Raw genomic sequence first — 65,930 nt, 5'->3', positions numbered from 1 at the left:
TTTCCTTTCCTTTCCTTTCCTTTCCTTTCCTTTCCTTTCCTTTCCTTTCCTTTCCTTTCCTTTCCTTTCCTTTCCTTTCCTTTCTTTTCTTTTCTTTTCTTTTCTTTTCTTTTCTTTTCTTTTCTTTTCTTTTCCCTACTTATTTGTTCTGTCTTTGCTTTTGAGAGTGGCTTAAAGTGAGGAAGGTCCTACCAGGTGGGAAGATACATCCAACCCCTGCTGTCTTGTGCATTGTCTGTCATTTTTTTCTGTCTTGAGCATTAGCAAAAGACTGCTCGAGTCCTGTGGAGAAAACTTAGTGAAGGGTTGATGTGTTTGCTCAGTCAGAGAAACAGGACTGCTGAAAACAATATTCTCTGGAAGATACTAGATGAGAACTGTGTGGTTGAGGATGAAAACATTAGAAAAATTAGTGCAATTAATAACAATATAAATGTGGGAAAATTTTATTGGGAAAAAAAAAGAAGAGAGGTGTTGGGGAAAGGGTGATTGTGAGGAGGATCTTGGATGGAAGGAGGAATGGGGCAAGTGCAGAGTTAAGTCTCAGGACTATCTTTGTGTCCTGTTGCTTGACATACTCATGAGCTGTGCTTTATAACCACAGTCAGCACATCTTTCCTTACAGTGCCTTATTTTCCCCCTTGGTAATGTAGGGACAGAGGCTATTCCTCTTTTTTTCTGCAGGGTAGTGAAGCAGTCAGCTGGAGGATGTTATGTGTCATGTATAATCACTAATATATTATTACTAGACAAGGAGACAGGTCAAACAAAAAAAAAAAAAAAAGAAAAAGCTTGGTCTGCTCACTAGCATCCTTGAAAAGTGTCATTTGAGCTACACAGAACCTGGCAGCGGTGCCAGAAAATAACCTGCACACTGCTTCCCATGTGGATTGTGCTAGAGAGAATGGCCAAACACATCACACAGGAGGAAGGTGGGCCAAGTACTTTTAATGGGGCAAGATGTTTCTTGCCTCAGGCCATCCAAGACTGGAAGAGGTACTCCCACCATGGCCTCTGACTGCTGCAGCAGCAGAAGCTTTCAGAGTTTGTAAGAGCCCCATACCAGTCACCGAAGAATTTGCCCCAGGGCGTTTTTGAGCTGCTGCCCCACTGTCCCCTTAAGTTCTGGTTGTGGAGCAGTGAGTCCAGAGCAGCAATACTGAGGAAGGTTGTGCAATACAGCCTCCAGTAGGACCATGACTACCCAGTTGCCCAGGTAGCTTACAGCAGGAGAAATGTAATTTCCAGGGACCAGGATTGTGAAAAGGTGATTGTGTAGCAGTTTTTCCTCTGTTCATTAGTATTATCATAAGTATTTTGTCTAACTACTGCTTTGCCAAGGTGGTAAGTTTGATGCCCTGACTTCCCTGAAGCTCATAACAGACTCTCAGCCTTTGTTCACCCAGCAGTATAATGCCATGTTTTCTACCTCAAACCAGAGGAAGGAGGGAAGGTTTCAAAGGCTGGAGGTAAATTGTGCCAACAGTGCACTATACATAACCTTTTGCACTGTGGTTTTGTACAACTCTAGGTAATAGTTACTTGCACATGTCAGTGTGTCAATGAAGGGGAAGGAATGATCACAGACCAACCTTTTAGTGGCAGCCAGTCAATGATTACTAGCTGGGCTGCAGCACTGCAGGTGTGTGGGAAAGTGCCTCGGCAGGAAACACATGAAGTGCAGCATGGGATTCTTCTGTGCAAAAAGATGTGTAAATTGATAACGATGTGTCTGTGCACCTTGTCAGTCAAGCAGAGCAAACTGGAGCATGAGGGCATAAAATCTGTGCATTTTATGTTCCAGCAAACCCCACACAAACTATAATTTTCTCCTTGTCATTGTGCCCTGCAGGCAGCAAATATACTTTGCTTAAGTATCTGGATTTATCTATATGTCACATTGTTTTCTTGTAGACACAGTTCATGCAGGGCATTCTTTTCCAAAGTCCCTGCCTACTGGTAGACAAAGCATGCTGAATAAACTGGAATTTGATAATTAGCTGACTGGATGATGCAGTGCCCAGCTATTTTCCTTCCTATCATCAAGAGATGGAACATCCTGATTCTATCCTCAGAGTTATACTGTGCACATTGCAATACATGGGGCTCCGTACAGCTTTGACTTGCTTGACCTATCTTCCCCAGCCCATTCCTAAGGCAGAAGTGTGATTCAGCTGCTCAGTAGCACTGCCAAGAGCAGTGTGCCAAACACTGGTCCAATACCAAAATTTTTATTTTCCGTTTGTAGCTTAGATCAACTCTGTCTTCTTGGGATCTATCTGTACCTAATAGGACTAATTGCATTGTGTTTAGACATACTTGAGTTTACTTTGGAACCAGCTTGTCTCAATATCAATAATGGGCCTCTCAAGATAACAGAGAACTCAGGTTTGCTCAGCCCATGCAGCTAAGCCAGTTGACTGTCTCAGCATTGCCAAGGAACTCCTTCACCCCTTCTTGCATTTCTTTCCTTTCCTGTGTCCTCCCTGTGCTGGGTCTTCTTCTGCCTCAATTCCCTAGTAACTTCCCTAGTAAGTTGAAAAGTATTCCTTCCTCTTCCTCTTCCTCTTCCTCTTCCTCTTCCTCTTCCTCTTCCTCTTCCTCTTCCTCTTCCTCTTCCTCTTCCTCTTCCTTCCCTACGCATTTTTTTAATTTTTTTTTTTTAATTGGCCTAAGTTTGTTTAGCGTGCTCTCTCAGCATGAGGAGCAGGATCATGCTGAATCAGCTGGGAGCAGAGGGTGAAGAGGAAGAGCCTGGATCTTCCCAGCTGTTATATCAGCACAGGGACTGTGGCTGCAGTCCCCAAGCAGGCTGGTCAGGATCACCAGGGAGGTGCTCAGGCAAGAAACACACAGTGAAGCCTCTGCTGCAGTGACTCCAACTCCTCATTGTACCCCAGCCCAGTTCAGTTCCCAGCTCAGGCTTTCATTAAAAACAAAACAACCTTGGAATAGACTTTGGCTGCAGTGCAGATAGCCTGCAGCATGGATTTAGATTTGCTAACTTCAGTTGTTTGAAAATTAGGGGTCTAATCTGAACATCCCATTTAGGCATGCTCTGCAAGCCAGAGAAGTGTGTGAGACAGCTCATTAGTAGACAAACATTGATGTCCAAAGTAAATAGGAAGAATCCCCCACTGGAGTTACTTAGCTCTCTCTGTTGACTATAGAGTGATCCTAGGTTAGTTTCCTGAGCAGCCACAATTAGACGGGATTAATCTTACCCTCAGAGATGTGAAATTTCATCAGTATCAAAGAATTCTGCATCTTACATCTGGCTGTAAAACTTGTCCTTAATATATGCATTGTAACTGCCTCCATGAGCTGGAAATGCATGAGCATATTTACGGCCACTTCCATGCAGAATTGTGTCCCCAGAATGTGATTACAGTAGCAAACAGAAGGCAAGAAAAAAATCCTCCTCCTGTTTACCTCGTGGAGCTATAAATTATTTTAAAATGCTATAGGGTTGGTTTTTGTTGTTGTATTTGATACAATTTGACTAGGTTGTAATGATACAGTTCTATACTGAAAAAATACAAGTTGTTTAATTTATCCTAGGCTCCTAAATATATTCTTTGCTACTGGGACCTAAAATAATTATTTTTAAAACGTTGTTAGTCCAACCCCCCCATATTATTATTTTTCCTAACTCATTTTTTTAAAAAAATTTATTTATGTAGAAAGCAAAAACAGCTATGGTTCCCTCACTCATACAAGCTTATATTAAACGTCAGAACTGAGAGGCTATTATAGATTTTGATTGCTTTTCAGAACTAAAGAAGTGTATAAAATGTTGGTTATTTTTTCCCTGAGGACTCTAATTGATTATACAAATGTTAATGACAGCAGAAGAATAAGGACAGTATATTTAAGTACTGAGACTTCCTATCCTTTTTCTTTCTGATTTTGAAACAGTCGTCAGAGAGTGAATGAATATTTCTTATCACTCTTACATACTTTTTTTCCTGGTGCCTTTAAGATTAACATTTCTCTGTATTGTAGTGACATATTAAAGTGTGAGACTTCCTAATGTGTATATCTGTGTGGCTGGAGTATAAAATTGACATGGGGATGAGGTGAGATGAAGAAAAGGGGAGAGTGATGACATTTTAGCTTCTTTGAAGAATCTGAACCAGTTTCTGACTTTAGTATTGGGCTCTGGGGTGGGGGTGTAGAGACTTTAAGAAGGCACAAATCCTTTGTTACAGTTCAGATTAGAAAAAAAAATATGATTGTATCAAAGATTTTTAAGCACAGTGAATGGAACACTTCAGTTTAATATTACCCTTATTAGACTTTAAATATTACCCTTATTAAGACTTACTTTAATATTTAATATTTATTATTTTAATACTTTTTACTACATTAGTTTATTATTTATCCATTTATTATATTATTAAATGTATTATTTAATTATTTAATGCTATTAAATCGATATTATTTAAATTTAAGGTCTCTTATTGGCAAACAGTGACGTTTTAAGGTTAAAATCAACTACCTTTAAAGGACTTTAGTGGAATGTAATTAATAGCCTGCTGAAGGTATGCTGCTTTGTGATGATAACTGTTTCATCGAGAAGTGAGGACAGATCTAGCTGCCTTTAATCTGTGTAACTCCTCTTAGTGCCAACTCTAATGATCTTCAAAGGAAGGGCAAAAGAGAATGATAGACAGTGTGTCTTCATGTTAACTCTCTCTGTTGCAAATCTAGCCGCATTTACAATGAGGCTACTTCTCAAATGTGATACTATTCCCTTGTTCTCCCCAGATGTATTACTCTTTTTTGCATCTCTGAGGGCAGAGGGATTTGCCTTGGGGCCTTTGTTTGCATAACACATTCCCTGTGTGTTTATTAACATACTGTTAAACTATGTTCTCAGCATGAGCAGGCATCCTCTCAGGCCATTGCCTGGGTCTGGGCCTGCTTGCAGGACAGATAATCACTGGAACTGAGCTGACTCCTCACTGGGAATGTGACTCCACTCACAGCAAGAGAGCAAATAGGAAATGACTTGGGGTGAGTTTCACTAAGCCGGAAAAATGAATTAGACACACTCCTCAACAGAATCTGAAAACATTACATACAGTGTAAAGAGAAAAGGTTAGAGCAAGAGGTTGCTTACCATTCGCACTTTGGAATTGAAATGCGTTTATGGGAACATTATACCTCCTTATGAAGTGAGATTTGTCTTTCAATTGTGTTACCCAGGAAAGAATCCATTCATTGAGCAATCCCTTCATTCTTTATATACAGTTCAAGTTTTGAGAAGTAGGTCAGGTCAGAGGTAAATCTCAACACTTCCCTGTGAAAAACTAAAAAGAAATAAATTTGGAAGTAAAATTGTGGAAATTGCTATGACCTTTGGGATGCCATCCTTTATAATACACAGTAAAAATATTGGGCTGCTCAGGCTTACATCGAGTTTACAGGAACATAAATTGCCACAATTGAGCTGCAAGCTTTATGTTCTTAAATCACATCATTATTCTTTGGGATATTGGAAGGGAAGGTAGAAAATAGCAGATTTCCATCCATCTCAAGAAATAATAACAGTCTTACTGATTGCCTTCAGTATTTTGTTGCAGTATATTAGGTCATTTTTAACCCCCTTATTTTAAAGAAAATCTCTTTTAGAAAACATCTGCTATTCAGGATAAATCATGACACTGACAATTTATCTGTCTGATAAGGTGAACATAGTACACCTTTATTTTTGTCTCAGTTGTAACACACAAAGGCATAGACAGTGGTGGCAAAGCTAGTGACGCCCATAGAGCTATGGAATTATGTCAGTTTAAACCAATTGAGGGTCTGATCAAAACACCTCAATGTCATAAAACCAAAACTAGCATTTGGTTTAAAATAAAAGTGAGGAAAACTTTAATAAGGTGAAAAGAAAAACAGATGCAGGAGTCAAACAAAATGAAGAATAAAAATTGTAGTAATGTTACAAAGGTCCTGTAGACCTTTTAAGAACCTTGCCATCTTAACACAGTTACTGATTTAAAATAGACCAACCAACCCCAGGATCATGTGAAGGAATGGTCATTGCCAATTAATTTTAATGCTGTGATAATGCAGATGGATGATTATGAACATTTTTAATTTTTGGAAGAGAGAGTGAAGAGTAAAAGAAAAAGGAAACTTTGTACAATATGTGCTAATAAAAATCTTAAGACTATGCCTGCTAGGTTACCACTAAACTAAATTGGAAGTACCATAAACAAATACTGCTAGAAATTCCTCATGTATGAGGTCTCTGCACCCCTTGGGCATTGGATTTAAATAAGGACTAAGTAGTACCAGCTGGCTTTCATGCCCAAGTGCTTGTGGGGATTCAATCTTTAATGAGCCAGAGAGCACAAAGGCTCCTCCTGAGAAGTCCAGGCTTGGGTTTGTGCTCCTTGCTGTGAGTAAGTTGTTTTCTTCACCCTATTCAGTGAGATGCATTTTCTAATTCAATAAGAGAAAGGAAGTGCAAGATGCTAATAAATAATGTCTCACAGATAGCAAAAGATAATCCAACAATAGAAACTGTAGAAGGAAAGCATATGTTCCCTCGGGGAGAATTTATTGAAAGCTGAGGTGTAACAATAAGAAGCTACATTTGCAAATCTCTAAAGGCAGCTTTGCACTGCTTCAGCAGTGCAGAGCAGCTTAAATCCAGCTTAAATTTCCAGTGAAGTATGCATTTGTGTAACTGACTCCTCTGGCTTCATAAGGCTTTCATAAGGTATATGACAAGGGGAGAGCTGTGGCCCAGGTGACCTGTTCCCTCATGATTCATTCAGGTGGTTTTGAAGCCTCCTCTTCAGTTACCTCAAACCCAGTTCAGATGCAGCCCAGGGGTACAGATCAAAGTTTGTTGTTGTTGTTGTCTGTGTTTTCTTGATGAGAAAAAGGAGAAAAGTGAAACTCCAAATAATTCGACCATGCATAAAAAAACAGGTTATGATACAAATCAAGTTAGTTTCTGGTACTGATTTTACTTTGACTATGTGTCTTTTCCTGAATAATCATCTCTAAAGTGTTGCTCAAAGTACACATGAGTCAGACTGTCTGCACAAATAAAGTTTGTGCCTGATAAAATCTTGAAGGTGTAGAGTTTGTCCTCACTTTATACGAAGAATTTGTGCCCTGTACTACTCCAGCGGCTAAATACCTTGTAGTCTTTAGCATGTTTTTGTGCGTGGCATTGCTGTGACACGGCCATGGTAACATGTAGCAAGTTGTGACACTGTCTATGGATATAAGAGAAGGTCAGTAGAGATTAGAACTCTGATCAGACACGTTAGAACCAGCAGAATATTTAGGTGCTTTGAAGTCAGGTGATGCATTGCCTTGCCTTTAGATGTTGAGTGCCTACAACACCAGAAATCTTTTAGCCGTATATAACCTGTAAAAGGTACATGGTAAGTAAGGCCCTTCTAATGGGACCAAAACCTCCCTGTGTATATGCAGAAGTAATCTGCTTACAGGTAGCAACAAGAAGCACATGGACAAGTACTGTGTCAGAAATCTTTGACAGGCTCTTGTAGTTTAGATGCTTTGCTGTCTGGAGCTTCTTCTCTTCTGCTTGTCCTCTCTCCTTTCTTAGCTTAAGAAGTATTTTGCTTCTCACAGTATTGCTAGAAAAGGACAAAAAAAGAGAGAGGAATTGGTGGTGGTGAAGAGTTCTCTTCCTAATTCTTAAGTTCAGTGTTTACAGGTAGCAAGAGAGAGATTTAACTTCTTTGCTGAAGAGGATTCAAAGCCTCATTTTTCAGTAGACTGACTTAGCTACAAAAATCAAATTGACTTTGCGGAACTATCTATTTCTCTATCTATTGTTGTGGAGGGGGGGAAAGAAGGAGTATAACACTAGCTAATTGGTTAGGTGTGGGCTGCAATTTCTCTCTGCTATGGGTAATAAAGTATACAGAAGCATTTTTATGAGTAAGAACTGGACTCCACATCTCCCTGCTCCTGGTTGAGCCACTGGATTATGTGTGAGGGAACCAGAGGAGAAGAAGAAAGAGAATGCTCAGGATGCCAACTGAAGGTTTAAAATGTCTCTTAACTCACTCGTTCATAAGGCTAAGTGATTAGTTTACCATACAGAAGCTTCTGGTGAAGTAGAGTTGAATCCAGTTCTCCGAGGTCTAGGTTGACAGTTTAACTACTACTTCTGGGCTTCCTATTTGAGTGTATTCATTCTTCCCCTTGTCTGTTGTTGATCTAAGTTACAAATGTAGGGTTTCTCTAAACAGTAGATGGACTGAATGCATTAGAGCTTTGTACTCCACTATGTTTCTTTACAGTAATAAAATCTCAAAGAATCACCAATTTCTTTTTGCAAACTAAATCAGACTGATAATACAAAAATGAGAATGTTTCAAATCTGTGGTATGACCAAACTAGATAAGTTCAACTTTGGATATGTTTACAGTCAAATATTTTGCTAAAGACAAATCCTAGGAAAAAGAGGGTATGTAGGTGTGTACTTCTACCCCAGCTTCCACATAGATATCTCTTAGAAGCAGGCAAGTTCCCTTGCACAGGTTCAGTAAGGGGAAGCATCTTTTTGTGTGTATCATTAACAGTAATCATCCACAGAGTTTGAAACACAAGGGCTGTATTTCTATAGAAAGAATAACTGTAGATAAAGTGAGGTGAAAAAAAGAATGAAGTAATATTTTTACGACACACATTTAGTTTGGGAGTCTGCATGCTAGAAGAAACTGAAAAATTGTTATAAAGGAAAAAATATCTTTAATTTCTGTTAATTTCCATTTGAAAGGTCTAGTGGGGAGTATTTTGTGGTTTGTCTTTTTTTGTTGTCGTTTGTTTGTTTTGAATGAAGCTGAAATGAACAGTGTTCATTACTTGCTTTGCAATAGCTATATCTGCATTGTGCCTTGCTTGCTTCCCTGTGTATTGGTGTTACTTACTTGAATTTGCAGAGCTGGCAAAAACTGTTATATTTTGAGAACTGTAGCTAAAGAGTGAGGAAGAGGTAGGGGGAGGAAGAGAGGGAAAGAGTTGTTTTGTTTATTTTTTGGTTAAACTTCTGATGTCACACTGAATAATTTAAAACTGCAGTTTCAGTATGAGAAGTAGCTGCAAAAAGCCTCATTTTGTGTGTTATCACAATAATTTCTATATTGACTCTATGTACTACTCAAGCAAAATCAATGTGTACATACAATTTAAAATATTGATTAACCTTGTAACTATATCCTGGCATCTGAGGTTCAGACTGGTGGATTATTTTTCCTCTATAACCCTCACAGTAATGGTTCTGTAGATTAGAAGTTGATTCAAATATACCAAATCCAGAACTATCTACAGCTGTAAGTGACTAACAGAAATTGAACTCTGTAATGTTTGTGACTATTTACACTGTCAGCTTGATTGCCTCTGTAGCACTACTGGGTATTTTTTTAAAAAAATTTAAATAATAGAGCATTGCAACATGCGAATCAGAAGACAGAAATGACCTCACTGAGAGGCAGTTAGCAGATAAATGCTGAAATAATTTTGGAGAAGAAATTGTAGGGTGTTGCAATTTTTTTTTCTTTTGAAGCCATTTGCAATTAGGCTATTTACAGATTAATTTGCATATGAAGTTCAGGCACCTGAAGGCCAGCTGCCAATATGGCCCTTCTAATTCATGAATTCAGAATATTTCCTCTGTCCAGTTCCTGTGTTTCTGAAGGAAGCTGCATCTTGTCTATAGCAGTATCTCTTTAATACTGTCAGGAATTATTTCTAAAAACATAATGTGATTTTTAGTTTTAGGTATGGTCATCTCTAAGACTTTATTCATCATTGTTTATTCTGAAGAACAGTTGATAGAGCACTTTGCTACTACATTAACTCTTTCTTTAAGGAATTATGCCCGCCTGACAAGATCTCTGTTCTGGTATGTGAAGGAACACAAGACAATGTGCTCACTTATATTTTTAATTCTCTTAATCATATGTTGTTCCAAAAAAACCCCAGCCCTCACATAACCAAAGGAGAACCACAAGAGTATCTTTAGTTAATAGGCTACATATAGAAATTGAGAAACAAAAAGTAATCAAAAACCCCATTCTGTGATTAGTGTGATGAATAGCTAACCAATTAACAATATGTATGTGTGAATATCATACATTAATATTAAATGATACCTGATTTGAACATCACTATCTAATTGTAAAAAATGATTTTCTTGGTTTTCAGTCTTGCCTCTAAGCTGGGAGCTTCAGTATTAAACATAGAACTCATCCTGTCAGTTATGTGCTCCTGACATTGACCGGACCGGGAGAGTTTGAATTCTCAAGTCCCAGTACATCTAACATTCATATTGATCATGTGCAAGTGTTTGCTCAGCATAGAGTTTTCTGAAGTGTTCTTGAGGAGGAGAGCTCAAGTGTGCTTACGTCAAGGTCCCCTCTAGGTAAAATGGGAAGGTCTGTCAGAGACAAGGCTGAGAGAAAAACAACCTGGGCAGCAATTGTCCCTGAGCACGTTCTTCTAATGCGTCAGTCTCTCAATATTTCAGTATAGATATAGCCTTTGACTCCCAAAAGTCACTAGTCCTCATTGCATTCCTGTACAAGTCCACAGTGCATTCCTGAGGTGTGATTTTTCTTCTGCCCCCCCCCATTCTGTTTGAGGGGAACAGTTCAGGCAGTCTCTGTAAACTGTGTTTTTCTTACCTCTTGCTTCCATACTGCAAAATTATTAATGCTCCTTGTTATACTTTCTCTAGACAACTGGCATTGTCTAACAATGTCTGGAGAACAGCTGTTCTTTATCCTAAACACTTGTTCCTGTCCGTTCTCAAAACAACTTCATATCTGTTTGACAGCTTGCCATTTATTTTTCAGATAGTGGAAATGTCATCTTCTTTTCTAGCAGCCTGGTTTACCTGCTCATGGTTTTGACACTCTTCATTGGCATGGCTTTTGGGTATTTGAGAATTTCCATGATGTACCTTTACAGTAAGGTATTCTACATTGGCAGCAGTGCCTTGCCACAGTACAGAAGCCCAAATAGATTTACCTCTATGCTGCCTGTAGATCTGTTCCGCTTGCTGTAGCACCCCCACAACTATTTGCCACCAACCAAGAGTCAGTATAGAGATAGTGTTGGCCACTTCTCTCATTTAGCAATATCTGGAGCCAACTGGATGGCTTTTATTTCTACAAAGTGACTTTATCTGCCTTTTCCTTTAACAGTTTTTGAGATATGTTATATGGGACTCCACAGAGCAGTTTTCCACTTCTGATGCTTTTCCAAAATATGATGGGACACATCAGTAAACAGAGCATATTGATTCCCATTTTCTGTCAATTTGTTATACAGTGGGGCCTTTTGTGGCATGAGTCAGCTCTTTGGCGTGGTATCCAAAATATCTGCATTCTGCTCAGTCTGAGCAGACTCTGTGTGTCTGTGTGACCTCTTCTTGAATTTTTGGGTGATTTGGGTTCCCCAGTCAAACCCATCATATGATCAGTGCTAACAACTTACCCCATGTAGTACTGGTTACACTGGAAAAGCCAAAATCAGACATTATTGAGTCCTGAAATTTTGTGTGCATCAGTAAAGGGAGCAGGTAAGGCAACAAGAAAACCAGTGCGGAGAACGAGAATATCAACACTGTGGCCAGCAACAGCAAGTGATAACTTGACAAGCAATGGCTAAGCAGGTGTAACAACTGTGAATTCAGTCTAGCACATTCTGATAAAATATATAGTTATCTTGAGCCCCACATGGTGTACCTGAAAGGGACTGTTTTGAGTTGGCTCCAGCTGATAGATTAAGTTCCCAACCAGTGTCTTGTTCCCCCAGCTCCCCTGCACCGAGATGGGGGAGAGAACTGGATAGGCAGAAAAAGCCCTTCATGGGTCAAGTTAAAACCAGTTTAATAAGTGTGTGTGCGCATGTGTGCACCTCTGTGTAAAGAAAAATAAAAAAGTGATGTAAAATCAGTCACTCACCACCAGCAGAATGATACCTAGGGGGTCTCCAAGCAATGGCAGCTTGGAAACACACCTGAGCATGACACTGTATGGTATAGAATATTCCATTAGACAAACTGAATCAGCTGTCCTGGCAACTTCCCATCCAAACCTTTTAACCACCCCAATATAATTGCTGAGGATGACGGGGTGGGAAAAGAGAAGATCTTAATGCTGTGCAAGGCTTTTGAGTGATAGTTAAAGTACTAGTATATTATCAACACTGGTTTGGCCACAAGTCCAAAACACAGCACCATGCGGGCTGCTATGAGGAAGGTTAAGTCCATCCCAGCCAGACACAGTGCTGACTAGTAATATCTTGTAGAATAACTGCTCTTTATTCTGATTGCTTGTTTACTCTTCTCAAAATACCCCCACCTCATCTAACCACCTGTCTTGTGTTTTTCAAACTGTCAAAATGTTTATGGTAAAAATAAACTCCTGTAGAGGTGAACTTTTTTCCTTTTTAGCAAGAAGCTGACAGAAAATCTGTGTGATACATGTGGAAAAAATTTAGATCAAACTATGTATTTATTGTATGATGTGGTTAGAAGTTCCAGCTGCAGACCATGACTGTTGTTTGAGGTGCTGTACAAATATGGGATCAAAACAAGACTTCTGCCATGAGAAGAGTCACCATTTCCATACCAGAGTTGATGACAAAGCTATCTGAATCCAAGAAAATAGTGAGACAATATCAGTGTGATAGGCAGATCTCACAGATATCATCATCACAGTTGCTGTCAGTAAGCATTCCTCCAAAAATAGGACAAATTTAACTACAGAGAACAGGATTTTTTTTCTCTGGATTTGTGCTGGAGCAGGGATGGAGTACTCAGCTTTGCTCAGTGGTCAAGAGATGGCTTGATTCTCAATGCGTTTGTGGAGAGAGGAAAAGCTGTTCCTTTAGAAGACCTAAAAACGATTCACTTTCTGTGTGATACTGAGTGCACTTCAGCTTCCAAGCCTTTCTCTGAGCAAGCGAGAACACGGGCACTTGGCACCTTTCAGAAAGCCCTTAAATGTGGCAGAATCGTGATCCTTCCAAAAAGTTCTGATTGCTGTAGTTGAAGTCTGAATTTCCCTTGTTGTCAAATTCTATTTCTAGCTTAGCAAAACAAAAATCCTTCTTTACTGAGGATATGCAAATTACATATGTCATCTACTTTGTCTTTAGACACAATTTGCAAACTGGCATATGGGGTTTTAAGTCCCTGATGATCACTTTGGAGGCAAGTCTCCAAGTACAACACTGGAATGAAAATCAAAACCTTTTGAGGAGGGGCTTGTTTTGTACTGATAACTGCTTACTTATTTTTCTGTAGAAGTATCTTTTGCCTTTAAATGGAAACATTTGAAATCCAAGAATGATTTTCAGAGGGAAAAGGCCTTTTGTTTTGTTATTTTTTTTAAACGCCATGTCAGTAGATCTAATGCCTCCAAAATAAATAATTGCAAGGTGCTTCTCTGCCTTGAATTCCTCTGATATTTTGACTCTTTTTTAATATATTTTTAAAACCGAGATAAAAATATAACCTCTCTGAACTTGACTGCAAATACTTATTGCCAGCTAAAAAAGAAAGAGATCAGAAAAACAAGTGGTTTTTGATGGGCATTAAAAGCTTGGTTGTTCTTTCTCTTGTGAAATATTATGACGTTCTCATAAAACCCCTTTTCCTTTTAATGCCGAAGCAATGCTCCTGTTAATAATGTAATGCTGATGGCACCAGCCACCTCTAGTCATGAGAGAAATGAGCTGGCCAAAGCAATATTCTACTTGAGGGATTTGTCCAAGCAAATGTGCCCCTCACCCTTCCACACTAGAAGCTGCTGAAGAGAAGAAATATGATACCTTAATATGGTGAACAGCCACCATGTGTTTTTTGTTTGTTTGTTTGTTTTTTCCTTCTGTGGGTGAAATAAAATAATTTGATTTGTAAAGTAGGATAGCACACCCTGAATTGTGCTATGCAGATGTAGGAAAGGCTACTTTAGTAAAGGTGATCTATTTATTAGAAGAGTTTTTGACATGCTGGGACTAGAAGTATGTGCAGCAATAAATATGCGATAGATTAAAAAAACATACTATATTGATCTCATCCTTGTGTGTGGATCTAGGACAGGAAGATGGTCTGAGATGCCTTTCCACCCTTTGTTTCTGTCCCCTTGTATTAGTGTGAGTCTTCCAGGCCACTTTTCACCATGTCAGAAGTAGCTGTTTGTCTTTTACGCTTCACATTGAAAATGTGTAACTTGCTTCTAAGTGCTACCTTAACCCCACAGTGAACTATGGAGATGAGCCAGCAATGGTGAATTGGAAAGAATGGAGTTTGCAAAGGATCAGTTACTTCCCTTAGTCTACTGTTCACCTCTTACAGCTGAATTCAGGAATGAGAGTGCTGCTTAGCACTTGTACTGCACAAAATGCTACTAGAAAGTAAATAGAAGGCTCTCTATGGCTGCTCATAGTTGCTGGGTTAAATTTCTGCTCTGCTAGCTGGCCCCAGCACTCAATGCTGCCATATAGCATACCAGGTGTGTGGGAAAAGGGGCCCTGTGCAACAAGAGTGGAGGCCAGCTCTGTGGGTGATCCAGCATCAGTTACATAGGCTGTTATTCTGGGAACTGAGAAGGAGTACTTGGGGGTGTTGGAGGAAAAACTTGACATGACCCACCAATGTGCCGTATCAGAAAGCCAGTCCAAAGAAGCATGGCCAGCAGGTAGAGGGAGGGGATTCTACCCCTCTACTCTACTCTCGTGGAACCCCACCTGGAGTGCTGCATCCAATTCCAGGGCCCCCAACATATGAAGAAGATGGACCTGTTGAAGCAAGTCCAGAGGAGGGCCATAAAAAAAGCTGGAGAGGGACTTTTTACAGGAGTATATAGTGATAGGACAAGTGGGACTGGTTTAAACTGAAAAAAAGTAGGTTTAGGTTAGATATTGGGAAGAAATTCTGTGCTTTGAGGGCAGCGAGACACTGGGACAGGTTGTTCAGAAAGTGGTGGGTACCCCATCCCTGGAAGTGTTCAAAGCCAGATGGGATGGAGCTTTGAGCAACCTGGTTTAGTTAAAGGTGTCCTTGCCTCTGACATCATAGAACCATAGAATTGTTTGGGTTGGAAGGAACCTTGAAGATCATCTAATTCCAACAATTCTGTGATTTGCTTGGCTATGGTGACAGCTGAAAGCTAAGTAGGTATGGTGGACAGGAAGATCAACCAAGAGTTTCATTTGTGGGATGTGTTCAGGCTCAAGCAAGAAGTGCCTGAGCTGCTGTTTGAGCTTAGAGGTTGAAGAGTGAAGGAAGAACTGGTATGAGTAGAAGGCAGGAGAGGATACAAGTGTCAGTAGGAAATTTTCATAAGGGAAGGAAGCTTTACTGCATGATCTTATTCTTTATTGCAATGAGGGGAAATGAAAATCAGGGGAAGGTGCATTAATCAATGAGTGAAATGTGTGTTATGCACTGGTTGGGAAATGTGATGTTTTGTGTGTTAGTCTGCTTGTGCAGTGCTCAGCACAGGTGTCTTAAATCTATGTGTTGGTGGTGAAAGGACTTCTCAACTGTGTTCATAAGAAACATCCATGGGTGAAAATAATACAGTGGTCTGTGGTTTTAATCAAAAATTTATGATAATTGTGCTTTGCTGGTTATTTAGGGAAACAGATGTAGGCCCTGTGGCCATTTCATATTTCTTGATGCAGACCTAGCTAACAGACAAACAGTGCTGAAAATTGTTGGCCTATTGAATTAATTGGCAGAAATCATTTTGCAGCTCTAATTCTCTGAGGGACATTTGAAAAATCTCAACAGCCCATACTACAGCTGCTAGCTTTTCCCCTATAGTGTACAGAGGGGAATTGAAGCATCTTCATGGGAAAATCTGATTAGCAATGTGGTCACTTAATTAAGGAGTGAATGATCTTTTCTTTTTGCTGCTGACTTTCCTTTATCTTTCTTTTATTTTAGTGGGTTTTTTTATTTTTTTTCATTGTTTTTTGTTTTGTTTTGTTTTGTTTTTTATGAAGGGATGACAGTGCCTTCAGTCTCAATCTTCGGATAGTGTGAATTGGTCCACATCTGTCCATACAACTGAGCTGGTTAATTTTCACCAGCAGAGACTCTAACTTCCCAAGTGCAAGAGCTCTGGTGGGGGAGGGAGAAATACTGCCTGAATCTTTGGGAGAATGGTTAAGACTTGGTCCCGGATCACTGGATTCAGAGACAGTTTTGTCATTTGACTTCAGTCAGATCAGGATCAGAAGCTCTGAACAAGGGCATCCTGAAAATGTAACTTTTGGTCTATCAGGATAAGTAGGAAGAGTTCTTCTGCAACGTTGCATATTGATGTCAGTAATATAATTAAAAAAAAAACAACAGAGATATTTGAAAGGAAGTTCAGACTCTTTGCTTAAAAAATGAGAAAAAGGGAAATATACATATCAGTTGCTGCAGTTGTGATAAATTCAGAAGCAAAAGCCTGAAATTATGGTTTGCTTATTAATGTTATATTTCTTTGGCACCTAGAGAAAGTTATTGCATGAGGTCCTGTACCAAAACATACTGTGAAATATTTCTCTGCCCTGTACAGCTCTCAGATTAAACTCCCCCACCACCAACCCCCCAAAATCCCCCCACCTCAACACCACCCCCCCAACCCCCCGAAGAAACAGAAGCAGAAACTAACAAACCCATCCAGTTTAGGAAAATAGAAATCTAAATCTTGGAATCTTTCTGCTTTTATAGTTGCTGTAATAGGATAAAGTTAAGATTTTACCCTTATATCAGTACTTGGTTCAAATACTTGGATTATTAAAGAGCTGCAGTCTTTCTAAGAGCTGGGTGGTGTGGTGTGGACTTCCCAGTACATATGACCTCATTCTCTTTAGGGAGGAAGGAATGGAGGAATAGGGGATAGAAAGGACAAAGTCTCTATTCGCTTCAAGGGACAGAAAGGTTTACTCTTTCAAGTAAAGCCAAAACCTGTGTTTTGCCCACAAGTACTGCTTGTCCTCTTTGGGCTGCTCATGTTCTCCAGCTAGAAACTTGAAGTCATTTTGTGTGTGGTTCTCCACTTCACTTTTTAGACACATTTAATGGTTTCTGATTATTAGATGTAGAGCCTTTAGAATTAAAATGAATTACTCTGTATTGATCACTGTGGTTGTGGCACTATGTTAAGGTATGAATGTGTCCTCAAGAGTAAGGACTATTTGCCTATCCTGTGTTCTTAAAATGGTGTTGCCCCATAGGCTTTGTAGGAAGTAGGGTTTGAGCTTAAGACTATTGACTGTAGGTAGAATCACTTCAGAGATAATGGTTGTATTATTAGTGTAATAACAGAGGTAAAACTGGATAAAGAAAATGAGTGGGGGCTTAATACTGCATTTAGTGAAGAGTAAGCAGAATCAAGCAGAGGCTTGACAATATCGGTGGATGATATTATTAAATTTGTAATGAAAAGTCTTAGAAAATATATTAGCTGACATGCCCAAGGACAGTCTCTGTAGAATTTGAAAGCAGAGGAGGGAGCTTGGTGATTCTTGGAACAGCCAACAGCAGTGTAGAGTTAGGGGACTGGGAAATGTTTTTTAAAATTAGAGAGGCCTGTAGGAAGGCCAGAAAAATTGATCATGTAGGACTTTAATTACCAAGATATCGATTAAAATAATAAGTATGCACAAATTAAGAAAGGGTACATAGTGTAAGACTGCTTCCTTAAGCTGTTTGTGAGCTTGCACAGCCACACACTCTCTTGGATTCAGCCCTGGGCAACTGAGCCAACTCTGGTGGAGAGGATCTATGGAGCACCCTAATGTCGGACTGGGAAGGATGAGGAGTGCTTAGGGAAGGATAGAGGTTTGTTGCTTTGTTTTTTTGAGGTTAGTAAAGGGCAATTTTGAGGAAATGTGTCTAAGGAATTTCTTCTCATTATGAAAATCTCTATCTGTAAAACTGAAAAATAACTGTCTTTTCCTTAGAGAGAATGTAATTAAAATGTGTCCTGGTAAAGTCTACATCGGCTAAAGGCTGATGGGGGTAAAGTCAGTATGAAATTAGCATGAAGTATTAAGCAGCTACTTTCTTAAGCTGTAGCATAATCAGTGCAGTAAGGAGCAGGATAGAGTGACACACAGAAATGAAAAAGACTATAAAGTTAAATTTCTGTTCAATTTATCAAAATATTTTTTTTGCATGTCATTTCTCTTTTAGCCATTCCCTTTTCTAGATCACACTTTTAGAGCTACAAATGTTTTAACAGGACAGGTGAAGATGGTTATAACAGGATATGTTGAGGATATGTAATGGAGTATTATAGGTTGTGCTCCACAGGATTTATAGGTATCTTTTTTTCATGAAAACACTTTGCTTTCTTTTTTCTGACTTTCACAATGGTCCAGAGTAGAAGTGTTGGAGGACTGAGGTGAATTATAGAGAAACAGTCTTAGTTTTACTGTCCACTAGCAATAATAACTAGCCAGGCTTGAAGCGAGGAAGCAAACCATGTCTTTTCAGCAGAAAAACTATCCTACCTCTTAAGGAGGATACAAAGAATTCCTACTCACAACAGGTCCTGGAGGAAAGAAGTTACATTCTGAGGCGCAAGGGAATAGTCATCTTATTAGAGGCATTTTTTTGGGGGGAGAGAAAAAAAATAAAATCATCACTTTTATTCCCCCCTATATTCATAGTGCAGTAAGGGCCAGAGAAAGCAGCTACAAGAAAAATGAAGCAAATTAGAAAAAAAGCTGGGACAGAACTCTTCAGTAATGTTTTTATTATCTATTTTCCATAATGAAATAATGGAAATAAGCTTTATTTAGAAAATCGTTTTCTTAAGTTGCTGGAATAATCAGATAATTTGCAGTAAAGCAAATGGCCTGCTTCAAATAAACCACAACTATTCAATATAACCAACATACAAGCCCATGTTTAATAAGAAACAAAGTTAGAATTATTGATGTCTTGGTTCCAGTGTTTTTTTGTTTGTTCATTTTCAATAAATGCATTAGGTATTCTAATCAGTCAAATGTGATGAATGGGAAAATGCAAGAAATGAGCCACGTACTATATTTTAAAAATACTATTTATCTTAAAGTTGATTTTTAAGGAAAAGAAAATGGGGCTTTCTATGTAGCACCCATATTAAAGAAAGAACCCTAATATAAATTAAGTCTCTTTTTAAGGGATATGCTTTGGTTGTATTTGTCAAATAAGCTGGTCAATGTGAAAACAATCTACCAAATGGTGGCTGTGGGGTGAGGTGGAGATCAGGGAGGAAGGCTTCCCTCTCAAATGCTGTGGAAGATGTCATTTTAGTTCTGTCATCTGCTGAATGGACATACATTTCATAAAGTGCTCTCCTTATTATGTTCCCATATGGCTGCTCTTACTCTCCTACCAAAGCTATTTCAATTTATATAACATACTTTGTCCCCCTCATTGGATTGCTGGTGAACCCTGAGAGTGTTACCTCCTGTGAGAATAGCCAGGTGCTCTGCATAAGCACATGCTCAAACCCCTCCCCTTCATGTTTTACTCCTCTGCACAGGCATGTGGACAAAACACCTTACCCTCGTACTCCATGACACAACTTTCAGCATTAATCTGGTCCCATGCACCCTCTGTACAGAAGAGCAGTGAAGTGTGTTTCTACAAATCCATCCATTCCTCCTTCCAAAACCACAGGCTGGGTCACCACCTGCCTCCCACAAGCAGAAGTTAAAGAAAGTTGCAGAGGAGCAGGAAAGGATATCATACCCTGATATCTTTCTCTGCTTTCCTTGGCTGGCAGTAGTGATGTGCACCCTGTTGTCCTGAGCTCTTCATTTGCCTGTTGCTTCTACAGCAACCTGACAAGCTCATGCTGTGGGTGAGTTAAAGCTGGCCAAACTGAGCATCCTTTCTCTTTGTTGCCCAGGTGATATAAAACAAAACCTTAAAGTGTAGATGTTATTTCTTAGTGATCCTAATAGATACTTCTTCCTCTGTATGCCTTCTGATTATATAAGTGGCTAGAGCTGCCCTTCTATCTTTCCTAGCCTCCTTTCTCCACTCTTGCAAGTTCATGTGCTTCCCTAGCTTTCAGCTCCTGGTGAAGAACAGATATGCTGGGGCTACCCATCTGTAATGGGGCTACCTTCACTTACATCTCCAGTACAAGCTCCTCATTTCTTGAATCTGGGTTGCTGCTGTTGAGGACTGTATTTAGTCTCTCAGCCCCAGCCCCATGGGGCCAGGTGAAGTTTTTTCAATCTCTTGCTTCAGAAAATTATGAAAGAACAGGGGAAATCACTTTGAGCGAGTGGATAGATATTCAGGGCAGGAATGCTAAAATCAAGTAGAGAAAAATATTTAGTGGATATGGATCGTTTTTTTGCTATTTCAGCCAGTCCCTGCCTGTCAGTTATTCCTGTGGCACAGAGAACATAAACCAAAATTAGTACTTTGAAGTTAGGGTAGGGCTGGCAATTTAAATCAATTGAGAATCTGCTCTCTGTTTTATGACCAACAAAATGTTAGCTTGATTCAGACATGCTTACTGAGCCCCTCAGCTTTCAATGTGAAGTTCTTGTGGCAGATAATGGCTGGAAGTTTTTGCTGGCTTCTGTGAGGGAAAGGGAGGAGTTCTCCTGATCTTTTAAATTTAACAGAAAAATCACAGAAGCAGCAAGGTTCAAAGTTATAAAACCTTTTTAATATCCAACAGCTATGTAATTTTGTCCTTATTAAAGACATTTGCCTAATTTTTATGTAAATAGCCACAACCTGGTGGTCACTGTAATCCAACAACATTACTGCTGGCAAACAAGGGATTAAGAAGAAAATGCTGTATTGAAATTAAAGCTGTAGGGCCTGATAGAGCTAGGTTACCATTAAATTCTATAGATACTGTATCCTTCTTGCCAGCTCCATTGCACTTTAATCCAATGCTCAGGGTTTATTATAACTAAAAAGTACTTCTTTAATCCTTTTTTCACACACTGCAATGTAAACCTTGATGCTGATAATCCACCAAGGTTTGTGCATTTGTTAGATCTCCACTTCATTAAATTACCAAATTTTATTGGCAGCAGAACAAGGTGGCAAAATGTCAGCATGGCTTTACAAAGCCAGCAGTTGCTCACTTTTAAAGATGAATATGATCTCTATGAATGCCTGTTTACTACATTTCAGCATCAACATGTAGAAAGTGATGGGGGGATGGGAGGAACTCCACAGCAGACTTTCAAATTCCAGTGACATGTATTTTTCTCAATCAGCATTCTACTGAGCCAAGAAACCAGGGGATATGGGTTTACAAGGACATAGAGTCTGAACTCCATTGCTAGACATCTTGGGATTTGTCAAGTTTGCACTTTGTTAGTGATATCATATGGTCTTTGAGTGTTCATCAGTATTGTGGCATTTGATATTGCAAACACGTGCCAAAAGAAACAGAAGTCCAACATGAAACAGTGGAATCAAAGCTGCATATGTTTTCTAGTGGTTGATAAAGTGTTTTCCCCCAGCCATCTAAGAATCTGATCTGCAGAGGCTAATCTCTGGAATTTGTGATGATGTTCCTGGTCCCCAATCAGTGTTATATTTCATGTACATTGTGCTGCGGCTTTCTTGGGTTGAGGAAAGGAACTACTCAGTGTAATATAATGTCAGTAGCAGGACTGAGGATCCTTATATATATTAAGGTTCATCCCTGAGGGGCATTGGTGCAATTCTAGTTTGGATGTTGATCATTTAAATTCTTGAATCAAAGCTTTTGCCATTTTCTTTTTCTTTTCAATCCAAAATGCCCTATGGTTCGAACCCATTCCTTCAAATAGGCTCTTTTGGTTGTCCTTAGGGCAAATAACCACTACACAATGAATTCTACTAAACCAAAATGCATGCTGGGAAGTACAAAAGAGAAACTTTATAAGGAGTCTGTTTAAACCAATATGGGATCTAACACCCCATGTTGGGACAAGATTTTTTTGTCCCTAGAATAACTAAAGAAGTCTCATTTTTAACAGTGCTTGAGAAGTACAGGAGACAATAATTAGTCACACTTCACTTGGATTCCTCAGGAATGTCTTTGTTTAGTTTTAATACAACTGATTTCAGTTGTGATGAGGCAGAACACATACCTGAATGGAACAAAAGCAGTCTCAAGAGAAACCTGAAACGGGATTTACATTTTATGGGGTTTAACCTTATGGCTCCTAGGAGGAATGAATCATGCTTCTGTGAGAAATGACCTAACCTGATCTCTTGTTTGGCTGGAACTGCAGAACTGGAAAGGAATGCAGTGGATGCAGAACATAGGCTTTGCAAGTATAGTCTGTTTGTTTGTTTTTTTTTTTAATTATACACACACGTGCACACACACACATATACATACATACACACATATACATATATATATATGTAAACCCTATCTATAGTTTTCTTTGAGCTTTGTTCTTGAACAATTTATTTCCATTTACCAGCACCCCAGTGCTGTTGCTTGGTGAGAGCTACTAGACTGACCTGCCATTTCCAAAGGCCAGGGTATAAGTAAAGAGCAACGTACAAGAGTTGAAGAAATGCACATAAAGCTGCTGTGTAAGTTTGCATCAACTGTGCTGAGACATTTAAGTTCTGTAAACTGTATGTTGGCAAGATAAAGACCAGGAATGTGAACAATTATATTAGGTTTAAAAAGAAGTTTCTACTAGAAGGACAATTGGGTGAACAAATGTTCTCACTCTCAAAATTATTAGTTTTAATAGAGATGTATGATAAACTGTAGTTATCTAGTGACTTAGTCTATGTAAAGGCATAACACGTACATAAAATGCAGCTATAATAAGGGACAACACTGCAGGAATGGAGGGGTAGATTAAGTGCCTTAAATTATGTATATTCATCTTACCTTGAGAGGAGATATGAACTAGATGACTTTTTGAAGTCCAAACTATTTCTATGTAAGTCTATGAATTTCCATTATTTTCAGTGCTTTTTATGGGGAAGGATGGAAAAGTGCTTTAACTGCAAACTTCTCTTTTTGACTGTGCACATTATGTTTCTTTTGTTGAGGAAACCTAATAATTACCCTGAAGATCAAATCTATTGTCTGTCATTACTAGTACTTCTTGAAGTTCTGAACATAAATAATGCTAATGAGTTTACATGGGATATTATCTGCTAATAAATTCGGTAGTAGAGTGAGTATCACAACTACATATACTGAAAATAACATAACTTGAAAAAATTAAGATAGACATAGTGGTACTCTTATCCAGTTCGGTGTGATCCAAATGCAACGGTCCTATTATGGCACATCGTTCTCGTCATACCTTATTAAATATAGAAAATGGCTACTCAGAACTCTTAGATTATTTGTGTGATCCCCTCTGTTTCTTGAGTGGATCCCATGTGAAGCCACTTGGGATTTTCCTGCATTCTGTTTTTCTCTTTTTTTTTCAAATAGAGAGGCTAGTTCACCAGAAGGTTGTACAGTGGTGTAGTGCATGTAATAAGAAGGGAAATTTTCTTAAGCAAATTTGTTGTTTTAAATGACAGTGTAAAATATATTGTTACTAGATTTGACATTGTCTTTCCAAGCAGTGTGTGCTTAGGTATGAATGGGATGGTGCTGTCCCATTCATACCTAAAAGGAAGTATGTTCTCTGCACCAAAAAAAGTCTGAAGGGCTTTACAGCTGAGACAGTGAATTTAGTATAGAGGATTCAGCTTTGCATGTTACAAATAAAATTACCTGTAGTTTTGCTAGTTGGGATAAAAATTCATAAGGGAGGTTAGTATGTATGCTCCAAGGGCATAAGCCAAACAGTGACTGCCTGAAATGGGCCTGAAATTGGTCCACAGCGGGGGATAGCTCTGCCTAACTGTCCAGTGAAGGCCTTTTATCCTTTCTTTGGAATCACTTAGACCTGTTTACTCTCTGAGTTGAGATAGAAGTATGTGTTGACCATTGATCTCATCTACTCTGGCAACTTCAGTGTGGGAGTCATATCTGGTAAAACAATGACAGTGTGTTTTCAGAATATGTCAGTTTATATGTTTTGACTGTGGGGGCTGAGAAGTACCTTGAGTGATTAATACAAGATTGGACTCAGAGGTGTAAAAATAGCCAGCGCTGGGATTAGCCCTAGCAAGCAGCAGTTTTTGGGTATGGAGTGGCAGGGCACAAACCAAAAACACACGGCAGGGGAGAGGGAGATCCAGAACTCTTAGCTCCTCTGTCTCATGTTTTTCTCCCCTGTTCTCATATTGGTATGGGATCTAGCAGTAAATCTGACCCTGATTAAGGGGTATTTGTCTAATCACATGCTCCTGGGAATACAAAAGAGACAAAACTGGGGAACTTGGATCTGCTTCCTAATCTTATCCTAGCCTGTAGGGAAGAGTAATCAGCTTTAGGTCCGAATCAGCAGCAGGGTACTTTTCCTTCCATGCTGGCTCAGTTCTACTGGCTGATAACCAAAAGTGCAAAGAGGCGGGATCATATGTGTGGTCCCTTATCTTGGGCTTTTTTTTTTCTCATGGTCTCTGTTGCTTTGCAATTGTTGCCTTTTGGGTGCAGGCCCTGTCATAGGGGAAGGCATCTGAAGTTCTCAGCCCCCATCTGTTTCTTCCTGCTTGGCAGAAGGCACTGTCCTACTCTAAAGCAAGGATTCTTGTCCAGAGATAATTTTAGCTCCCACCCTTTTAGGAACTGCTTATTAAACTCTGTACAGCCTTTTCTGGTCTCTGTGGATTTGAATCTGTATAAAACAGCATAAAGTAATATCAGATGAGGACAATACAGGTTGTATTCTTGGGACTCATGAATGGAAGAGACTCTAAAACAAATGGTGTCATGGCAAAGAATAAACCAAAATAAATATGTACCTGCTCTGCTGTTATTTTTTTTGTTGTTTGTGTTTTTTTTTTTTTTTTTTTTTTTTTTTTTTTTTGTTGTTTTGTTTTTTACCACTGTGAGAGACAAGGTACTGGGCTGGCTGGATTTTTGGTCTGACATGATACCGACCATCCTCAGTAATGTCCTTAATGTTCAAAAATACTCCAAAAAAAAAATAGTGTTTGGTTCAGCAATAATATTTAATGGCTGTGGTAATCAACACTAAACAATTACTATTTTTTTTTTGGTTGACAAATATCTAAAATCTCAGAGGCAATTTCACTCTATGTTTGTGACTATGGGAGATGTTCCCCCTTTTTGGGGGTATAAGGGAATATATGGGACCAGATTTCTTTTGTGCTGTTTTGACTAGGAAGAAAATGTTACACGTAAATCTAAGGTAAAGCTTTGACCACTGAAAAGAAATTATGGCTGTTTGCTGCTGTCCAGGATTAAATTGGTGGGTTTATTTGCATAAGTGAGGTTAAATACATGCACTACTGCCAAGGTCTGAATTTGTTCCACTTACATGTATATATTTATGCATATTATGGTCTCTCAAGTTGGATGTGTAGGGTGTGTATATCTATATGGTGTAAGTGCATATATGCATTTCTACAATCACATATACACATCCTATATATGCATGTATGTGTAAAGTGATAATTTATCATTGCCAAGTATGTACAATGCTTAAAAACAAATCCATCAATACAGGTGTTTGACTCTTTTATCAGTCCTGCCACAGAACCTCTTTCCTGGATGGGAGAAATAATGAGGGAGAAAAAGGTGCTATTCATAGAAAATGGATAGCCAAAACAAAGTTTCATAAAATGAGGTTTTCCTCACTTTTCATTAAACTTCTGCCATTTTAAAATATACATATTTTTCCCCAGAAAAAGGTGTGTTTTTCTAAAAGCTTCTTAAATGCTACTCTTTCTTATTCCACTCTTCAAAGAGCAGCAGCCACGCTATCCCTCTTTTCAACTTCAAACTGTGCTGCTCTGTCAGTCCAGCACAGTGAGAGTGCTTTGAACCTGAGAAGAGAATCTAGCTCCTTTTTTTGGAACCTTGAGAAGGACTTTTTGAGAGCGCTGCAATTAGCATTTCCTTTTCACCCAATGCACCTTTCTTGACTTTTGTAAAAGTAAACTAAATAATAATAAACATATATTTACATGTGGCTCCCTTGGGTCCCGCAGAGACACCCTTTGTTCATACTTTACAGGGATTTTTGGGTCCTATTATTTGGACCTTTAGCCAGATGTTGTGGTATCTACGAAACTTTTCACAGGCTGCTGACTTTATGTGGGGCAAGTGTGAACTGACTTTGGTTTTCTCTCAGGGATAACTTTATTCTACACAGAGTAAAAGGATTTGGTAAATGTCAAAGGAAGGAGCCACAAGCCATATTAATCTTGCTTGCTATACAACCAGACCCTTGGTGGCTTTTATTCTTGGTGGCCCACCTTGGTTGCAGCAATGTGAACTCTGAATGCCAACAAGGCACCAGGCAATTTAAGCAAAGTCGAGCTCCACAGTTGCATCCTGCTCTGTACTTGCACTTTGCCCCAGGTGATTTGACAGCAAGGGATCAATGGCTGCAGTCTGGATAAGGTCCTAAATGAGGCCTTAAGGGGTGTAAGTGCTGGAGTGGAAAGCAGAGGAAATGTGCTGCTGCTTTTCCTCTGACTATAAATAGCCAGGTCATCAGTACAAACTTTGTGGATGTCTGACACCAGCATTTTGAACTGATCTGTGGAACACCACTGAGCATTCTGAAGAACACTCTTTTTTTCCTTTTTTGTTCTAGAAATTTGCCCCTGCCAGCTTCATGTGAAATGTGGGGCACGCTGCAGGTAATGTCAAAGACACCATATTAGTTTCATTTATCTGAAGTACTTGGTGGTCCAGGTCTCAGCCCACAGAGAAGTCCTTGCACTGTCTCACCAGAAGGAGAACCCTGTGGGCTGCAGTGAATGGCTGGGGTTTTTTTGGGGAGGGAACCACTGCTGAGGTCACATGTGTGTCCTGTAGGAGACTTAGACCCCAAACCACTGGTACAGCAGAGGAAATGAGCTACTGCTTTTGGTGTAAGTGAGGACGCTGAAATCAGCCAGACTGAACGGGACAAGGATGTGCCATGTTATTGGGGTGCCTCTGTGACTTGTAAAAACACCTGTGGGAAAAAAAGGTACTTAAAAATGACCTCACCAAGGGAATGTCTATAAATATAAAAACCTTAAGAAACAGAGAATTCTAAAGTAAGCAGCATCTGCATTTTCCTTGAAACTGTATCTTTTTATCTGTGCCTCTCCTAGCAAGTAAATATTTCCTGGTCTATAAACACCTCCGCGTTTACAACACACTTCTTAGGCAATAACTTGCCCAAATATCCTGTGGTAAGACAAAATCCTTCAAGTGTAAAGGATTTGTTAATGGAAATTGGTTCAATCAAGCTTTCCTTTCCACCACTGTCCCCCTCCCCACCAGCACATGCACAGACTAAGCAGAGTTGCTTCTCTACAGTAATATGAATTTTGAGTTGTTGATAAATACAAACAGGTTAACAACTAACATCAAAGGTTTACCAGATTAAAGTCAAAGGAAGATGGGATTTTCAAGGGCTTGAATAAACAAAAAGGGTGAGATTCTTAATTATCTTTCTAATACAAGACTCGGTAGGCTTAAATGAACAGAGGAGCAAACATCATTCTGTGCACTAACCTCCACACTACTGGGTTGCTTACTGTAAGTCAGTTAAAGGCTACATAAGGAATGAAAGATAAGGCAAATAGGTATGTCTGTAAAGTGAGAGATCACTAAAAAAAGGTGACTGTTGTGTTTGATGTAGTAAGAGGTGGAGGAAAAACTAACTATAGCTTAATGGGCATAGCAGATTCTGAGACATATATGGCAATTATTAGTCATACTATTTGAATCTGAAAGGGCATCAGTTCAAAGGAGTGCTTAGAAAGGCTCAGGCTGGAAAAAGCAAGCTATTAAATCAGCTCTGCTCCTCCGGGTTCATGTGAGGTTTTTTCCCCCTTTTCCTGAAAGTCTTAGGGTACTTTTTGAGAAGAGTATGATGAAATTTCACAAGTGTTGCAAGAAGGATAAGATTTGTATGTATTACTATTGTAGAGATTTTTAATTCTCTCTAAAAAAGCCAAATTTACCTGTTGTTAATATAGTCATATTGACAATAGGACATGTACCACCTGCTTCTATGAGATTAAGATAGTTTAAACAAAACCGCACAAAATGTATCAGATATTTATGAAGAGCATAATTTCTAATCTTCTCTCCACAATTGTGCTGTCGCTGAGTAATACAAAGAGGAACCATATAAATTTAGAGATGAAGTAAAAAAAAGCCCAAACACTGAATTTAACCCATCATCACATATTGCTCATACTTGAGTTGAAAACACAAAAGGTGAAAATTGTAATTACATTTGTAATTATTCATGAGATGTAAAAGGCATGGATACCTTTAAAAAACCAAAAAACTATCCTGCTTCAGTTTGACTTCTGAATTTTTCATCTAGTTTCTGTGACTGAGAGGGTAACTAGGAATTATTTTTATAATGAATCCTTCATACTTCTTTTGTTAAGAATACCCAAGGACATCTTTTATTTCTGTCAATAGAATAAGTGCATGTTGGGTGCTAGCTTAGTGTGCATACTCACAAATTTTAAAAAGTATTTAAAGCCACATACTATTCAAGACATGATGTTCTATTGAATAGTTACAGATGAACAAGTGTAAGCAGCTAATATCGACTTTGTTATCACAGCCCATAAAGTAGCTATTGTGCTGTCTTGATTGTATGCTAGGTCAGTGGAATTCGGTGTAAATTGAATGTGGAATGATATAAGTACTATATAAAATAATTGCCAAGAAGCAAAAATCTCAAGTTTTTCCGCTTCTAACTGTTTCACATGTTACTAAGGTATTTCACTTACCTGCTTAGAACTGATTACAGTTGTACTTAGTTTGCTCTACAACTCTGCATTTCTTCTGCCCACCCTTTCCCATACCCTGCCTTTAATTTTCAGAGATTTGTTTTGGTCATCATATTGTTGCCTGTTTTCCCAGTTTGTTGAACATGGTAAGGTTTCTTATACCGCTGTAAAGGAAATTACTTGATCTGTTCAGTGACTTGACATTATGTATTAGTTTATGTCACAGTTTTATCACTCTTATTTTTACTTAATGTTCTTTCACTGGTCTTAGTTGTTCTGAAAGGATACAATTTTATAATTTTTTTGGGGTGGAGGAGGGTGGTTGGGGGTAAAACAGAGAGAATATTCTGAGGTCTAAGCAGTTAACGTGGCAGCCTGGTACCATTTAAGTGTATGGGCTTGTGTCCTAGAATTTCTTCCAGATTTTATATTCATTTTGTCGAAGTGATGTAAACAGGGTTCCATAATTATGTCCATGTGAGAGAACAAAACCTCAGAGACAGATGTACACTGTGCAAAATGGAGCATGCAGCTGAATGTAACGAAGCATGCCATCTTCTGAGATATAGCATAGAGGGCTAGATGTTGGCCAGCTCACACTGTGTACTGCCATACTGCACGTTATTATGAAATCAACTTTTCCTTAGCTTTGTTTTCATTTGTAAGGCAATATAATTTTTTGGTTTATTATCTTCACAGATTCTACCTTATAGCAACAGTTTACTATGAGATGTGTTACATAGGTTTCTGAATGGTTTTGGAATTTTGGAGGTAATAAAATATTTTCTTTTTCTTGATTCCCTATTTTACATCTTAAGAATATGTGTGACTCCACAATTCATTGATCTCAGACTGCAGTATTATTTCCAGTTGGGATGTTGAAATGCTCAATGTTTCACCTGGAGAGCAGCTGTAGGGCTCATGAGAGTTGCATGAATGTGCTGTGTATGTCTCATAGGTAGGTAGAGGACACCATCAAACACCACATTTTCTTGTCTTTTACCTTGCTGATTTTGCACTGACCACTACCAAAGCTTTGTATGCAACAAAGGTAAAGTGTGAGATGTTGATTGCTTCATCTACCATCCCAACAGTCTGTTTTAGCAGGCTGTTCTCACCCTTTTGCCATGATATAATTGTTGCTATGGTGAATTTGGAAAATGTTGGCTATTAACTTGATGCTGAATGAGGCATACTCTCATCTCATTGAATAGAGATTTATCCACATAACTCCCAATAATGTGGAGGTATAGACTTGTTTCTCACCGAGGAAGCTCTGTAGTTTGCAACAGCCTTTGAAATAGCTGTTGAGAGATCCTGTGTCACTGTCATGCCAACCAAATGGAAGGGTTTTTACTTAATGAGGAGAATAATTCAGAGACCTGCCTCTCTCCTGGAAAAGGAGTGGAAAATAGTTCATTCTGTATTTTCCTGTTTGTTAGGGTTTCATAAAATTACTAATGAGAAATGAACTAAAATTACAAATTAAGCAGGTAAGAGTCTACAATTTTGTTTCCATATGAGCTTACTCTTCTGCGATTTCTGTTGCCAAATCAGTAAAACACCCCCATTAGCCTTTTTTCCCCACTTCTTGTGTACCAATGTGGCGAGTACTGAGAGTTTCATGCCAGTCATGTGCTAATGAGGGCAGCATGCAAGCAGTGAGCAAATGTGAGGACTCTTTCACAATTTATGAAGAAAAACACATGTGCTCCTCCATTATGTAGAAGAGCAACTTAGTTATTCTGTGTCTCTGTCCTTCACTTACTGCTGATCATAGGACTCTGGGTATGTAGAGGAGGAGACAACCAGACAGATGGATGAGTTATGAGTGCTATGCCACTCCCTGAGAGAAAGAAATCGTGAAGGCATGAAGTAGCCCAATATTATATTTTCTTTGAAGCCCTGCCTAAAAGGGGCAAAATATTACTAGGACTGTGGAGCCCAGTTGTAATAGAAAGGGGTCTTCGAACTCTCTTGGGAATCTAGGCTAGGCAAAAAGGACAGATTTTGTCCATGAAATTTTTGAAGTTTGGGCAATGTGATGGTGGAAACTGCATTCAGTGGCTCTGTCTCAGAACTCAGACAAGGTCCTCTACTGGGTATCTTAGCGCATATCTCCATGGAGAGACAATCAAAGCCAACTTCTCATTTTGCAAGAGAAGGGATGGCCTATCCCGAAAGAGAGAGAGATATTATCTGTTGCAGTGGTTATAGTGTCTCTTATAAACTGCATATTTCAAATGAGAACAGTGATAAACTGTGTTTAATAATAATGACCCATAATATTTGAAAGGAAGCCACCTAGAAACAAAGAAGAGAAGATGGTGTATGTCTGCACAAGTCAAGTGTGCAAAGAGTCAGTCTTAATTAACTCTGGCAACATGACTGTTGCACAAGTTAACAGGAGGTGTAAGGAGCATCTGCCTGCCTTGTTCTAACTGACACAATGGATATCTTACATTGCAAAAGAGACGGTGCAGATGCTTTAAGTTACAGAGCAGATGTCACCCTTCAGGAAAAGAGAAACTTCAGACATGGCTTTTCTTATAATTGAAAAGCATTGTCAGCTTGGTAGCTTCTTGTATGTTTAAATGACAGATATTCATGCTAGTTGAAAATGAACCCTGCTCAGCAGACATTGGCAATGTTTTTTTATTTCCCCATTTCTCATTTCTAAAAGGCTAGTAGATCATTTCTGTTCATTAGACTTGATAGGAATTAAGCATGGAAAATCAATTTCCTCAGCCTCTTTTCATCTTGGGGCTGTCCCAGGTATTCTGCCTTGAAACTTCTTAGTCAGCCATGGTATGTGGACGTGGTACTGAAAGGTGAAAGTAAAAAATCAAATTTTACCCAAGGAATGCAAGCACCATCTTTTGCCCATTTCCCTTTTTCTCTTGCTAACATCTTACTCTTTTTAGTTGTACCTGTCCAGCATTTGGGATTATTCACAGAAATCTAGGCAAAATGAATGTTAGAGTAGCCCTGAAAACATAAGCTATTCAAACTGTGCTTCTCTATAGTAGAATATACACTATAGAGGAATATGCACAGTTAAAATCATTTGTGTTCAAGGGCAAATTAGCTGAAATATTTCCTTTTTTTTTTTTTTTGGCATCACCAAGCAAAGACATACTTTCTTGCACTCTATCTCTGCATTTACTTACCTATCACATCATCAAGGTAGATTGCTTTTCCCATTATGCATGGTTTTATGAATAATGCTTTAGAGCTACAGTCTGCACAAAAAGGAATCAGTGCAAAGCATTATCTTGCTAGTATGTACAAAATACACCTTTATGCCAGTGTGAGAATTTGTTTCAATTTTGAGTCCCATGCTATCTCAAGAGGCAGGGTCCTACAGCATGGCTCTCTGGTGAATGATGCTGCATGGAAATGCAAAATGAGATAAAATGTTTTTGTCAGATGAAGTTGAATTGTTGTGAGTTTCAATTAACAGTATTTTTTCTCTGTCCTGGAATGTGTAGATCTGAATTTCATGAAGATGAATTTGAATTTTTACAGCACTTGAAAAGCTGAATTTTATCACCTACTGTCTAAACATTTAGGTTAAAAAAATACTGATTTGCTGTCTATGTTGTTGCTCATTGGCAAACAGTGTAGCAAAGGGATGAGGTGGGTCTCAATTACTTCAGGATCATTGTGTAAATTTCGTAAAAAGCATTGCAAAGTTAATTGTGTCATTTTCATGGTGTAATTTAATTACATTAATGATATTTAAAGCCTTTACTCCAAATTCCAAAAACTCTAAAGCCAGAACACTGTCTTCTTGCATGCCTACATGTGTCCAGAAGATATCAAACATGCAAATATTGATGACATCATCTTAACAAAGCATTTACTAAGGTGTCTTTTTTTCAGGGCTCCTCCTCCTTGGATTCTAGAGAGAGATGCCTTTTTCACCCTGCTATTTAGCAAGTTTTGGACTAAATTGCACAAGATGTTGTACCCATGTTCTATTCTAATAAATTACATGAAATATGAAGAAATTGTAGATAGAAAAATGTATTTTATTTTGGTTTTGAGAAAACAGTTGCAGTGAAAAATGTGTGCCCTATGGAAAAGTAGTTTTAAAAGCTAGACAGTGTTTGTCTCTAGTATCTGGCTGCATTGAAGGGGTCATGCTGTTGTCTAAAGGTCTAGCTGCATCATTGCCAACAAATGGAAGACTGGAGCTGGATGTAGGTAAGTGCAGGTGAAGTCCCTGAAGGGCAGGCCCCAAAAGAAGACAGCCTAAGAATCATCAAGTCTGGAAGATAAGGCATTAGGTTTGCATTTCATGTGGTTCTTTCTAGAAAATGATTTTCATAATAAAGTTGGCATCAGGAAAGGTATTTTTTTGTCTTGGTGTTTTGCTGAGGACAGGAAGAGGACAGCAATATTGTTACAAGTTATGGAAATATGAATGTGTGTATTGCCAACTTCAAGCTTCAAAAAGCACAAGCCAAGCATCATAAAATCCTGACACTACTTCAAGTATTTTTAAAAAATTCACACATGTTCTGTTCTTAACACTTCCTTTCTAATGAAAGTTTTCACTTGACTGTGAAATCTGGGGCTTTAGGAAAGATGGAAAGATACCAAGACAAATTACAAGTATTCTGTTGGGAACTGGTAGCGTTATCTGTAATAACACAGCAATGACTGCAGCTAAACAAGTTATCTTGCTTAGTTACCTAGTAAGTTAGGTTAGTTTTCCTTTATTTTGGTTTTAACTATTCAGTTAGGTCAGAAGCTATCATAAGGGAAGGTACTATGGCAGAACTCTTAATTCTGAAGCGTTTCTGAAAAATCTGAAAACTGTGTAGTATTACAAGGCAAAAATGTAGAAAGAGAAAGGAATAGAAATCCTATTTCCAGCAACTGGAAGAGAAAAGCGCATTTTGTCTGGAAAAATGTCTGAGATAACACTGGTTTGATTTTTGACTTTTAGAAATCACAGACTCGGGTTGGCACCAATCCTGAATTTCCACCTGCAGAACTCAATCAAAGGACTCTGCAAAGCGCAGTAACTGTTTAATTTCTAAGTCTTATTGAATAATGTTGAGGTTGCTTTGAACTCCAGCCTTTGGAAACATTTGTGACAGAAAGAGTGACAAAAAAAAATAGTTCTTAGTATATGAAAGTATCCTGCTGCTTACCCAGTTTTGCAGGAGTTTTTGTTAAAGCCCAGGCAGATTATTTGGAAGAACATTGGCTAAAGATGTTGGTTTGTATATGTATTTGTTTGCTTTAACTAATTTGGTGTCATAGTTTCCTTGAGTAATAATTGTTCATAAGTATAATCCCAGTTTTCTGAGATACAGTGGCAAGAAAAGCATTTCCTAGACAAAAACCCTTGCAGTCCAAAGACTGGTATTCAGGCATTCCTAGATGAAATATAAACTTTCACTGGGGAACTTGCATGTTACCTTTGTTTATCATACATATTATCTGTTTTTATAAATAATGTACAGGAATTCAAAAGGATTCTTCAGCTGTAATAAATTTTATACCTGTGATAGGTTGTATGTAGCCATTAGACTAAAATAACTTTTTGAAAATTGTAATATGGTCATGATAGCGGAGAGAGGGTAAAATCCTGTTTTCAGAAATGTTCATAGGAGTTTTACTTTTGGCTGTAGAAAAATCAAGATTTTTCTCAAGACTTTCTAAAAAATCTCAATATCACTTCTATATCCACCCACATCTAATTAGTTCATAATTGTTAAAAGTGTGTTACAGAATCACAGAATCTTTAAGTTTGGAAAAGACCTCTGAGGTCATCGAGTCCAGCCTTTGGCTGAATGTCATCTTGTCAGGTAAACTATAGGACTAAGTGGAACACCCAGTTGTTTCTTGAGTGCTTCCAGGGATGGTGACTCCACCAGTTCCCTGGGCACTCCATTCAAATGCTTAACCACCCTTTGAGTGAAGAAATTCTTCCTGTTGCCCAACTTAAACATGCACTGGCGCAGCTTGAGGTCATTCCTCTTGTCCTGTCACTAGTTTCCTGGAAGAAGAAGCCAAACCTCTTGCTCCAAACTCCTGTCAGGTAGTTGTAGAGAGTGATAAGGTCTCCACTGAGCTTCCTTTTCTCCAGGCTAAACAGCCCCAGCTCCCTCAGCTGCTTCTCATCAGACTTGTGCTCCAGACCCTGCACCAGCTCTGTTGCCCTTCTCTGGACATGCTCCAGCACCTCAATGTCCTTCTTATAGTGAGAGGCCCAAAACTGAACACAGGTTTCAAAGTGCAGCCTCATTAATGCCGAGTACAGGGGGGATGATCACTGCCCTGGTTCTGCAGGCCACACTATTTTTGATACAAGCCAGGATGCCATTGGCATTCTTGGCCACCTGGGCTCGTGTTCAGCTGTCTGTGGACCAGCACCCCCAGGTCGTTTTCCACCAGGCAACTTTCCAGCCACTCTTCTCCAAGCCTGTAGTGCTGCATGAGGTGGTTGTAAACTCCAGTGCGGGACCTGACTCTTCAAGTTATTGAATCTCATACCACTGGCCTTGGTCCATTGATCCAGTATGTCCAGATTCCTCTGCAGAGCCTTGCTACCCTCCAGCAGGTCAACACTCCCACCCAACTCAGTGTCATCTGTGAAATGACTGAGGATGCACTTAATCCCCTCATCCAGATCATTGATAAAGATATTAAACAGGACTGGCCCTAGTACTGAGCCCTGGGGAATCCCACTAGTGAGCAGGCACCAGATGGATGTAACTCCATTCATGACCACTCTCTGATCCCAGCTATCCAGCCAGTTTTTAACCCAGAAGAGTACACCTGTCTAAGCCATGGGCTACCAGCTTCTCCAGCAGAATGCTGTGGGAAACTGTGTCAAAGGTTTTACTAAATTTCAGGTAGACTTCATCCACTATGTGAGTCAGCTGGTCATAAAAGGAGATCAGGTTGGCCAAACAGGACCTTCCTTCTGAAACCCATGTTGGCTGAACCTGATATCCTTGTTGTCCTATATGTGCCCTATGATCACGGCCAGGATGATCTGTTCTATAACCTTTCCTGGCACCAAGATCAGGCTGACAGACCTGGATCCTCCTTCCAACCCTTCCTGTATATGGGTGTCACATTTACCAAGCTCCAGTCATCCTGATTAACCAGGACTGGTGACAAATGATGGAGACTGGCTTGACAAGCTCTTTCGCCTGCTCCATCAGTACCCTTGGGTGAATCCCATCCACTCCCAGAGACTTGTGAGTGTGTAAGTGGCTCATCAGGACACTAAATACTTACTCGTGGATTACAGTGTGTCTCTTCTGCTCCCTGTCCCTGTGTACCAGCTTGGGAGGCTGGTTGCCCTGAGGATAACTGATCTTTCTGTTGAAGACTGAGGTAAAGAAGGCGTTACGTACCTCAGCCTTTTCCTCATCCTCGGTGACAATTTTCTCCTCCAGGTCCAATAAAGGATGGAGATTTTCCCTGGCCCTCCTTTTGTTGTTAATGTATTTATAAAAACATTTTTTATTATCTTTCACAGCAGTGCTCAGATTGAGTTCTAGGTGAGCTTTCACCTTTCTAATTTCCTCTCTGCATAACCTAACGACGTCCTTGTACTCTTCCTGAGCAGGCTGCCCCTTCTTCCAAAGTTCATAAACTCTCTTTTTTAGCCTAAGTTCCAGTGAAAGCTCTGTGTTCAGCCATGTCTGTCTTTTTCCACACAGGCCCATCTTTTGGCGCACAGGGACAGCTTCCTCCTACACCTTTAAGACTTTGATCTTAGTGTATGTCAAGCCTTCTTGGACGCCTTTGTTTTTAAGGACTATTTCTCAAGGGGCCCTCTGAACCAGTGTCCTGAATAGGCCAAAATCTGCCCTCTGGAAGTTGAAGGTAGAGTTTTTTTAATTCTCCTCCTCACTTCACTAAGAATCATAAACTCATCATTTCATTTTCTCTGTGCCCAGGATGGCCTCTGACCACCACATCTCGGACCAGCCCTTCTCTGTTTGTAAACAGAAGGCTAGTGAACCACCCCCTGGTGGGCTCACTCACCAGCTGTGTTGGGAAGTTATCTTTCACATGCTCCAGGAACCTCCTAGACTGCCTGCTCTCCACTGTGTTGAGTTTCCAGCAGACATCTGACAAGTTAAAGTCTTCCACAAGAGCAAGGGTTAGCAATCATGAAACATCAGCCAACCTCTTACATATATACTTCATCTGCCTCTTCATCCTGGTTAGGCGGTCTGTAACAGACATCCACCAGGATGTTGCCTTGTGGCCTTCCCCCGATCCTTATCCATAGGCACTCAACCTTATCATCACTATCCTTGATCTTTGTACAGTCGAAACACTCCCTAATGTACAGAGCCACCCCACCACCTCCTCTTCCTTGCCTGTCTTTCTGAAGAGCTTATAGCCATCCCTTGCAGCACTCCAGTCATGCGAATCATCCCACCATGTTTCTGTGATCGGGACTATGTCATAACTTTCATGCTGCATCATGGCTTCCAACTTCTCCTGTTCGTTACCCATACTGCATGCATTGGTGTAGAGTTGTGCCATTTGCCTTTTTTCTGATTTTTTCAGAGAAATAATTTGTAGCTCAAAATATGGAGTGTGGGAAAGGTAGGTTTGGCACAGTCATGTGAATCGTGTGACTAATTGCAAGTTATCCCGCAGACTGAAGTTTAACTGGAGACTCCTACTGAGCTCATATAGAGAAGGATAAGGCCTGTATTTTCCAGTACTTAATGATGCTATTAAACTTACCTTTCAAAGGTAGCTGGACAAGGAATTTACATGTGGTTTTATAGCCTGTAGGTGCTGTTATTTCATAGGTCTATATCCTCTTATTACCCTATATAGCCTGTAGATAGATACAGTCCCCATTATTATGGCCTTCAGCAGCAGCCTGGGCTGCAGGGACTGTATAGTACTGGAGTTTAACACCTTAAGAGCCAGAGAAAGGTAAGTAGGAGAATAAAGACCCAGAACTTCATAAGAACAGATTTCAACTTGACTTATGGAGCTGTTAGGAAGGATCCTAGAACTGTCTGTTTTGAAAGCCAAAGGACTTCGGAAGTGTTGGAAGACTTTGAGGTAGCTTTCAAGATACGTTGTGCAAACAAGTAAGGCTCTTATAGGCATGATAGTAGCATCCAGAAGTACAAGGAAGATGCAAGCCTGCTGCTGAATGGCTTTGACTAGTTAAGTCAAAAATGGCACAGAAAAGGGTGACATGTCTGATGCCTTCCTTGCATTGGTCTAAACAGCTAAAGTTAGCCCCATGTCCCTGTGAAAGGAAAGCGTGGCAAAGCAAATGGCAAGCCACTAACAGTACAGCAGGGTCAAATTACAAACCTTCTGTAAAAACTGGACACAAAGTCTGTAAGCTGTGACAGAATAAGTGACTGGAAAAAGCCAGGACAGATTTACAAAGGGTAAGGTGTGTCCCATTGTCTTGTATTATGAAAAAACTAGGTCAATAAAAGATAGTAGTATTTTGAACAGAATCTACCATAATTTTAGCAAGTCATTTGTCATGGTGTCCCACAACACCTTTGTTAACAGCTTGGGAAGGCGTATTTCAGATAAGTGCCACAAGCTTCATGGAGAACCAGTTAGGCTGCTTAGCTCAAAGTTGTTGTTGGCTAGTAGCTCAAAGTCAAATATGCAACTGGCCTTGTGTGGAGTTCCTCAGGGACTGACCCTGGGTTTGATACTATTCAATTTTTATAAACAATCTGGATGAAAGTTTCAAATGCATTTGTGCCAAGCTTGCTTATGATGCAAGGCTGGGAAGAGAAGTAGAATGTGAGAAGGAGAAGCCACGACAGTGAGAGATATCAGCAGGCCAAAAGGTTGACTCAACAAGGTTTTAAAAAAGACAAATGTGAAGTTCTACACCTGCTCTGGAATAATCCCAAACAGTAATGCAGACAAGGGTCTGACTGGTTGGAGTCTAGTGCACCCGAGAAGGACCTGTGAGTCTCAGTAGGCAGCAAGCTGGACATGACCCAGCGGTGCGGCTTTCCGTCAGTGAAAGCAAACAGGCTAGTGGGTTGCAGTATACTTAGGAGACTGAGGTGTGATTTTTTCATGCTACTTGGTGCTGAATATGCCACAGCTGGAATACTGTGTCCACTCTTGATCCTCCAGTTCAGGAGACATTGAAAAATTAAAGAGGATTTGGTGGAGGTAACACCAAGGTAAATAGAGCATTAGAGAACTTGATATATGAAGGAAGCATGAAGAAGTCTGGTTTATTCATTTTAGAGAAGTGAAGGCTTTGTCTGGCACTACTCAGTTTTCCAATCTCTAGAAAGTAGTTATAGATAAAATGGAAGAACTCTCATAACTCTGTGGTGACAGGATAAAGGCGACAGGCATGAACAGTGTCAGGGCACCTCCGTCCGACCATGGGGAGATAGAGAACCATGAGAACCCATACGTTGCATAGAAAAATGGTAGGATTGTGTTCACTGGAAATATTAGATACTCTAATGGACAGGTACCCGCACAACCTGATACAAGACCCTGATTTCAACAGAAGGTTGGATTAGATAAATTTAAACTTTATATGAGAAGTTTCGACATCACTCAAACCAGATGAGTTGTGCATACACACATACACAAGCAAGAGCTGAATTTACTCTTGAGACTTTGGGATTAGAGTCAAAGTAAATGCATAATATGGGTGTGTTATTGTGCAAGCTATGCAAGACTGATATTAAGGCTTCTGAAAAGCTGGCTCAGGCCATTTATAAGCTGGGCTGGCAAAGTTATCTCCTTTATAACAGCCAGCTTAACAGCTACTATTTTCTTACTATTTTTTCATCATTAATGATACTTAGAACTGTAATAAGAAGTAAAAAAGAATCACTCCTATCCAGCATTCTACAGGATATTGAAGACTGGGGGATTAGATCTTGTTGGATTCCCTTGATGTCATTGTCTGAAAGACCCATGTTGCCACTATTGGAAGAGAAGAAACTTGTGAGAGATAAAAGCCATGGTGTTGATACCCCATAATGAAATGGCTTTAGTGATCCAGTATAGAAGAGACTTTGAGGGACACAAAAGTTGTCTTGTCCCAGAGAGATGACTGGATCCGTGGCTGTCAGAGATGACTATGACCTAAAAGTGTGGTTCCTTTTTTTCTGACATTATGACAGGCACAATTTGTTACAGTGACTTTGTCTTGTTCTTTGGGCACTCAGAAGAAGTGAAAATAAACCTTATTACATAGCTGGTTTTGTATAGGAAGGAAGCACTTTATTCTAAGTAGTTTGTAGTACTGCATAATCTGTGATGAAAGCAAACATGGGTGGAAATTGTTTCATGCAGTCTAACAGTTCAGTAACTGTGTCACTGGAGTGTGGTGGTGGCATTTTTTGTTTCTTTTTTTTTTTTTTAAGCCTACAGTTGAAACATTTATCTTTACACAGGTGTAAGGAACATATATCTTGAAATATGGTATCAGTATATCCTGACCCAGATGAAAGCTTCTTAAGTGAGTTTTTTGCTCAGTCCTGTTACTGCATATTAGCTGTGAACAGGATTATTCTTTAGTCTGCCATTCAAACTGTTCAGAGAAAAAAAAAAGGAAAAAGAAAAAAAAAGGAGAGGGAAGACAACAGATTCTGAATTTTTTCTATCTGACAAAGGACCAACAGGATGGTGACCCAAACTTCCCACATCACTAAGAACTAGAGTTGCTTCTGATGGGTATTATAGAGCAGCCAGCAGACGTACTAGAAAACAGCAAAAACATATTTTGGGTACATTTTCTACCTTTAGTGAGAATTGAAATACTCATTAGAGTGTGGTTTCAGCATTATATATGAAAACATCTCCTAGAGGAACACTATCATAGAAGTCTCTTGCCTCGATCCTGCCCTCTTGGGCTTGTGTGAGAGGGCTTCTTAACTCTGCTTGTGATTACCTAGGCTGCTCCAGTAAGGGAGAATTCAGTGCTGTTGCATAGCAGTGGATCAATAGCTCTGTAGAGTAGAGACAGAACTCTCTTTATCCCTGAAATGTCTTTAGTGCTGGCCCTGTCAGGCTAGATTTCCCTCTGATGTGTCAGTTTGCCTTGGTGGTCATTCTAAGATTTGCTTCCTGAAGGGTGAAGGCAGAGCTTAGTCATCTTTAATTTTGGTCTCTGTGTGGGGCCCAGGACCTGTAGTGAGTGAGAATTAGAACCTCTTCAGGCAATGGCTTTTGTACTGGTGTAATAATAATTGAAGGTTCAGCACTGCTTTACATCTGAGACTCCAAGTTAGGATAAGAGATGAACTTTTGAGGACACACCATATCCATTGTACCATGACTCAACTTGCTACACTGTCAGCAGTAAGGTGAAAGGCTGTGGCTTGGCCTCCTTTTTTCTTTTTAGTGGTTGTATCTCATTTTATCTCATGGAAAGACTTTCACATAGACCCAGTGTCAGGGCTCCACTCAAAGGCCACCATTAGACCACTGAAATGACACCATTCCAGCCTGGTACAAAGCCACCCTCTCCTGCCTTGCAATAATGTCAAATGCATTTCCCCTCTGGAACCAGAGTTTGTTATTTCTACTCAGGCCTTCACAACATGGTCTTGTTTATCAGTCTCCTCTTCCCATATAACCAGGCTGAAGACCCGTGGGTATACAAGCTGTACTTTTTGGTCCAGCAATTAAATGCAAATGATTGAGTCCCAATCCCTCTGTATATCTTTGTCATTCACTGTAGCTGTAAAGCTCTCTGAAGTTATTTCATAGCACCTGCTTTGTCTTCAAATGGACAGGAGTCCAGCACATAGCAGAAAGAAGTAAAGCTCCTAGCTATAAAATTCTGTTTATCAAGTATATTTGACACTCATAGGATTTAACTTCTGACAGAAAGAACAGTGAATTTTCTTCAGCAGACAATGGGGTTTCCCCATCACATTTTTCTCAGTGCAGAGTTTGCTTGATTTCTCCGTTGTCTCCAGCACTGATCTCTTTCATCCTGATACGCAAGATGGAAGTATGCATCTTGATTTGTTCTGCTGAAGTAGCAGGGGAATTCAGCATCCTCATACTGAAATATATTATGCCTAACTTCTGCTTGGGTGTGCGGAAAAGGACATTGCACAAGGGCCCTCTTCCCACCAGGATACTCCATAAGAGGCTTGGTGTAATTGCAGCTCTTGCATTTCTCTGAGAACAAAGGCTTTAACTTCTTCCACAAATATTCTGTGAAAAGATAAATTTAAGGCAGATTTCCTCAATGCACCAACTAAAGAAATCGTTTAGCTGTGGAAAGAGCCTTGAAGAGCTCTCCTGAAGACACAAGTCTCTTCCTATCATACCCCTATTCTGCATGATTTTGCCTTTGAATCTCCGAGTGAATTGAAACAATTCTTCATTATTCTATCTCAGGACAGAATTTCATGGGCTGCATTAATGTGAAGAGTTATCTATATAATTCTTGTTGTGGATGACGTGACACAGTTTATTTGTGAGAGAGAAGTAGTAATATGTTCATAGATAACAGAGATTTAACAAGGTTTGATAGTAAATGTGACAGATGTTAACAAGATTCAGTTATGGACAAGGTCCATTTGCTTATTTGCTGCATAAATACAAGATCAGGCAAAATTATCAGGGAGACCCTCTGACTGAGTCATGAGGTTCAGAAAGGACCCCCTTGGGTTATAAATTCCTTCTCAGAGGGGAATTTGTATGCATCTGGACCCAGACTTAGTCCCAACTTGGTCAATGGTTTATGTCTGAAGGATTATATGTGCATAATCAATAATTTGTATTAGTTAGCTAAAATTTTCAAGTTTAGCATGTTATTAATCACTGAGAATCTGTTGAAGCGAGGAATCTCTCAGCCTCAAGGAGTAATCTTGAGAGTCATCTGTACTCAGGGGGGGATCCTTCTGTTTAGCAGGAGAGCTAAACAGGTCCTGTCTGCTACTTGTGGAGTAAGAAATTGACTTATAGACATATTTGCATATTGACTACAGAAATTAGTTTCTTCCAAGTCTGACTTGAGTCAATTTGATCAGCATTATGGTTAAGGGAAGTAAAGGTGTGTGTTATTAACAAGATTCAGTGACAAGGTACATTTACTTTTTTGGTGCCTAGAGGACAAGGTGGGGGCAGTTGCTGCTGCTTAGATTAGCCCTTGGCTAATTGTATTACCTCTCTCCCCTGAATCTACTATGAGTCAGATGCAGTCATCACAACCAGACACATCCATTGCCATCACCACTACTGGTAATGAGTTGAACAGAGTTATGGGGAATACAGGTTGGGTTGGGAGGGCAGGATGGAGCACACCATCACAATTCTGAATGATTCTGACAATATATGAAGTACTGAAAAAAGATCATTCAGCTTGGTGTTTCTTCAAAACTGTGATGTCCTACACAGAATGAACAATAATATCAATCTCTTTTCCCCTCATTTATTTTGCAGTATGGAAAATGCATTTGCTCTAAAAGAACACAATTTTTTTCATCTGAAAATTTAGAACTAAATCTTGGCTTAAATTTTGAGAGTTTTCAGACTTTTAAATTGAAATTCCTATCTCAAATAAAATTCTGGGACTATATCCTCAGTGAATCTTCTTCCTATAAAAATACTTGTTGAAAGATTTATAGACTGTTTTAGAAATGATGTTTCCAAATAACTGATTGTAGAATTCTATGTTATTCCAGTAAGAATAGAATATTATCTATCATATCAGCCAAAAAACCAAACAGTTCTGAACCAAAGGAATATGAATGACTGGAATATAATACATAATAATTTATAAGTAGCATCTGCCAGTGAATTGGAATCCCCGACATCCTGGTATTTAGGTTTTCTTTTATTCCTATAACCACTCTAATCATTCACAGGCAAAATTTCAAATCACTGCATGAGCACTTAGCGGTAATCTTTCAGCCAAATTCCCTTCCAGCAGTTTGGAAGCTTTTCATAACAGGTCAGACAAATCTTGTCCAACAGGATCAGATCTAGTAGAAAAGGTAGAAAAAACATTGTCTTTCACTTTCAGCAAGAAAGTTGTATGGTGGGGAATCAGACTGCAGAGCTGAGCTGGAAAGTTATGTAAAAGATTGGACACCAAGATCCTAACTCAATATAAGTAATGTGATTTGGGTCTGATTTTGGAAAATGCTGAGTACCTGCAGAGCTGTTGAATTTTAGCTGGACTTTTGCTCCTAGCTTTTGAAAACTGCAGAAAGCCTGCTAGGTCATACAAATAGAAAGCAATGCACCTAAGTTCAATTTGTAAGGTCATGCTTTTGGGAGTACTCACTGGCAGATCCTGGTATCCAAATCCTATTTTGATGCCAATAATCAATAAGTAAGCCTATGTTTTGCATAACCTATTGCCAGAGTGTTAGGTCTATAGGTGAAAGGAGAAGGCAAAATGGAAAAACCTTATATGAGACTTTACTTAAAGTATACTACTGTTTCTCCAGATTTAAAAAAAAAAACAACAAACCAAACCAGAAGCAAACAAGCAAAGAAACACTCCAAAAAAATAAGACAACCAAAAACTCCAGAGCTCTTTCATGGCATTTATGTCACAGGCACCAAGAATCAGCATAAAGTGATGATATGTTGTCTGACATCCTTCTTTTATTAACATGTTCTTCTGTAGTGTAAACCATAAACTAGATTTTTTTTTTCAAAAATGTATCAAATTATTTTAGCCCTGGCTCGTTATGAAATGGTGCAGCTATCATTGAGATAAAGGAAAAAGCTTTAGCAAAAATATTTTGGGAATTTGCAAAATGATAGAAAACATGTAAGTTCTGAGGAAATATGGGAACCTGTCAGAACATACATGGTTTTCACTGTTTATATTCTTGTCCTTACATTTTCTATATTTGTGCTTAAGAAACTAGGATATCGCTGTTTCATAATATTCCAGTACAAATAAGGGTGAGGGATGAAATTAAAATCTTACCTCTGAAATTCCTTGCTTTTCTGCGTTTATGTTGGGCTTTTAACTTTATTATGAAGTCATTACAGTTTATCATGCTGATAGGTATATAGGGAGTGTTAACCACAGACCACTGACAGAATAAACCATGCATTCATAGTAAGTATCAGACTAAAAAATTCTATGAAAAATTGAGCACATGCATGAAGTGGTTCCTTCTTTAAACAGCAATTCCTGCTTCCTTAGCCTTCTATACCCAAAGGCATGTGTACATACTAGGCTGAATAAATTCAAACTACCTTATAACCACACCGGAAAGAGAGAACCATATAAAACAGATACAAACAGCTGGTTCCAAAGTGTTTCTCTCTCAGATTATTTTGACAGATGAAAGTGATCAAAATAGGATGAAATTAGTGAAAAGCTATGTCTATAGTAGAAAGTGAATCTGCAGAGCAAAACCCTGTGGCCACCCTTTAAGTGTTTGTGGGGAAGTTCCTTCATACCAGCTCTGAAAATGTATATTCTGGCTTGATTTCATCCAAAAGGGTTACAGATCATCAATTCTGAAACTGTCCTGCAATGCAAACCGAAATGAGGTAAATAGAGAAGGATTGAAAGCCTGACTTGGAACATACACCCTGGGCAACACATGATCAATGGTGTAGACTTACCCAGACTGCAGGTTTTTGGATCTTTCTGATCCGAAGACCTGCATTCAAAGCAGTAATCCAATGTAGTAACTTATCTTAAAAATTAAGACTCCTTAGAATGACACTGACAGAAGTTAAAGTTGGCATGAATATGACGTAGCCTTCTGAGACAGACTTGCAAGACAGATGAGTTAGGTTAATACATCTGATCTGATGTCATAGTTGGTAAATGTTTGACATGGCTTTGCTGCAATGTGCTGGTACATTCCCTGGCATGATCAAAGTCTTGTCCAGTGAAAAGTGCTTTCCCAGGAAATTGCCATACTTTATAATAATAATAATAATAATAAGCAAATAGTTATTGTGGTGTCTTACAAAATTAAATGGAAGAAATTGCCACACATTCAGCACAAAATTATTATGGCATCTTGCAAAATGTAGTGGAAATGAAGCTAAATAGCTGGTCTGTAAAACTACTTCTGAAATATTCAGTTTTTTATAGAGACTGAAATATTTTCTATGAAAGATGAGAACTGCCATATTGTGTAGAGCGATTTGTATGTCTCCTAAAGTATTTATAAAATAGACTTCAGAAGACTAGTTACTATTATAGTAAAAAATATTTTACTTTCCTTTTATTTATATACATATATATATATATATATAAATGTAGTATCTCCCTATTAAGTCAGACTTATGCTTGGACCATTATGATTTATATCTTTTCTATTGCTCTAGAGCCTCAGGTGGTGTAACATGCTGTGGACATATTGAATTCATTGGAGTGCCTTCTACTGAAACATAACGTCTATCTTGCTTTTAAATCCACTTTCTACTTTGTTTGCTGCCTTGAAGAATTTAGGAATTATAGAATTATAGGTTAATTCAGAATGAGTGAATGCTCTGGAGGTCCAGCTTCCTGCTATATCAGTATTAATTTTTATAGCGTGGTTTAAAAACAAAGGTGGAAGTGTGACACTTTTTCTGTGAAACTACCTAGCTCTATCACAGTGTTTTAGAGAACTTCTAGGAATTAATATTTTCCCTCTGCTGAAGAAAACCATGCTCTTCCAGTGTGGGATTTTAAGAAAATCAATCTGCTTACTTTATCAAAGATAAGGTTGACAGGTGACTGTGTCATGATCTGAAAATATCTATGTGAAGAAAACTACGGTTCTTTAATCTTAGCAGAAAAAGGTGTAACAAGATCAAGTGTCCAGAAGCTGAAATCAGATAAATTCAGATTTTAGAAAGGTAAATTTTAATCATTGATATATTTTATCATTATAGCAACTTCTTAAATTATACTTCGAATAATAAATATCAAATGAAGTTTGTAGATCAAAAATTGATGTCTTTTGAAAACTGTATGCTCTAATTCAGAAGCTATGGACTGATATACGGATTTCTGCACTAAAAATCAATGGCCTGTGCTAAGAAATCAGCGTGGATAATCAAAAGAATATTATTTGCATCAGTGTTTTGTTTGCTCTTGTTTGTGGCTTTTCTGTTTAAATTCCATATTGTTCCTCAGCTGCAAGCTAGTTTTAGGATCCTGACAATCATTTTAGAACAATTGCAAACTCAGCTGAAATTATGGGCATGATTAGCAAGGATAAAAGGATTACCGGAGATATAAAAGATACTTCGCTAGTTACTGTGATCTTCAGCAGAGTAGAAGAGCTCTGAACAGTCTCGATGATGACAGCCATGTTTTCAGTGGTAGGCTGGGTAATTTCCTTGCCTTTCTACCATTGGAGCTGGCAATGTACAGCTGGATTAGCAGCTGTAGGAGTAAACAGTTATTTGACTCAACCAAGTACATGAGACTGAATTTTTACAGAGGCTGTAACAGTGCAAAACAGCTTTTTGGAGTCATATGGGCTTAAGGAGGTGTGGGCTTCCTTAGCTCTCTTGCCTTTTTGCATTGCAAGTGGGAGATAGAAGGCTGCTGAGGAGAGAGTTAGGCTCATGATACATCTTGGGGCATTTTGGAAGTTGTGGGAGTACTCAGAGCTCTGCACAGTCACATTTTCTGCTTTGTAAAATAAAAGCTACCAGCGCTGGTGTGGCAATAACTTATTCAAAAATCTCTGATGAAAGAATCAAAACTTTGGTAAATTCTATGAATCTGTAAATGAGCCTGGGTCAGCTTTCATGTATCTACCCATCTCGCACTGTAAAGGTGCAGGTCTTGACATGCTTAGGTTTGTAAAGCAGACTATTTTCAAAGTCCATGGTGTGAAGGAGTGTGTGAGTAAGAATGCAGTCTGATGACCCGGGCCAGTGATGCCATGGTTACTAATAGTATGCAGAAAGATACCTTTCAGTCACAAGCCTTCAAGAAGTTCTGATATTGACATATAGCATAGGTTTTGTCTCACCATTATTTCTTATATGGTGGGCTGCTGTCAAAGCAATGGAGCTGTAGGGGAAAATAATGGATTTTTCAGTTTTGTACCAGTCCTCATTCCCTGTCAAAACAGAAGATCCCAGCTCTGGGTTATCTGACAAAGTGAAAAAATGTAAAATTCTTATTTTAGGGTAATGGAAATAAGATTAAATTAGAGAAAGTCTATGACTGCATTCACAAGTGACATGGCCCAGTAGAATGAATCTTGAGAGTGAAACCTTTCTCATTCTTCTCATGTTTGCAGTGAGGTTCCTTTGTCTTTGTTGGAATTCATTAATTTTGCTCTTAAAGTGCATCTTTTGATTTAATTTCTTCCAAAAGGAATTGTTTCTGTTTGGTTTCATCAAATACTTTTTAAAACCACATATACATATTTGAAAAAAAATATTAAAAGGATGAAATTGGGAATTAGTCTGGTTCTGCCTTGTGCCTTAGCAATGTAAACTGTAAGAAAGGTAAGATGAGCCAGCAGAAGTTATTTCACTGAAATAGATAGTATTGCTGATGTATTAAATTACTGCTCCATGTGAGCCTGGATGGGAGCATCTGGCTGTGGCAGACTGTTAGGCAAGAGGTAGAGCTTTTTTTTTGTGGCAATATCTGCCATGTGCTTGTGCTCAGCTCTGATCTGAGCAGGGGTCACTCCTGTAATTCTAGGGACTGGGTTGGAAATGGGATTAGTGCAACGATTTGGTATGCCATGTGCTGCTCATGCCACAGCAAGCCGTCAAACTAGATTTTGTGCTGTCATCAACAGCTGTCATGAATGTTTCCTTGCATCTGTGTTTGGAAGGGCATTTATGTAGCCTTAGAGTCATGATTATGCTTAAAATTTGTCAAGCCAACACAGACTAGATTGAGTAGTAGCGGAAGGGGCGTTAGAACTAGGTTTAACTCCATTATCGTAAAAATTATTTTTATTTTATGTCTGTGCAGAAACGCTGTAGTTCAGTGGTTTTAGTGTCTCTTTAATAAAACAAAATTAAAGTAGAAGTTATGTCTTTGGAGGGACTAAAGGAAGGGAACAAATAAATGGTATTTTTCTCATGTGGCCTATAATGACTTGTGCCTGTCATTGCTATTCCCTGTTTATCTGACCTATTAATGGAGGGCAAAATTCCAAAGAAATGTTTAATTAACATTTGTAATTAGTATTACAAAAGACCCTGCTTTACAGAACAGGCAGCCCAGAGAGGAGGGCCAGGAAAAGACAAGCTCTTCACCCTGTAATTATTGCAGCTCTCCGTAGTGCTCTCATTCATCTCATTAACATCACAGTGGGATGGTGCCACTGCAGGCTACTGGCAGGTGTCTAACTGCCTTCCTCCTGGGGAGACTTCTACAAAAGAGGTCCTGATCTGCAAATAAGTTTGAAAGCTTGCCAGTGGAGTACCTCACTCAAGCTTCGAAGTCTCCTGCTTCCAAAATACCCTAAAGACTTTAATTTCAATAAACAGTGATGTTCTGGGGATGTGCTTGCTCTTTAACCGTGGAAGGGAGAGGAAGAGAGAGGGGAGGAATTGAGGTTTGTCTAGCAAAATATGTTACTTCATTAATATGTTCCATTAAAAAAAATAAAAATAAGCTATCTAGAAAGGAATTGTGGGTGGATAAATAAAAGGAAAACCTGAGTCATCACTTGAAAAACACTGAAATGCAATCAACCCATAAAAAAGGCATCTGTCAATTTTCTGTGTGTGAATAAAGTTTTTCTTCTGGAATGCCTTTCTTCTTCAAATTAAGTTAAAACCACTATCATATCAAGTAGTCTAATTCAGAAAATGGTAGTATATATTTTATGGAAGAAAAAATGAATTTGATTTTATTTCTTCACAAAACTTCTAAAAAATGATACTATACAGTGCTGTGACATTCAGGGTTTTCTTAAATCCCCAACTCATGTATTTACACAAGACTCTTACCTTTAAATGAAAATTAATTAGTGAGTTTCTAGCCATAAAAGCATAGAAGAAATACCAAGATAACATAAAGTAAGGGAAAAAAAAGCTATAAACTTTTTCTTTTATGCTAAAGACAATACGTGATTGAAAGCGATCTCATAGTTTTTGAAGATACATTTTATTTTACTTTTTGGGTATGGTGTAACTGAGCTTTTTTTTTATTAAAGCTATAAGCGATGAGGCAATAAACATTTACAATATGTGGCATGAATGGAGTCAACAAGTACTCAATGTTTGAAATAGTCCTAAATCAGGTGCACATCCCACTGATTTTACTGGAATTGATCTTGTAACAGAGTTTGTCAGCTTTGGTGTATTGTTTTCAATGATGATTAGAGGACCATTATAAATATGGATAAGAGCTATATTAAACCTACCTCTACTAAAGAGCTTGTATACAAAAGGATACTGAAGGTGATGTTTTGAACAGCAGTGCAAGAGCCAGAAAACGTTCACTTGAATCTTGCTGGCTAGATTGCCTGTAGTGAATCATCAAAATCAGATGACCTGTGGTTTTTAAGAACACATTGTTCACTTTGGTGAAAGAAATCAATGCTGCATTTATTTATTGCTGATAGAGCAGATATCACTGCATTTTTAAGAGCTCTAATCATGGCCAAGTAGACTTTTGCAGAAGTCTGTTAAAATATTGAATAGAAAGGTGGTCTCTACCTAGGAAGCAGCTAGGACAGGAGGTAGTTGACAGATAGAGGTGGAAAACAAGGAAAGAATTAGTGAACATAGGCTTGCAAAAAAAATTTATATATGAGTCAGTGTTATATTTTAGGAGCATTTTTAAGACATCTATGAAAAAAAATACCGGGATAGTTTTGCAGATATTTACTGATACTTGTTTTCAAAGTAAAATAATGAGATGATGAAAATTCACATAATGGATTGATTGGAGTCACTTGTCAACTTTCTGGCAGTGAATAAGAGATGAGAACAATAACTAGCATAGTGGAGACTGTCATATTCTAATGTACATTTAAGAAGACAAAATTCAGTACTCGGGCTATTATTATGAACTTTTAAAAGCTGCTTGATGAAGTCCAAAGATTTACTATTCGGAGTCTGGATTTCCGTCCCTTTAATAGAGGAGCTTGAGCTCAGGAGAGAACACTGGCAAAATAGGCATACCCATGAAATTCTGCCACAGACTGCAAATAATTAAAAGGCTTGATTTGCTGCTGAGACACACACTGAGCATACAGCTCCTAAACTCACTGTTTGACCTCTGTCCTTTTACAGAGCTGCCTCCAGGGAACCGCTCTCCCAGTGTGAAAAATCTGTTACATGGATTACATAGTTGAAGTCCAATGTTTGCTTTTGAGCAAGAATAGAAAAACTGAGGTGAAGTGTCTTGCATTTGTGTGAAAGAAACTTAAGATTTGTCTAAAAGTCCTAAAAGTCCCTCATTCTTATTGAGTATAGGCCAATATACTTTAAAAGTATGGATCAAATATATAATTTGTGCTAGTTCTGTGGGGGTTTTTTGTGTTTGGTTTTTTTTGTTTGTTTGGTTTTTTTTGTTTTTGTTTTTTTTGTTTTGTTTTGTTTTGTTTTTTGTTTGTTTGTTTGTTTGTTTTTTAATTAATGTGGGCAATACTTCTTGCTTACCTGAAAGGCTATTATAAAGTTTGAGTGTGGAGCTTATTTCTTATGAAAGGAGCTAAATATCATCACATTCTCCATTTGTACTAATTTTGTTTATTTTTAAAGACATCACAGACTTTTCCTCAAATGTCTCAGCCTTTTGTTCTAGCTTGGCTCACAAGTTTATCTTTATCTTCTAATGGCCCCAGCAAATGCAGGAGCCCTTTCAGATGTACATATTCTTAGATTTGTTTTTCTACCTTTCTCCCAGGTATTAGATATATATGGCTTGAATTCTCCCAGGCACAGGCAAAGGATGATGAGAGGAAAAAGGGAAAAATTAAAAGAAAATGCTACGGTTCTCTACTTTAAAATCCTAGGCAAAGGAGGAAGAAACTCATATTCATGTAACTGAAGACTTTGTGGCAATGTTTTAACTTTTAACCAGGTGCATTGAAAGACTTTTGAAAAGAGGAGAATTTTAAAGAGGGGATACAAGATTTTTCCTGATTTTTGTCTGTATGCCAACTATACTTATTTCAGCACTCTTGATTGTGATAAGATTTGTTGTTGTTGTTTTCTGTGCATGTGGATTAATTGCTTCTCCTAAAGTGAATCAAAGGTGAGCTGTTTTTCTCATTGGTGTTTTGTTTGAGTTTGTTTGGGTTTTTTGTTTGGTGGTTTAGGTGTTTGTTTGTTTATTTGTTTGTTTTTAATTTCTCATCAGTAATTTGGGTTTTTTCTTTCTCTAGGTCACTGAGGGTGCAGTGAAGTGCCCAGATCACTGGACCCAGTGTTGTAACAGCAAACCTTGTAATTGATCCTGGCAGAACGGAAGGATGAACCCAGAAGATCAGAGCAAACACACAGAGTCCCTTGGCAACACTCATGAGCTTGAAAGCTGACCTGCAAACAGTGAAATGTGGTATATCTGTAACAGCTTTTCTATATCCTACATCTAGAAATGATCTAAACAAATGAGGAGAGAACATAAGTACAGAAATGTCTAAACAGAAAAAAAACCCTAAAAAATCACAAAAAGCACTAACAATGATAGTAAAATATTAAATATAGGCTAGAACAGGCTTGCTTTTTTGCCTTTTCTAATTACTTTCCTTTGGTTTATGTGAAAGTTTATTTTACCTTAATATGTATAATTTTCAGACATAACAACAATATAATTAGTCTTGAACTCCAGACAAATACTTAGCTCAGTGTAAAAACTAACAGCATCCCCCTTCCCTCACCCCAACCTCCCAAAATCCACAATAGCAACCAGGCACTTCATGTAAGAAATCTATATGGTTCTTGCACCAGCTCCTTAACTCTGAAGTCTAGAGCTAAAATTTTTTCTTATGACCCCAATAAAAATGAATTTGATGATCTATTGCATGTTGTAAAAGCACAATATTATATTCACTTTCTACTGGCTGAAAGCTCCACCAGGGAAAGGCTTTTTTCTTTCTATTTTCTATTTGAGAGGAGTCCTTGAACCAAATAGAGATAGTGTATAAATAAGTATAACCCACTGACCCTCTGTCCCACACTGTGCCCTATATTTTTGAGCTTTGCTGTGCTGAAGGAAGGAATTACATTCCCAGCGGTATAAGCAGGAAAATTGCTGCCTTTTATCTTTTTTTTTTTCTTTTTTCTCTTTTGTCCTTCATATCGTAGCATGGCATTGGCTTTCAAAGGATTCTCCTTCATGTTACCTTTGTGTAATCTCATGCATAGTCTAATTATTGACTATCCCCAGTTGTAATTTGGCCAGCAGCTGAGCTGTCTGTACTGCAGTGCAGCTGGATCTGCAGCACAGGTAGGTGTACCTGAACAAGATGTCAAGTGGCTAATACAGATTTCAGCAGGAACACATAGTCATAAAAGCAGAAATTTTACTTCAGTCTTTGTAAGTCAGAGTGATTATTTCAGCAACCAAACTTGATATCTATACCATTGTGCTGTTGCCAAATTGCAATTTAATGCTAACTTAAGTTTACCCAAAAAAATGCAAGCAGACTTCTGGCTCCCAAAGCGGGGACACTGTAAAGAAAGATGTACCCTGCTTTTGTAGTATCTGGTGATGAGGGACTTCAAAGGTGAAAACTTACTTTAGTTTGGTGAGAGGTGCTCTGTGCCCAACTCAAAGTGATCTCTTCTCATCTGCCTTAAGGGCTGGCAGTTTATAACTTCCAGCGTGGGCAAGCTGTACTTTTGCTGAGCATATCTCTGGGATCTTAATTTGATGTATTATATTTGCCAGTTGCAGGTTTTTATTGCCTGTATTTTTCAGACACTTGAAAAATAGAGAGTGAAAAGCACCGAGCTGAACCTTTTGCCAAATGATAGTTACTCTCAGTTTGGATCAGTGCCCCAGTTTACAGTTGTCATGATCTTCATTGGGAAGGCTGTGAAAATAGACTCACCTTATAGCACACCTGGAAGGCCAAGAAACTCTGTCTTTGCCAAGCTATAGATTAGTCAGGATAGTTAAATTATACAGCCAGGTAAATGGTAATGCTAGCTGTTGTCATAATTTATTTGGCTGACTGTGCCTGTTAAGGCAGTCCTTTAGGGACATTCCTTTGGAGCGGGCAACCTCTGCGTTCTAAAAATAATCGGTACTGAACAGAGTCAGTGACCAAGGGAAATAGCGCTCTCAAGACATTAAAGTCTTGTGATTTCAAGATTTAACTTCTATGGTTAGGACTAGACCATACAGTCAAAATCTACATGAGATGGATGCTTGGTTGGTGATTTCTCTAGAAAGGCAGGATTTGCAACTTGTATTTTTCTCCTCACTGCAGTCACTTACAATGCAGGGCTCTGCACTATAAAGATGGTGATTCAACAGAAGCAATACAGAAAGCAGTTGCCAATCAGTCATTCCTTAAAGACATCCCCTGTAGCATATGCATGTTGGCCTTTTTAGGAGGTAAATGTCATTAACCTTTCTTTTTTTAGTTTGGATTCCAAGGGATTTTTTTATTGAAATTCAGTTCACACTTGCAATGTGCTCTCCTTTTGGACTCTGGATCCTGTGCAATATGCAGACCACTCCATCTTCTTTCGCTCCTGGTTACTCACTGCTGCAGAGCCAGAACTTTCCAGCCAGCAGCTACTGCAGTGATTTTCCTCCAAGGGCTCTGATGGAAAAAGCCATCAGTGAGGATGATTCTTGCTGGAAAGGAGCATTTCAAGGAGAAATGCCCGGTAATCCTCCTGAGAACAATGTCAGGCAAAACACCTTTGCCTACTGCTCCTGAAGTGGGAAATGTGTGGTTGGCTTTACACTGAGGCCAGGGTTTTAATGTAATTACAGTCCCTGTCTTTTCTACTTATTTTAATACTACAGAGAAAGCTACTATTTGGCCCTTGATCTAGGTGTGCTTTCTTCCCAGCAGTGAATTTTGTAACACTGGGCTTCTGTTTTAAATGGTGTGAAAAGGCTGGCAGGACATCTATTTAACCCACTGTCTCCTGAGTCATCACATCCAGTTCAGTTAAAGTGAAAAAAAGGAAAAAAATATCATAGTGGCCTCAGATAAATCAGGGATTATGGGTATGGAGGATTTGATAGAAATTTGAACTGTATTTGTCTCTGTGATCAGTTTGTAAAAAGTCTAGTGTGGAAAGGGAGAAGTATTATGCAAAAGACAACCAAAATTGCCAGTGTGTCTACCGATTTGAAGTGATTCTCCTACTTGAAATTTTATAGAAGTCAAATTTAATAGAAATTAATTTCAGTGTATTGATAATTGAGTACTCAGTCTTTCTTCTACTGAATATAGTCCTAAAGCTTCCATAGCCATGAGCTTGGACAAGACTGAGCTTGAGGAATAAAAATCACACTCCCAAACATACAGAAATGACATGATATATGGCACATATAAAACTGAAATGAATCTGGTGGAATCTCAGTGAGATTATTTCCAACTTTTGTGCCAGGAACTATCCTTGCTACATAATATTTGTAATTGTTACTTTTCATACTTGTTTCCTGGCAGTAGTAAGCTCCCCATAGTAAACCCTAGCATCCATGACTTCATGAGGTTGATAATTGTCATTTATCAGTCACAAGGGAAACCTTGAAGATTTTCTTGGCTCTGTCTCCTTCAGTGAGCAGGAGAACCTCTGAGAGAGGCTCTTTTTGCAGTGTTTCACCCAAATTGCTTCTCTATGAGAGCAGTGATTGGAGTTCACTACCATAAAGAGGTTTTTTCCAATCTCTTGCTCCATCAAGGTTCACTTATGTCCTGACATTAAGTGTCAGAGAGAGATATCCCAGAAAGCACAGTAACCCGTGTCTGACAAATAAAATCAGGCTTTCAAACTCTTTGACTCGATAAGCCCACCCTTCTTTTACGTATAGTTAATCACAGATATTGATTCCATAAATCAGAAGCAAAGTCTCATCCTACAGATGAATTACATTAATAGCTAGAGCATCTACTTCCACCATCAAATCATGTGACCTTCCCCCGGAAAATCTTGGAAATTTGGACTGTGTAGGAGATATGAAGAAAGTGATGATAACTTTCTTAAGATTTGCTACAATATCCTCTACCCCTAAGTTCTCTTGGTTCCTCAAATCCTGTTCCCCAAAAGAATCCTGTTTTGATTGTATCTATTTTTATGTCCCTTCTGCAATTTTTCTCTAGTCCCTTCTCAGCCTACTACACTTAGCTGCTTACATACATTGAGATAGAAGCAACTACCTCTGCATCTTCAATTAGCTAACTATGGGCAATTCTTTAGATAACAGACTTGCTGCTCCCACTCAAGATATTTTTTCTCAAGCATCACTGAACTTTTGATATCATCTGAAAGAGACCAGGTGTAGCTGCATGACACCAAAGAGGGATGTCTCAAATGTGCAAGGTCTGCGTAACCCATTGATCAGCTGCTACACTGTTACTAGAGTTCAAGACCATGATGGCCTGATCTATTCCTTGGCCTCTCTGTCCTGCAGGACAGATGAAGTTGATGAAAACTTCTCATTTCTTTTGAAAAGATTTTTGTACCAGCAGCAAGAGAGAATGATAATTCTCCAAACCATGAGAGGTCATCAGTTTTGTAAGTTGTCTAAGCCAGTTTCTTGTCAAGGTGGCAGAGATTTTTCTGCTCATTGAGCCTTGAATTGTTCTACAATGTTGATGTGACTTGCAATGTCTGGATTCTGAATAGATTCAATGAGATCACTTGTAAATACATACTGATCAGTGATATTTGTATTAATAATAAATAACAATACTGAAATGATAATAACTGAGAGTGAACCTGACATCACTTGATTGATTTCACTTTTCCTTGAGAACATTAAGAATGGGAGTTAATTTAAATAATATGTATTATTCAGGGCATGTATTTTAAGCATCTGATGGCATCATTAATATACATATAGAGGGCTGTTGTGGAGATACGTTTGATATAGATGGACTTGGAGTGTGTAACAAGTAATGATTCTTTCCTTTATGAAGTTTTAATTAAGTTATTAAAAATTCATCCTTCAAAATATGAAAACACATTTTCTTATGCATCAATTTGTTTTAAATACAATGCTTATTTTAAATTTGTGTGAAAGATACTGTGGTTTGCTTTGTGGATCCTACCAATCACTGTGTTGATATGGTGAACAGGAGAGTCGTGTTTTGATTTTCAAGGGGCAACTAAATTTATGAAGACTTAGATACCATTTCCAAGAATTATTCAATGCTCTGCCTCTCACTCTGACATTGCTGTGTCTGAGCTCACATATTTCTTATAATAGTAAGGGTATACCAGCCCCCAGCAAAGGTGTAGACCCTGAGATTGCTCGTACTTGTACTTAATCCACTGAACAGCTAAACCCTGAAGAGGATGGGGCTGACTTGGACAAAGGAGCCCAAATCAATTAATGGGAAGAAACTTCTCTCACCCTGTTATTGAGTGTACAGTGTAAAGATGCAATATATGTTGTCTTTCCAGCAAGTTCAGACCCCTGGAGGGCTTTTAGCATTATACTTAGAGCGTAAAGGGAAGATAAAATGGAGCTGATGCACACAATGCAAACTGTGGTTTCTCTCATTGCCACCTGGGGTTTTCCAGACAGGCAGCTAGTCACTGATGTTGAGCAAAGTCCCTGCATTAACAGAGCTTTGTTTCCTAGCGACTCATGGGAATGGTTTTGGTTGAGTGTTTTGATTTGCATGGCTTCACATTTGTTGAGTTTTGTTTTGAGTTCTGGACTTCAGTTTATTTAAAGTCTCCAAAGTGATGTTCATTGAAGTTGCCAAGTTTCACTTGGTTTTGTGTTGAAACTGATGGTATTCTGGCAATTCTTCCAGATTAGTAAAAGGATTAAGGTCTCAGTATACTCATCAGCATTAGAGGCAGGCACTTCATACTGTTAAAAAGATGCAAACACTACTTTTCCCTCTGTCCAATAGCAGTCTGTTTCTAGACATGATAGGTCCTGCGATATGAAGTGTTAATCTTGCAGCATTATTCAATGTGGAAAAATTATTTCTGATAGTTTGTAGACCTTTCCAAAATGCATAAGCTTTTATCTTTCCTTCTGAGGTTTTTAAAATGGGACTTAGAGGATTAAGGGAACCCTGTATCTTTGTGAGCAATATATGACATGTAACACCAATAAAATTTCTCAGCTTTTAAACGTTGCTATAAGAATGTGCCTGTGACATGTGTGGTCTTTCACTGCACAGAAATATACTCTTGCATGACATAAAGCTTTAACCTAAACCGCATGAAATAATTTGCCTAATGCGATTGTGGTTTCGCTACTCGTGGGTAACAGAGCTATCTTAAACTCAAACTTGTGAAAGAATTACTCTTTCTCCATCTCTCAAGTGGAGCAGCTAAACAGCATGAACTTCTGCAGAGGTTCTTCCCAACTTAGCCATTTTCAGTGGAGATTTCTCCTGGAGAAGTTTTTTGCATGACCCTTGTTAAATAGGATGGAGCTGGAAAGCAAACTTTCTGAACAGTTAAAACAGAAACAGCTTTGAAGTGAGTGTATTTATCTCCGCTCTTTCTCACTTCTCTGTTTCTACCAGGGTCAATTCTGACATTATTGTCCTTTGAGCATGGAAGGTGAAAACCTTTAATAAAAAAAATTCATTACCTACAGATATATTGTATTTATCCTCTTAAGTGGGAAGCTCCCTTACAAAATTGCCTTTTGGTCTGCTGTCTAGCACTGAACCAGATGTAATGTCCAATAATCTGTGAAAGCATTGGAGTTGGAGATGCTTGTTTTGTAAGCAGAAACTTCTCATGCTTTCTGTTGGTCCCACTATGTTGAGACCACAGGTTATAAGAAATAATGATTTAAAAAAAAAAAAACTGAAAGGAAAAAAAAAAGAAAAAAGTGTTTGTTCAGCTCAAATTCCATTAAATTCAATCATTTCCTGTAAAATACTATATTGGAACATTTTAGACTCCTGTAAAATGTGGCATTCATAATTTTTCTACAGGAAAGAAACTGAATTTGCTTGTGTAAGACTTCATCTTTAAACACAGAAAGATGAGAGATTGACATCTTAGAAACAACACAGACAACAGATAAAATTTATGTGTTGTAAGTAAATTATCATATGAGGGAAGTGCATTATGAATGCATTTCATTGCATCGGTAATCTCTGAAAGTGTTATTGGTTTGGTTAAGATCATCTCTATAACATACAAAATTAACGAGGATTTGTCAGAAGTCCAGACGTTTGAAAACCATGTTTATAGCACATACCCTTTTCATACTGTATCAGAATACGTGCTTCCTACTTTCAGGATCTGTTTTCCCTCGGAGACAGTGCAGTTTGCTATTCCAGGTCAGTTTCTGATGGCCTCTCTCAATTAAGCAGCATGTGTGTGGATATGTTCAGGGCTGCAGAAGTCTTATGGGAAATTTGTGTTTAATATAATTAAGGCTACTAAAAGCTGATTTCAAGTAGATAATGTATTTCAGATTTGGCTTTTTAAAAACACAAATTCGGAGGTTTTTTGGGTATTCACAATAAGCAGTCATTTTCTAGTGGCCATTTATACTGAATGTTACTTGGAACACAGTATTATGAATATTTCAATGAGGTCTACAGTCAAATATCCTAAAACACATTTCATGACCCAGTATGCAAATCCGCTCTGGGATGTGAGAGGGCTGTCAGGGCTTAGTCTACATAGATTTAGACTGTTATAACAAAGGTTATTTATTAAACATTATCGACATTGGTTTTTTCACCACTTTCATAATTCAGGAGGGGATTTTATTTTCTTTAGGGAAACAGCTAAGAAGTAGGTCGGGAATCATGACTGTGAAGAGGTCACTCCAGGAAAGAGAAAGGTTAAGTTCAGTTTTAACAACTAAAATGAAAAGGTTGGGAGGTGCTGTCATTTGTGAAAGAAGAACTTCTGAGTTATTGTTATACATTAAAATATTTAATATATCTCAGTTGTTCATTGATGATAGTAAGGTTAACAAAGGGAATTCCTACCACTGCATGATTTAGGGAGTTTAATTGGAGACTATTGGAGGAATTATAATTTATATTAAATAGACGAGTCTGGAAATTTATTCCATGGTTTAAAAATATTATGTAAAAGAATCAATATTACTAAAATTGTGTGATGCAAATTTGGTATCTGTGAAATCATAAAATCCACTTAGTATATTAAGTAATTTTGGTAATCACCACAATAAAAAAATAGATTCAGGTTGCTGGACCATATTTTGTCCTGCTTCTACTTTGTGAAATTCCTGTGAAAAAAGAAATATATTAGGCTAAAATTGACCAAACCACACTGCAAACCTAAACAGAATTTAAACGCTTAGGTTCCTTCAGACAAAAAATTATATTGCCAAGATATGTATGCAAACGTACAGGTTTGTCACTTGAGAAGAGCACAGTTTGGGACACCTTTTTCTTCCTTCCTGCCTTGAAGATATCATTGAACTCTCACAGCAATGGGGAAATCCCCATTGAATTAAAATAATGCAGTGCACAAATTAAACAACCATGAAAACACACACACACACAGAGTGTTGTTTACTTAAGTCTTTAGCCAGCAAGTTCTGTGACAATCTGGGAGCTGTTGGTCCCTGTGACAGAGGACAAGGATCACAGCTACAGCATGTCGTCTCATGCAATTGATGTGCATGGGATGATGATAGCTTGAAAAACCTCTCTTTTTACGAAGGAAAGAGGGACTAGTGAAGTTTGAGTGCTACTTCCATCTTAAGGGTTCTCTCTGCTCTTCTGGGCCACGAGCGGCGGCTGTATGCTACAGAGTGTAGGAGTCAGCATGTTTTCTCTGCAAAAGCTGGAGAACTGCAGAGGAACAGTTTGGTTGAATGAAGTAGTGTCATTTTAAATCTGTAGAAAATTGGTCCCTCTCTCTCTTTCTCTGAAATGCATCACTTCAGTGTTGACCTCTGCTCAAAAAGGAAGTGTGGTAAATCTATAATTAGGAGAAGTTCAAGTGACTTGCTCAAAAGAAAAATGAGAGCTGTGGGGTTCACTTATACAGTATTCTCTTAGAATGCTGTTGTAGTTTCCTACCATTTCTGTGTCATTCTGTCTTCCTGCTAATCTCCTCATCTTTTGCCCTTAAAGTCTTGGAGCTCAAAATCATGGGTTTATTTTGACTTTCAGTTTTGACTGAGGAAAAAAAAGTGAGTTCCTAGTCCTAAAAGTTGCAGAGGTAAGCTTGAAAGTGTGCTCTTTTGAGGCCACAGGAATAAGAAAACTCATGGTTTTAAAATATTTGAGAATAGCAGTGCTATTCCAAACAAGAAGCCACCAGATGCCTGTATCAGCGTGCTTCTGAATTACGCACTGTAAGCCTGCACTCAAAATATAACTACTTCACAATAGAATTAAATATGCTTGCTCCTGTTGGCACCTTATCTTCTCTATGAACAAATTTTAACAGCTTGTTGCCCATACTTATTCAAACAAACACTTCAAATCAAAGAGAAAATGAGTAGCAGGTGAAGACATTTTTGATGATGCTAAGAACGAACGATTATCTAACTAAAGACTTCAGCAATTGTTTTCTACTAATCCCTATAATTCCTTACAAATATTAGCAATAATTTATGAAATTTAGAACTTTGAAATCCTCAGTTTTCTGAAAAAAGGTGAATATCATCTTTATTGTTATCTACGTACATGTGAATCTGGGAAACAAAGTATGCATGCAAGTATGTCTGAATGCATTAACAACCAAATCATGTTTGTTACCTATTTAAGGTATTTCATACAATATATACAGCATGCAAATTGGTGTTTGAATATACATCAAGTCTACAAGGAACAGTCTGGACAGCCACATGACACAGAATAATTCATACCATTTTCTTAGGAAATTCTGCAGTAGAATCTTGTAACATCTGTTCCGACTGAAGTGTCTCTTTCATAGGGAGATCTAGAAAATTCTCAAGCACAGAGTAATGTTTTTCAAGCTTTTTTTTTTAAAGCAATACCCATTAATTTCCTTTAAGAAGCAGTGTGATGTGATGCATTGTGAAAGAGGTGTTGGGACCACGGGCTGCTGCAAACCATAGCCTGACGGAAACCTCCAGAAGGCTGGTGCCCATTCGGGTGAGCAGGTATGCTGTGGTCAGAGCACAGAGGTGGAGAAGCTCTGTGTCACAGCACTGCCTGACCTGACTGGAGGAATGAGTCAGCATAGATGAGGAGCTAAATCTGAACTGATTTAGGCAAGAAAAAGGTAGTAGCTCTGGAGCACAAAGAAATTATAATGGTGAGGCAAATAGTGCTATCCTATCAGTAGTTCTAGGAATGAGATCCTAGTTTGGGATAGACGTTACATTTACATTGACCTAGTTCTGTTTTTTCCTGTATATATGTTTTAACTTTAACATCAAATAGATTTCAAAAACAAATCTGAAGAAACCATTGCAAAGGATATGGCATTTAACATTTTCACAAACAGTTTAGTTATTCTTCTCTAGTTTCACAAGTAAATCAGACTGACAGGGTTGAGAATACCCATGATACAAGCCACTCTCTGTAATAAACAGGCTCTCTCAGAGGAAATCTGAAGTCTGAGGAATGCCAAGAGTCAAGCAATAGGTTCAATTCTCTGTTCAGCTAAATGGCAGATCACTATGGCGATAACAGAGTGAAGTGAGTGAGGTGTGACTTAAATCATCTCTCTCCTACTAGGTCAAAGAACAGCAGTTAGGAATGTTACACCTCTCTGCTTTGACTACCTTGTAGTTTTGTAAAGCTTTGGTTTTGTGGAGAACCTATAGACAAACATCAGTACTTGGTAGGCACAGAGCTGTGCTGGGTGCTGTGGTCATGGAAGGAAGCGGGAGATGAGGGCAGTGGGAGAAGAGACACTTAAACAGGTAAACCAAGTTTATTTTTCCTAGCAGTTGTAAGTAGAACTTGCTGGGTTTACTTTTTTGTTTGTTTGTTTAGTTTGGTTTTTCTTTTTTTGGGCTTTTGGTTTGGTTTTTGTTTGGTTGGTTTTGGTTTTGGTTTTTTGTGTTTTTTTTTGGTTTGGTTTGGTTTGGGGTTTTTTTGTTAATTTTTTTCTTTTCTTTCTGGTTGATTGGCTGGGTTTTGTTGATTTTTTTTTCCCTCCATAGTTTAATAAATTTGTGAAAAAAATACTTTCATAAATTTTCAAGGCTAAACTTTTTGACAGTTTATTTGCAAATACTTTCTTGTGTAATAACTTGATAACAGATATTAGGTATTATTAGAGGGCTGGAGCACCTCTCCTATGAGGAAAGGCTGAGAGAATTGGGATTGTTCCACCTAAAGTCGAGCAGGCTCTGGGGTGACCATATTACTGACCTTTAGTACCTAAAGGGGGCTTAGAAAAAAGCTGGAGAAGGACTTTTTACAAGATCATGCAGTGATGGACAAGGGGAAATGGCATTAAACTGAAAGAGGGTGGGTTTAGATTAGATATTAGGAAGAAATTCTTTACTGTGAGGATGGTGTGGAACTGGAACAGGTTGCCCAGAGAAGTTGTGGATTCCCCATCTCTGGAAGTATTCAAAACCATGTAGGATGGGACTTCGAGCATGTCCAGTCTAGTGGAAGGTGTCCCCACCCATAGCAGGGGAGTTGGAACTAGATGATCTTTAAGTTCCCTTTCAACCCAAACCATTTTGGTATTAAGAGAAACAGATGCTTATTTTCAACTGACCTTTCCTATGTCTTTCCTCATTTTATAGTACTCCAATATGTAACTCTTTCTTCAGTCCATTAGTACTGTATTTTTTTGGTGTTTTGCTTTTTTTCCCCCTCTATTAGTTTGTCCTGAATGAAAGCCAAAACTGGGTCTTCTGAGATTTACATAACCAGATGGTACTACGTTTGACATATTTCATTCCTCTGATACCAAGGCTGATCACACACTACTCTTAGTAGTTCATCAATTTCAGATCTGAATAGTGTTCTTTAGAAGTCGTGAGTGAATATCACTCTGTCCTTGTAATTTGCTATTGCTCATTTGTTTAGTCTAAAAGCTTTCCTACAAACACTCAAGTCAGAGGCACTTCTAGGACTTTCCTCTGTAAATAAGGACTCTGGCATGAAAACATCCTTTCCTCTAGTGTTAGCTTTATGCGAAAAAGTGTTTAGTTCTTCTGCAGTTACAACTCCAAAGGAGATCCCCCGTCTTTTTCTTCTCTCACTGGGGAGCCTGTTAGCTCTGTATTTTTCAAGTCTCTGTCAAAAAGTTTCACATGCACCGGTTCTTGAATAGACACGAATTCTGAATATAACACCTTAGTATACAAAAGGTGGTCCAGTGCTTTTGCTGAGAAGCTTTTGCTGAGAAGCTTTTGCTGTGGGAGATACCTCATTTAATACAGAGATGATCATTTGTATCACAAAACTCCATGCTATTTCCTAGTGTGCAATACACAGTACTTATTGATAGTATCTTTATGTGCCATGGTTAATTCTGCTTTAAATGAGCCTTCTCTGAAAATACTGGCAGTACACGAGGTGTCTTGGTTTGAGTTGCCCCCCCCGGGAGCTGGGGGGGCCTAGAGGCCTAAAGGTGATTGGGTCCCAGGAGAGTTCCCCCTGAGGAGCCAGTCGCAGCTCTTCTTGTTCGCTCCTGTGAAAATTAGATATACACAACAACCGGAAACTGTTGGCAGTCACTCTGTGTGTGTGAGTGTGAGAGAGAGAGAAGCCAGAGGGGTGGATGGGGGCCCCCCACTCGGGGGGAGGTCCTGTGCCCCCGCGGCCCTGGCTAAGCCAGGGCTGGAGGCAGCATGTAAGAGTGTGTGTGTGTTGTGAGAGAGAGACTCACAACAGCTGAGGTAAGAGGGAGAGAAACAGGCCAGACCCTCTTCCCCTCCCCCAGCCAGACTGCAGAGCTCGGGACAGCTCATAACTGGATCGAATGCTTGTAGCCAGCTAGGGGGCTTTTTTCCCCCCTGATTGCATGGGGTGGATTTTAAGGTTCAGTATTTTAAGCTGAGACAAGGAGATGGGCTGAAAGAAGCTCGACGCCAGGAGAAGAAGAACTCCAGGTGAAACTGGAGACGGGTCAAGCAGGCTTGGAGGTGCCTATGCCAGTTTTGGACGTGGACTACGGAAACTGAGAGCTGCAGCAGCTGGAGAAGAGTGAGAGAGCCAACTAGCAGCAGGTGTGTTCTGGGTAAGAACTTAAAACAGCATCTTATCCCTGGGAAGAAACCTTCACGAAACCAGGGAGGAAGGACGCAGAACTATCTCCTTGGACCTTGTGATGAAGAGGAGACTTCAGGACGGAGCTGAGACTGGTGGGGAGTGATCAGAGGAACCCTTTTCCCTGATACCCCGATGAGAGAGAAAGACTGCTTACCTATCAGCCTGAGGGCTTCTCCTGAACTGATTGTGGGAGTGGTCTGAGGGGTGATAGAAGTGTGTTAATATTGTGTATATATGATTACTTTTAGTTTGTACAGTATTTATTTTGTATAGGAATAAATGTATATATTCCCTTCCCCCATATGGAGGTGTACCTGCCTGAAAATTTCTCTTCGGTGTTGAGATAAATTGTGGGGAGGTGGGGGAAGCTTGGAGATTGGATTTTTGTGAACTCATACCCACAACAATGAGGCCTTGTGCATAATGCTCACACACCAATGAAAGACTGCATTTTATTTCAAACAAAAACTTGGAGTAGGCTGGGCTACAGTAGTCCCTTTTCAGTCTATGGTAAGAATATCTACAAGGAAGCTTGGGGTGTAGGAACTTGTGAACGGTGAACTCCTCTGGTAGTTTGGGGTGTATTGGCTTTGGGTACACAAACCTGGAATAGGCTGGAGCTGATAGAAAGTTTGAAATTACTAGCATTTTTAAAATACTTGTGATATGAGTGAAAGTGCTGGAAAATGCCTTGTAGGAGGCAAATAAAGTAAACATGGAGAGAAGGGAGAACTGGCTATAAGCCTCACAAGGTTTTGTAAAAATGCTATTTAGTTATCGCTCAATAATGCTGATTCTGAGACATCATTTCACTATTCTTCTGCTGGCTGCCTTGGCAAGGCATTGGGACATCTACAATGAAAGTG

General features: G+C 38.8%; 1 long non-coding RNA gene across 2 annotated transcripts; it reads left to right on the top strand.

Moving 5' to 3' along the window:
* The first annotated feature begins 15,141 nt into the window (after positions 1-15,141).
* LOC108494621 lies at positions 15,142-32,846 on the top strand. Of its 2 annotated transcripts, none has more exons than XR_001873918.1 (4): positions 15,142-15,309; positions 26,698-26,743; positions 29,552-29,623; positions 32,738-32,846. It is a non-coding gene; the product is annotated as an uncharacterized LOC108494621 (long non-coding RNA). The 2 variants fall into 2 exon arrangements; XR_001873919.1 differs by lacking the exon at positions 32,738-32,846 and adding an exon at positions 29,811-29,904.
* The last annotated feature ends 33,084 nt before the right edge of the window (positions 32,847-65,930 follow it).

Source organism: Lepidothrix coronata, unplaced genomic scaffold (assembly GCF_001604755.1).
Source record: "Lepidothrix coronata isolate B3197 unplaced genomic scaffold, Lepidothrix_coronata-1.0 Scaffold26, whole genome shotgun sequence".
NCBI classification, from domain to species: Eukaryota; Metazoa; Chordata; class Aves; order Passeriformes; family Pipridae; genus Lepidothrix; species Lepidothrix coronata.
Note: the sequence above shows the minus strand (reverse complement) of the source record. Positions and strands in the feature narration are given on the sequence as shown.